The following is a 72,089-nucleotide window of genomic DNA, read 5'->3' on the forward strand; positions in this document are numbered from 1 at the left end:
TGTGTACTTTAGATTTGTATCAAACGATCATTGTTACCCTTAGCCCCACGGTGGGCGCCAAATTGTTTACCGGAAAAATCGAATAACGTTAGATTTTGTGTGTGGTTTTAAGGATATGCGATACAATTCGATATAAATCGTGTAGAGAAATAGAGATACGTATATTCTTGACTATGAGAATGCAAATAGTGGGCAATAAAATAAATGAGATAAAGTAAAGCAAACACAAAGGGATATCTTTCAATCTGGGAAGTGATTTATTTTTTGTCTCCGCCTTTTAGCTTACAAGGATTCCCCCTTTTATAGAAGAGGGTTATTACAAAAAATAATAAAATAAAACATATAGTAGAAGGCCCATGATGACTTGTCTCTTCCTTGATTCCCGCCAAGATTCTCTCTTGGTGCAGTCGCAATGGCTCTTCTCTGTGAGCTCGATACTGGCTCGAGCTCGTTACTGGGTTGGGCCTTTCGGTCTTGGCTCGAGTCCGACCTTCGAGATGGGCGTCGCACATTTCCGACCTCGAAGCAGTGCCTTGCGGATCGATTCGGCCGCGAGCTCGATAGGGTTATCGAGCCGACTCCTCGATCGACCTTCGGGCTCGAGGCTCGTTAGTACCGACTTCGGAGCTCACTCCCAAAAATCTAATTTCGACTTTTTAACACTCGAACTCGATCGGACGTAAGAAGGCCGAAATCTATTTCGACCGTATATAAAATCAAATATTGAAAAAGAGAAAAAGAAAAGAAAAAAAAGAAAAGAGAAACGCCCCTAATAATAGAAGAAAACGAAGAGTAAAAAAAGAAACAAGAAAAAATATATACATTATATTATATGATAAAGAATGGAAAAGAAAACTAGAGAATTAAAAAAGGCAAGATAAAAAAAGCCACCAACCATCATTAAATCCACCGCATTTGAACCACAGACCGCCATTTTAACCCCAATTTGTCTGCAAAAAAGTTGGAAAAGGCCAAAAAAGGAAAAAGTAAAAAATAAAATAAAATAAAATGAAAGCAAACAATTTCTACTACTTGTGTACTCTTCTTGTTGTTGCTTTAGCAAAGTGACAAAGAATCACTCTTTCATGGCCATGCCTAAGCGCGTGTACCAATCTTGGAAGGCCAACAACGTAAGCCATATATATTTAGCTCTAGATTATGCACACTTAAATATTAGTATATATTTTTTCATATATTTCTCTGCTTTTTTTCTTTTTATTTTGGTTGAGTTAATGGTTTCTTTTGAAGTATATTGACAATTGGGTGTACTTATTGTGTTAAAGCTTGATGGGTTTGTGTTACTTTACTGGAATTTGATGTGGGGTTTGTTGTTTCACTTAGCTTGTATTGAAGGGAAAAAAGTGAAAGCTTTGGTCTTTTTGGAGTGTTGGAGGTGGTTTTTTTTGTTTTGTTGAATTCTTTGTCTTGAGTTTCAAGTTTGGGTTATTCATATTCTTGAATTTGTTGTGAAGTAGTAAAATTTGATGGCTAGTGGAAGTGGTGGAGCCATAAATTCTAACTAGGGGATTCAAAAAACACTACACTAAAATTTTTATTTATATAAAGGGATTCAACAAGTTATATATATACATAGTTTTTAAAGTGCTATTATCCGGTGAAGGGAATTCAGTTGAACCCCGTCACCATACATAGCTCCTCCACTGGCCAGTGATCTCAAATGGTTTCTTATGGTCCAATGAGAGGTTTATCATTAGATGAAATGTTGTTGGTTAGTTCTAATTAATAAAGTATCAGCATTAATAATCTTTACAATGCTGTGTTTTTTTTTTAATTGGTTGGTCATTGTTGTGGCAAAAGTTGTCATTTGCACAATGCTTGTCGAGTTTAAAGTATTGAAATGCTTAATATTTGCTTATGGAAACTTGTAATTTCGTCATTTAAGAGCTTTCTTCTAACTGATAGTTATCTGTTATGACCTCGACATACTGTTTTGGTGTAAAGTGGGCATACTTTATGACCTGAATTCGTGATATTTCGAGTGGGATTGTCATTCAAGTCCTAGAATAGTAAAGACTTGAATTAACGGCATTGCATTTATTGCAGTGCCTCGTTGTATTAATTATCTAATATGTTAACATGACCCCTCGAGCTTCAGGTGATGAAGCAACTTGAGTTCATGAATTATTTGTGGTACTGATAACCGAAAAATGGCGTGTCTCTGACGACATTGTGGTGCTAACGTGGGCTCGATTAAAAACATGTTATTGGAGTCCGATGTATAGTTGGACGGCAACATGCCACTAGCTGAGTGTTGCGTGAGTGCTGATGAGAAATGTGTTGGTCAATGGAAAGGTGTTGTTGGGCAGCGGCGTGCCGTTGGTTGAGCATTGACTGGAGACATGTTACCAGACAACATGACACTAAGTATGCGTTGACCAAAAGGTGCTGTCATACGGTAACTTAGTGTTGACTACAAATTGTCAGTCGATGGCGACAGACTTGTCAGCTGACTTATGCTGACAATTAACATGGCAAGTGCTGCTGGAACAATGGCCGGAAAAGACGAGGAATAGCGGTTGCAATGGTACATTTGTTAGAAAAAGATAAATAGACATCACCAATGAGATGCAGTGCCGTCGAATCATCACCAGCATCGAACTGGCAGGAAGAGATGAGAAAGACCACTGGAAAGGGATGAATTGTCACTTGAAAGAGTGGGATGTTTTCCTCATGCACGTATTCTTCTATTTGTATCCATTCACGAGCTATTTTTTGGACATATTGCTTTAGGCAATAACTATTAGCAGGGCTTTTCCTATTGCAAGAGAAATGCTGAATAACACTTGCAAAATATGTGGCCATGGCTATACTATTTCTTCCCAAAGGAAAGAATGCTTTGTTAAGTTTTTGTTCTCTGTACTATGTATAGATAGTGCATTCCATAGATGGAGGTCTGCTGTAGTTCCTACAGAGAAAGAAGTAGTTCCTATTGGTAGAGTAGGGTCAGCTGATAGAAATAGAAACACCACTACTGGATCTCTCCTAAGTCACATTATATGTGAGTACGGTTGTGATATTGGTACTGACAGAGAGCAGCTAACATTCATATCTTTGCGAAACTCTGGATTTTAAGTTTAAAATTTATTGCAAAATCTAGAATTGCAATTTCGTTTATGTTGGAGTCAAGCTCGTGAAAGGCTGTGGTGGCTTGAACATTGAGATGCACTATCAGGGATTCACTTATCAAACTTGCAAGTTCCTATTATTGACTCATTTTTTGTTGGAACGTCATAAGTTGATGCTTCTTTTGTTTCAAAGTGGTAATATAAAATACACCTTGGTGGTTTTAAGGGTATTACCAATGATGTGATTCAGATAGAGCACCAATTGGTGAAATGAATCTAGGGCGGTGTTTCTGTAATACAAGGGATTTCCTACATCTGCTACAAACTCTTTGGAAACTGTAATGTAGCTGGGGATCTTAGCCTTCTTTGATCAATAAAAGGATCTTTTGGTGCCTCCTGACAATGTGGAGGGAAAAATCTCACCTCTTCTCAAACATGAGTACACTTTATAGTTTATATTTGCAACCTCAGAGTAAAAGTCTGTGGTTTCTCCTAAAGAAACTGCCCCATCAAAAGAAGAAGAAAAAAAGAAGTGGCTACAACGCCAGAAAGCACCTTCAGTGCCCAAGGGAACCAGAAAGATGTGGACTTGATTTGCCGTCTGTAAAGTAGATTACTAATTGTGATCAATTGTTTGTTTCGTAAAACAAAAACCTATCTATTGATTTCTCAACTTTGAGTATGACTATGCTGCTGTTCTCTTGGACACATGCCCTTGTACTTGACTTTTTTTTGTTTTTATTTTTTTGCTGATTATGTATAATGTGCAGAAATTCTTGCTTGGCGGGAGGCTGATATTTGGACCAGATGCTAAGTCATTGATTATTACCTTCACGCTCATCCTTGTCCCTGTTGTTCTATTTTGTGTGTTTGTGGCAAGAAATCTCGTGCATGAACTCCAGCCGGGAAGTGCAGGATATACAATTTTGGTGATAGCTATTGTCTTCACAATTTATGTTAGTTTCTTAGATCTTCCTTTTAGTGGTCTTTAGTGATCCATCATACTTGGCATACGTTTCAAGAAAAATTCCTTGTGTTCCTTCCTCAATTTCTTTGAACGGAAATCTATGAATTTCTGCATTCCCGTTTCTTCTCTCCCAGAAAGGATGTAAAAAAAAAATTTTTTTTTTTTTGGTTGCAAAAATACCCCATTGTCTATCGTTTTGTTTACATTGTTTTCAGTTGCCTTTAATGTGGTTTTGGTTGCCGTAGGTCTTCTTACTTCTACTCTCAACATCAGCAAAGGATCCTGGCATTGTCCCCCGTAATTCTCATCCTCCAGAGGAAGTACTAGGGTATGAATCTTCAGCTTCTGTTGAAGCTAGCACTAGACCTTTGCCTCGCACCAAAGAAGTGCTTGTGAATGGTTTGCCAGTGCGAGTTAAATATTGCGAAACATGCATGTTGTACCGTCCGCCAAGATGCTCTCACTGTTCAGTATGTGATAATTGTGTGGAACGATTTGATCACCATTGCCCTTGGGTGGGTCAATGCATTGGGAAGGTAAGTACATCCATTGTCATTACCATTTCTTTTCGGTGTTAATGGAGAATCTGCTATTTGTTGCATGTCTTACGCCTCCTAATCTCTTTGGTTCATCTAAAGATGAAACTTGGCAACTGTATCCTGGCTCCGAATTGTTTATATAGGTTTCTTATGTGTATATGTGTAAGATTTCTAGGAGAAGAGAAGCTTATCTTCTACTTTAATTGCTGTTTACTGTTTGGATATCCTTTGAGATACTTATTCCTTTTTTCTCTTCTTTTTTGGTGTACAGCGGAACTATCGTTGCTTCTTTCTCTTTGTTTCGTCAACAGCCCTCCTTTGTGTTTTCGTCTTTTCGATATCAGCTTTGTATCTGAAACTTCTTATGGATGATTCTGGAACTATTTGGAAAGCTATCAAAGAATCACCAGCAGCTGTGGCATTAATGGCCTATTGTTTTATTGCACTGTGGTTTGTTGGAGGTCTAACTGGCTTCCATTTGTATCTCATGGGTACAAATCAGGTTAGTTTGGTTTTATACTTCTTACTGTCAATAATTTAATTCTTATCTGCTGTTGTGCATCTGAGTACTATCATAGTAATATTTTTAATTCCTATATGATGGCTCTGTTATTGTCATGGTGTTATTGGAAAGTCGAATACAATCTCGTGTTTAGGAAATGATTAGGAGATGCCTAGAACATGGTGACATAGTTGTTTCCTATTTGTCCTCTATTTGCTATCGTGGGAGGGAATTCTTTATTTACTTTTCTTCTTTACATTTTTTGGCTATTTTTTTAAGTGTCGTTTCCAAAAAATGTGACATATGTTTAGATGATTCCGTTAATAGTATATATTGGAGGAAGTGGAATATTCTTGTTCAAGAATATGATCTATAGTTAAGACTTATTATTACCCAATAAAGGGCAGCCCGGTGCACTAAGCTCCCGCTATGCGCGGGGTCCGGGGAAGGGCCGGACCATAAGGGTCTATTGTACGCAGCCTTACCCTACAATTGACCTTATGGTCCGGCCCAATTTAAAATGTAAAACACGTATTTCCTTGAATAATTCTTTTTAATGTTTTTTATTTGCCTTGCGAATCGTCAGTATGTTGTTTTCATGTCCATGTTGATGGTTCTTAAATTCCTCATAAAGAGCCTCTATAAGGGCTAGCTTGTCGGTGTAGTTATAAAGAACAAATGCAGGAGCTTGTTCCATCTCATGTGCCGTTTCGTTTGCTTATATTTTATAAGATTCCTGAACAAGGAAGTTTTTCTCCTTTTTTTTTGGGGGGGGGGGGGGGGTTAAGACAACTATTAGCAGTCAATTCAACAATGATCTGTGTAGCAAATTTTACATCTATTTAGGAGCAAATGCTGTTGAAAATAGAATTGGATGAGTGCCTTCTGTGATCTTATCACACTTTCAAGAAACTAATTGACAGATAAGCAGCTTTTAGTGGCTGTATGTCAATTGTTGTTCGAGAATGATTCTGTTTTTATTTGGAACATCTTTTGTTTCTTTTTGAATATCGACCATTACCTTTTTATCTTTTTCTCCTCGTGCTTAATTTTGACATGTTTTAGTTACAAATGATCTCTGCAGACCACATATGAGAACTTTCGTTATAGGGGAGATAACAGGAACAGTGTGTATAACCGGGGATGCATCAGCAATTTTCTTGAAGTATTCTGCTCAAGGATAGAACCTTCAAAAATCAATTTCCGTGGATATGTACAGGAAGAGGCATCAAAGCCTCCTAGGAGTAACGTTCAAGAAACAGAAATAGATATCTCTGATGGGGATACACGAATTAAGGTGGAAGACGATCTTGATATTGGAGATGATATCATGAAGATATCCCAACGACGTAATTCTGAGGAAGTTGGTGATGTTAGAGGTAGAGGAAGTGACAGGTCGCCCATTGGTCGTTCTGAGGTTGACTTTGGATTTGGTCTGGAGTCTCATTTTACCTCCAGACCCTCTTACTAGCCGGGGCAGAACAAGTGAAAAGAAACTAAATTCAATATCACCAATTTTTTCAACGACTCCTACTTCCTTCTGCTGGCATTATTTGGAGCACTCAGAAGGACATTCAACCGATCATTTATTGAGATTTAAAAATGTAACACGATACTTATCGCTAGCCATGAACGTGCACTTACGTGCTCTTTCTCAGGCTTCTCTGGCTCTTCTTGTTCTCGTAAGGTATTGATATGACATCTTTGTTGGAGGGAATGGATGGTCGCTTTTACAATCGTTTGCTGGTTATAAGCGATTCTTGGAAAAACTATAGCTATAGATGAAAGGCTGGTTAAATTCTTTAGTTTGTATCTATCTCCTCAGGAATTTGAACAATGTGTACATCTTTTCTTGTGGTTTAAGGTGCTTTTCTGCAAATTAAGCTAAGTCTTTGTATTGTAACACAAGAGCAGCAGTTTGAGTTCGTTTATCAAGGTGGATAGGGATTGTTTATCTCTACTCTTTGAACATCTTCATATTAGGTTAATCGGTTTGACCTTTCAAATAAAGATAATGAGTGAATAAAGCATAAGCAGTTCTTAAGATATTGGGCATGAATATGGCTTTGTCCCTTAAAAACTAGATTAGAAAATTTTGGGAGTGTTCTTTTCAAAATTTAAATCAATAAAATCTCATCTTAAATCAATGATTGAAAAAGTCATTAAATGAAATTTAATATAAAATTAATTAAAAACTTTGCATCTCAAAATTTTAAAAAAATAAAATTTCAAATAAATATATTTGAAATTTTATAAAACCTTAAGTTACTAGTATTAGTTTAGCCGCATCTCGTCTTTTTGGAGGAAAAAATACTAAATAAACCTTTGTAGCACTATCAAAAGGTAATATGCAAGCTTTCTAGAAGCACAAATGGGTTGTCTAGAATGATAACGATAATAATAATCTCGAGATTGTTTACCAGTAAAACGGTACAATTGAATTTATACGTGGTTTATAGACAAATGAATTGATTTGATCCAAAAATAATAGATGGATCAGATAAAAATGTAAGACTTAGCCTTGAAATTGAAGTAAAACGGCAGACATCTTAGTCCGGGGCGCAAAGCTTCCGGAGGCAGTAAAGACAATATAAATAAGCAAGAAAGTAAAATATTACTGAGCTTTTGATAGAATATGATGTATGCTTGTCAGAAAATTTGTCCCTTTACAATGATAATAGAGCTCACTATTTATAGTTACATCTAGGGAGCAAGGTCCTCGGATCAAGCCCTTCATAAATGACAATTATGAGGGCCATTGAAGAATATGTAATGGTGGACAGTGAATGCCATATTCTCTGTAACAGATCATGCACTTAATGCTATAAAATATTCTTCATTAAATGTTATCGGATGGCAGACATTTATTTTACCTTTATGAGTATCATTCTCTTTGATGACAAGCGAGATCACTGCCTTCGGGTCCGACTGCCTTTTGTCTTCGACTCCACGTGTCGCTTTCTCATGCGATCATTAAATATGAATATATTTTACTCCATACATAGATTAGATGTGGAATTATTTTATCCAACATTTGGTTGAATTTTTACATAGAAAATTAGCAAATTCGTGATTAATTAATTTTATAATAGAGTACTATTCTATTCCGCATTGAATAATTAATCCCACAAAGAGTTTGAAAATTAAAGTTGTGTTTGGACACGAATACAATTTGGAATTGTTTTTGAATCTTTGTGAGTGATTTAAAGTGATTTTTTTTTAAAAATAACCTTTTGGAGTTTTTTTTTTTTTTTAAAAAAAAATTTGAAATTTAATTTCAACTAAAATTTAAAATTTTCATTGCTAAATACTGATTCCCAAAAAAAAAAAAAAAAATCTGAAAAAAAGTAAAAAAAAAAATTATGGCAAAACGGGCCCTTAGTACTAGTACTATTTTTATATTTTTTCAATAACGCAGCAAAGTAATGTAACAGGATGAAAGTGTATTTTCGAGAATCATAAGGCCTACAATGTTTGGACCCGTTTGGCCATAGATTTTACCAAAATAAATTTAGGTTTTATTTGGCAAATACATATTTGACCATAGATCCAAAATATCACTATTGCATTTTTCTAAAATTGCCCCAAACTTTTATATTTTATAAAAGAGCCCACCATTTATTGTTTTGTAACAATGTTGCTTCGTCTTCTCGGTCACCTAATAGTGTATCATGTAGTTCATTATAAAAATGATAATTTTGTATCAAATTTATTTATGTTCAGGACTATGGTTTGCGATAATATAATGAATATTATTGATAATGGTACTGTTAGGTATTTGTGATAGTTTTTAGAATTTATGAGTATAAGTCATATTTTTTTAAAATAAATTTGAGAAATATATTTTGAAAACTGATATCCAAATATATTTTCATTTTCAAACCAAACTTCACCAAATTTAGGAATATAGGACCAAAAGCATACGAAATCTCTTTGTTCCTTTTTCTTTAAAAGATCGCCCCTTTTCGGCAGAGAATAACTATTCCCACAAGAAAACTGGAATAAAGAAGGAAAAAAAAAACAGAAAACAGAAAATAAGTGTAAAAAGACTCAAAAAGTAAAAATTAGAAGTCTTCAAACACTCCTCTCTCTATTTCGTTCTGTCTCTCTCTTCTAGGGTTTCAGAATCGATCTCAATCGAACTCCAAAAAACTCAAAAATTCAATATGGTAAATGTTCGATTATCTTTAGATTTCTATATTTCGTGCTTAATTTTCGATCTATTCCTCTGTTTATTCATTTGAATTTTTGTTTTTGCGTTTACAGGAAGGTGATGGGAAATTGGAGGCCCAAATAGAAGCGCTTTTGAACGTAGAGAAGCAGATGAGGCAAGCTGGAGATGTTGCCGGAACTAGAAAAGCGGCTACCGATATTCTTCATCTTTGCTTCGAAGCTCGTGCTTGGAATACTTTAAATGAACAGATTGTTCTCTTGTCTAAGCGCCGTGGTCAATTGAAACAGGCATGCTTATCTATCTCATTATATTTATTTATTTATCAGTTTATTCTATAAGTTTGTTTAAACAAAATTGTTTTATTTTGTTTGTCTATGAATTTGGATTTGAAATTCAAGGTTTTATTTGCTAAATTATGTGAACTTGTGAAGTAAAAAGGTAGAAAGTCTTAGAAATTGGTAGTTTGTGTGCGCGTAATCTGTTGATGTGATTGTAGCTAAAGATCTTGACTTTTTCGCGCAAATGAAGTTTGATTTGATCTTTTGTCTTACTATATAAGCCCTTAGTCCCTATTTATTTGGCTCTATTTGATTGGACACGGATTTCAAGAAAGAATGAAAGACATTTGAAATTTGTGGTCTAAAACAAGTCATAAACATTTTTGTGGTTGTGAATTAATCTTATTAAGTGTAAAATGAGAAGTTTAAAGTGAAATTGTTTCTATTATAAGGAGGTATCGTTCATTTTGGGCAGTCTTAGAAGGAAAGTGCATCACTTAAATTGGGACTGATGGAGTAGTACTTTACTAAGTAAATAAGCAAGGTTGATTTGATGAACCCAACTGTGATGCTGATGCTAGGAATGGTTAGAACTTACAGGAAAATGTATTAGTAATCTTTGTTTGCAAGAGTTGAGAAAAACAGTTTAAATTAGTATTTAGACTTGCCAAAATTGGATTTACTTTCCAACTTTTCCTTTTTTGCTTCTCTCACACTTGTTTTTCTGATCATACTACTAAAGTGGTTTGAGTTATTTTTTTTCGATAAGCAAATTTAGACCTTTTTTGATTTGTGCATGTCGTCCTTGTGCATGAGTATAATTGTTTTTGCAATATGTATTATATGGCGGAGATATAATATGCTGACTAGGTTCTTCGTTGATCCTGCTGTAAATTTAATGACAAGAGCATGGAGGACATGCTGAATCCATAGTGTGTAAGTCAAAACTTTATGTGTTTTTGCAACTTAGCGTGTAACCTTTGTTTAGCGAAGGAGGAGGTGAAGAGAAGGAGAAGAGGTGAGGTCATTGGACTAATGTTCTTCTCTATGGATAAGATTATCTCTATGCTTTGCTTGGTAGAAAGGGAATGGAAGTGAGATTCTTGCCCTTATTTGGACATCAAAGAAGCAATAGGGCAGAGTAGTGCTTGACATTTTAGTTCGCTTGATTTAAAAGGTCATCTGTATGTTAGTGTCTATGAATGCTTCCTTGAACATAGTGAAATTTGGTAGGCTGGAGATCCACTTCGAAAAGGTGAAAGGCTCTCCTCATTTATTTTCCCAAAAGGATACCGGAAAACTAGCTTTCCTTCCATCCACTTTAATGCTGCTCACAATCATAACTAGTAGTCTAGTACTATTAGATAAGGGTTTTGGATGGATTTTGCCCCTTGTTTGATAAGTAAAGAGTAAATTTTATATTGATGTGTTCTAGCAATAAAAAAGTGTTGGTAAGGAAAATACTTCCAAGATGTTCATTGTAAAACATGTAATGAGCTGACAAAACCTATAAAGACATCTACATCATTTGCAATTGCCATGTTGCACCAGCATTTTTCCTGTTTTACCGATGAACTACCTTAGAGATGGCTTCTTTTGTGATTCCCTTTTTTTTTTTAATTTTCTTGATGACGATTCTTTATTAGGATGATTATTAGCCTGTTTGGACAAGCTTTTTCTTGGGCCAAAAGTGCTTTTTTGTCAAAAGTACTTTTTAAAAAAAAATTGAGGTGTTTGGCCAAGCTTTTAGAAGCAAAAAAGTGCTTTTGAGGAGAAGCAGAAGCAGTTTTTGGGAAGCAGAAAAATGTAGCTTCTCTCCAAAAGCACTTTTCTGAGAAGCACTTTTAAGAAAAATACACTTAGAAGCAGTTTTTAAAAGCTTGGCCAAACACTAATTAATGCTCAAAAGGGCTTTTCAAATTAATTAGCCAAACACAAACTGCTTATCACCAAAACCAGTTTTTTGATAAGTACTTTTGAGAAAAGCACTTCTTAAAATAAGCTGATTTTAGAAGCTTGGCTAAACATGCTATATTTCAGTGTGATATTTGGTTGATGGACTTCTAGAAGTAGTATTCAAATTTATGGTTGGGGAAGATAAATGACCAAAATTGAATTATTAGGATTTAATTGAAAAGTGGGTTGGATAAAGACACTTTGAGCTTTCTTGGAAAGGTATTTGGAGAGGGTTAACAAAGGGCCAAAGTTCTTGATTAGTGACATTAAGCGGAGAGGTCCAAAGGAAGAGCTTGGGATTAAGAACCAAACAAATGAAATCTGTCAACTACGACCAAGATACAAATATAGAATCCTATATTGGCAACCAAATTGTGGATCAATAGCTCTATTTGTGTAACTTTTGAGCCATCTTTCCTGTGCCCCCAAATATTTGTCTTGGAGAGGGTAGGAGTTGCGGTAATAAATGATCATGGATGGTCTATTGGTCTTGGATGTGTTTGCCTTAGGAACTTAGGAACAACAATTTCTACCTGGGTACTACTTCTGTATACAACTTACCGGAACAAGAAACACAAAGTACCTATAGATGCAATGGGCTAGGATGCAAGGAAGTATATGAACCATTTAATTGCATAGCATGCGAGGCCTAGGCACTTGGTGTTTAATTAGAGGGAGCCTTGACACAACGGTAAAAGCTGTCTCCATGTGACCAGGCGGTCACGAGTTCAAGTATGGAAACAACCTCTTGCTGAAATGCAAGGTATGGCTATGTACATAAGACCCAATGTGGTCTAGTCCTTACCCCGAACCCCGCACATATCGTGAGCTTAGTGCACTGGACTGTCCTTTTTTAACATGACTGGGAACGTGCATATTGTGTCTACATCTACGAATGCTTGGGCAATTGGCCACCGATGTGCTTGTGTTATAGGAAAATCAGGCCATCATACTCGAGTTTCTTGTAAGCTCCCGAGTCCTGTTCATCCCATATTTGAAGTGGCTTTTTGGATGTGCTCTTCCTTTTTGCCCTATACACACACACACACACACTCACACACAGAGTAATGAATTTAATTTACAGATATAAAGCTTTTAATATGCAAGAAATAATAACTCTTGATATTATATACAAACTAGGGAGTAGTACAGAAACACAATTTGAAATATAAAGACTTACATGACTACAGAGGGAGAGAGGTTTCCTTTCGGGAAAACCCCAAAAGACTCTTAAAGCAGTAAACTTATTTTTCAAATTTTTGCTATTTTACAAAGGGGTTTATATTACAAGGGTTGAAAGGTGGAAAGTGGTTTTTGTCATTGGTGAAAGAGAGGGAATATGTTATTTTTCTTCGGTTATTGTAGTGTCTTCCGTCTTCATAGAACACTCAATTTATAGGCGTTTTGCGGACTTCACTTCCGGACTTCATATTGCTTGAAGAATCTTTCTTTTCTCTTATTCACGTGAAGTTTTCAGAATATGTCTTGCATTATTATCCTCGAGTTACTGTAGGTCTTGTATTATTGTCCTTGAGTTACTGTAGGAGATGCCTTTCCATATAAAATGTCTTCTCATTCCTGTAGATGTCTTTTCATTGCATTATTGTGCCGAGCCTTTCTTTTGATTCCCAACTACTTTTCGTCCTTTTCTTTCTATTTTTTGATCTTCTTTTCTTTTTGGTTATTATGACTGGGGTTTGCTTTTATGTGTCAAGATTGTGTAAGGCTATTGAGTCGAAACTCATTCCTGAATCATCATTTGGGTCTTAAGAATCTTGATAATTTAGATTATCGTCTTCTCCTGAGCTTTGTCTTGGAGATATTTCTGGACTGGGATTTTTGATCATATATTTGCGTTCGTTCTCCCTATCTTGGAAGAATTTTTCTTATGTTTGTTTAACTATATCTTCGATTTTCTCATTTTTTTTTCTTTTTAGAGATTATGTTTTTCTTTTTCAATACTTCTCCTTGTACTAATGTTCTAGGTAGTCTTCGTCTTGTTTGGCTTGATGAACCTTCATCTTCACTTTTTGGCAAAGTGACAGCCATAAACGGATTTGATAAGTCTTTACCGGCTACCGTTTGAATTGGACTAGCTGTATCTCCATCCGATAAAGTGGATTTTATTGCATTCATTGGGGAATGCACACCCTTCACATCCATTTTACTTTGAGATGGAGAACTCAATTGTTGTGGATTACTCACCTCCTGGATTTGTTGAGAGAATTTGAGTTTGGGATTGTGCTAACTCAAACTTTACTGCTTGGAGTCTGTGTTATAATACTTTCACCTGCTCCACAAGTCTTACCTTTTCTTGTACCAAAATCTCGTTCTTTTGATTTAGTGTCTTGAAGGCTTCAGTCATTGATGAGCAATGATCACAAAAAATTATTTTATCTGTATCTTTTTGAATATTATATTGAGGGATTTTTTCTGGGTTTTGTCAGACTGCTGGAGAAATATAATAATTTGGTCCTAATATACCCCTTGAATAATCTAATGCTTCAGTAAAATCATTAAAACCTTTAAAAAGAGTTTTTTCTAAATCTTTTATAGAGTCTTAACACTTCTAGCCAAGTTTGAAAAACACCATTTGTCTTACCACATAATATTTAAACCTTTTTTCTTGGCTTTTGTCTGTAAAATATTGGCATAGAGCATTTAGAGCAGCTATAGAATATTTAGTGTTTTTTTATTATATGCTATTCATAAATTATCTATCAAGCATCTATGTGGTCTATCTATTATACATCATGCTAGAACTCTGAATGACATATTTGACGGCGGAAAAAATATTAAATTATGTTTCCCAAACCATATTTTGTCCATACTAGTCTGTTCTACTAAGGCTTGTGGCTTAAATTGAAAATTACCTAACATTGTCTGAAAATATATGTCCGAGGGTGAAGCTTGGACGCCCTTTCCCTTATCTTCAATCTTGGGGGCTTAGTGATAATACTAAAATAGATGGATATAAGTTACATGATAAAACAGAGTTAATAAATAGAATACAAGGAAAGAAGATATTGGCAAGTAAAAATGCATGAAAGAGTATAGAATGGACAACATTTACTTGCCCGGAAGGACATTTTGGGTGGTTAGTAATGCCATTTGGATTAAAAACAGCTCCACCTATTTTTCAAAGAAAAATGGACAGTATATTTGGAGAATATAAAGATTTGTTTTGTATATGTAGATGACATATTAGTATTTAGTAAAGATATTAAAGAACATTTAGGACGCCTACAAACAGTTTTCAGACTATTCGTGGATAACGGAATAATAATTAGTAAAAAGATGGAATTATGTAAAAATTATACAAATTTCTTAGGAGTACTTTTAGGAAATGGAAAAATTAAATTACAACCCCATATAGCTAAGAAAGCCTTAGAAATGCCAGACAAACTAGATAATATTAAAGAATTACAAAGGTTTTTAGGAATAGTAAATTATGCAAGAAATTTCATAAAAGATGTAGGCAAAATAGTTGGACCTTTATACGCTAAGACAAGTTCTATGGGACAAAAACACTTTAATAGATATTAAACTAGTACAAAAAATTAAAGACAAAATAAAAAATATTCCTGATTTAAACTTGCCATTAGAAACAGACTATTTAATTATAGAAACATATGGAAATTTTGAAGGATGGAGAGCAGTTCTAAAAGCCAAACCCAATAAATATAGTGATAAGAGTGAAGAAAAAATATTTGCTTACCAAGCGGTAAATATAAAGAAAAAGGGAATATGAGCAGTATAGATGTGGAAATATTAGCTGTAATCTATGGACTATATAGTTTCAGACTATATATTAAATAAACCAGAAATTTTAATTATAACTGATTGTGAAGCTATAGTTAAGTTCCACCAAAAAATAAATGAAAAGAATAGCAGTAGAAGAAGATGGTTGAACTTCATTGATACTATATCAATCTATAACTTAACATTTGAACATATTAAAGGATTTCACAGACCAGTTAAGTAGGTTAAAAATTATTGTCAACTAATAGATATGATTCTACATTTACGAATCCCAGTCTAGAAATATCTCTGAGACAAAGCTCAGGAGAAGACAATAATCCAAATTATCAAGATGCTCAAAACCCAAATGATGATTCAGGAATGAGTTTCGACTAAATAGCATTACACAATCTTAACACATAAAAGCAGACTCCAGTCATAATAGCCAAAAAGAAAAGAAGATCGAAAAAGACAAAGAAATTTTTTAGTTTTTATTGTTTGTACTAGTGTATGAGTAATGTTTTCAAAAAATATTACTCCATCTCTAGTGAGTAAACAACTGCTATTGTTATGTAATATGAAACTTAATCAATACATCTTACTTTAGAAAAAATTAAAAATACAAAAAAATTTCGAGCAACACTTAAAGAATATTTGAATAATATAGAGATAAATCATCAAAGAGAACAAGAAACTGATTTGGACGACAAATTTTAAGAATTACCTCATTTTGGGAAATACAGAATTCTAATAACGAGATAACACAAGGAAGAAATTATATAAGATTTATCAAAAGACAGATAAAACATATCCCATTAGGATAACATATGTTAGAAACGGACTCCTATCAAGAAGTAAAAAAACGAATTAAATAGATTATACCCAGAATATATTAGACTAAGTAGAACAAACAAGAATCCTTAGAGGTTAAACCAACTGATATATACAATATCAAGTTTAGAATCTAGACTATTAGGATACATAAAAGCTCTAGTCTCTTAAAAGAAGATAACAACTTGTTTTAAACCATATTAAATACACATTTATGAGGCAACACCCTTTGACTAGATAAATAGCTATCAATTATTGGTATTTAAATAGAGAAATAGAAAGAAGAAGAGAATTAAAGAAAGTTGAAAAACTCTTAACAACAATCTTAGAATTAGTTACACAAGAATTATCATCGTTAATAATAAATACAGTAGTGCAACATATTATAAGTAAAGAAACAATATTTGCCATAAATTGGGAATTAAAAGGAATAAAAACTGATATAGAGACCTTAGAACATAGAATACAATTTATAAAAAGGAACAAAGTGTAGATACCGTTGGGATAGATAAAATCAAGCATGATAGATAAATTAAAGAATCTAGAATATCTAGACTTAAGAATATATCCGGAAAAGAAATATAGAATATTAAAAGAAAATTCAGTCATAAAGTGTAACTTTAGTAGTGGAGAACATATATTACATACTGAAGACAAACAATATAATACTCTAGTAGATTTTATAATTAAATTTAGTGAAAAATCTCAAGAAAATAATAAGAACATTAGATATAATAGAATTCTTACAAAATAAACAAAGAAAGATTTTAGAAAAATTAGAGCAAAATTTAGATTTTTTAAAGTTACAAGCAGTGTTTTAAAAGGTGTGGGCGTAAGGCGAGGCGTTTTACATATGCTTCAGCAAGGCGTAAGCCCCGAGGCATGAGGCGTAAGCCCCATATGTATTTAATTTTTAATATTTGATAAAATAATATAATGACAGTAAATATTTATAAACAGGTAAAATTGCATAAAAATTGAAGAAAATTATAAATATGTGATATATATATATATATAAAATGAGCTCCATCCCCATAAAAAACTAATCAAAACAATCTATTATACGCTACTTACAAGTACAAGTAACTTGAGTCTAAAAGAATAAAGTTTTTTATATGGAGGAACAAAAAGGATGATTAACCTGCAATTTGAACTTTGAACTTGCTGCTATGAAGGAGAATGGAGTTCTCTTTGTATTTGTAAAAAAAATTAAATATTCGTTGCTTTTGGGAGATATTAGCAGACTAGCGGACAAGATAAAAAATTGGGAAAGACAATGAATTAGGGCTTCAATCAATAAAAAAAGTCTTGACTTTTAAATTTAATACTTTTGAGTTCCTTTTTAAACCTTTTGAGTAATTTCCAAACTCACTTTTGAGAATTTGGGTATTATATGAAGGACTTATTCAACAAATTTTGTTTTAATTTGAAAAAGTCTCTGGGGCTTACTCCTCACTAAAAAAACGCGCTCCGAAATAGAGATGGAGTTGTTTACTCACTAGAGATGGAGTTTAGAAATATCTCCAAGACGAAGCTCAGGAGAAGACGATAATCTAAATTATCAAGATGCTCAAGACCCAAATGATGATTCAGGAATGAGTTTCGTCTCAATAGCCTTACACAATCTTGACACATAAAAGCAGACCCCAGTCATAATAGCCAAAAAGAAAAGAAGATCGAAAAAGACAAAGAATAAGACGAAAAGTAGTTGGGAATCAAAAGAAAGGCTCAACGCAATAATGCAATGAAAAGACATCTAAATGAATGAGAAGACATTTTATATGGAAAGGCATCTCCTACAGTAACTCAAGGACAATAATGCAAGACCTATAGTAAGTCGAGCACAATAATGCAAGACATATTCTGAAACTTCACGTGAATAAGAGAAAGGAAAGATTCTTCAAGCAAAATGAAGTCCGGAAGTGAAGTCCGCAAACGCCTATAAATTGAGTGTTCTAACAACCGAAGAAAAATAACATATTCCCTTCTCTTTCCCCAATGACAAAAACCACTTTCCACCTTTCAAACCTTGTAATATAACCCCTTTGTAAAATAGCAAAAATTTGAAGAATAAGTTTCCTGCTTTAAGAAGTCTTTTGGGGTTTTCCCGAAAGGGAAACCTCTCTCCGTCTGTAGTCATGTAAGTCTTTATATTTCAAATTATGTTTCTCTACCACTCCCTTGTTTGTATGTAATATTAAGAGTTATTATTTCTTGCATATTAAATGCTGCTTTCTATCTGCATTACTCTTGGTATATGGTTAGTCCCCTAACTCCTTAATAACAACGATGGATTAACCTGTAAATTCCTAGGTATTGAGGTCTGTATATACATAGTGAGCCATTCCCGTGAAAAATATACACATGGGGCAATGCAGTACTTTGTCTAGTTTTGATGAATGATTTTATGCGTTCATTTGTCCTCTTTATACTTTAGTAACATGCTTGATGTTTTTCTTGTACTTGTGCAGGCTGTACAGGCCATGGTCCAACAAGCAATGCAGTATATTGACCAGACACCAGATCTTGACACTAAGATAGAGCTCATCAAGACGCTTAACAATGTGTCTGCCGGAAAGGTTAGCGTGTTTTCATTTTCATAAAAACATTGCTGCAATCTGTTTCTCTCTCTTACTGAGCAACCGTGATCTGGCATGTAGATATATGTCGAAATTGAGAGAGCTCGCTTGATTAAGAAACTCGCCAAGATTAACGAAGAACAAGGAAAAATAGCCGAGGCTGCTGATTTGATGCAAGAAGTTGCGGTCAGTATTTGGTGACTTTCGCTTTGGTGTCTTCTAGGTCTTTTTTGCTTTGCTCAATCGATGTCAAGCTGCAACAGTGGGGTTCCTTTTCTTTCTAGAAAAATCTTTCTCGATGGTTTTCACTTACAATGCGCCCATGGCTTAACTAACAGGTTGAAACTTTTGGGGCGATGGCAAAAACTGAGAAGATAGCCTTCATTCTTGAACAAGTATGTGATAGATACTCTTTCTTTTCTTTCTACTCAAACATAAATGAGAGCATGCCTTTGGACTAACTGTATGATGCTGAATACTGCAGGTTCGTCTATGCTTAGATCGTCAAGATTATGTTCGTGCTCAAATACTCTCAAGAAAGATCAATCCCAAAGTGTTTGAAGCTGATCCCTCTAAGGAAAAGAAGAAACCAAAGGAGGGTGAAAATGTGGTTGAGGAGCCTGCTGCAGATATTCCATCACTATTAGAGTTGAAGCAAATCTACTATCAATTAATGATTAGGTACATCTGATTATGTTTTAAATGTGGGTTTTGTGTCAAGTTGTTTTCTCTAGATTTGATGATAGTGTTACACCCTTTGCGCTATCAAGCATTCAGCTCATTTATGCAAACTCAAATAGGATTTTAATATAGTATTAATTATTTCTGTAGAAAAACTTGGAATAGTTAACTGCAGTCATGGTTAAAGCTTGCATCTTCTGCCCTTATTTTTGGTGATTTCTGTAGCATCTGGACTGGACATATTAGTGTTTAAGAGAACTTTTTTATGTGCTCATTTTCAATGTTTGCTGACAGTTGCTCTACATAATTCACCTTTACGTTTGAGTTTGGATAAGACATGCTTCCTGAATAAAAATAATGATTATCCTCGTTGTGTATATGTTTTAGTTGTCTATGAGAATTTTAGTGTTTTACCCTTATCCAAGGGACTAAGGGGTCGTTTGGTAGGATGCATTAGATAAAATAATGCATGCATTAGCTTTGTGTATTAATAATACCTTGTTTGGTACACTTTTTGAACCTATGCATTAGTTATGCAAGCATTACTTATACACACCCTATTTGGTATTATCCTATGCATAACTAATGCATAGGAATCCATGGTATTAACAATGCAATGGGTTTTAATGCATGCATTAGTTTAGTTAAAGACAAAATTGTCCTTCAAAATTTATGCTTGATTAAAATATACTATTAATGCAAGTTTGAAATAATCCAAGAAAGTGGGAAATAAAATTGTATCCCTAGTAAATAAATAAATACTTAGCATATTTTTTTTTATAAATAAATATTCAGTTCGATACTACAATATAGGTAGACAAATCAAATAAATTTTTTTTAAACCTTTTTCGTATAAAAACATTCCTCAACATATGTTTCTTTTAAAAAGATAAAAGTGATGGACTGGTTATGAGGGTATTTTTGTAAACAAATAATTCTTTTAGAAATTGTGCAATGCTTTAATACATCAAACCAAACAATGGATAAGAAATATGTCAGCATAACTAATGCCAGCATAACTAATGCAAGCATAACTAATACCAGCATTACTAATACACCCTATTCAGCATTATTCTTATACACTCTACCAAACGACCCCTAAAGGGAATGTTATCCATATTTTCTCAGTAACAATTCATTTTAGCAGAATGGTTCATATTTTCATCCAAAGAGATAATACACATCTGTGCATTCATTACAGTTGAGAAATAGAGAGATGCAAATTCCGCATAGCTGCATGTTTGAGGCAGTTTCGTATTTGCTCTCTCTGTTTTGGTTTATATGATGAATGGATTTCCATCCATAAAATTTCACTGGGAGCAGGAGACTAAACTTTAGGAGGTCAATTATAGTTCTGTTATACTCTGCTCTTCCTTTCAAGAGGTGTCTCTGTTTTCTTGAGAATACATGATAATTAAATTATGTGGTTGTGATCATCTAAACTCTATAAATTTTAGGCACCTAAGTTGAACAAAGTAGTCAAAAACGAAAAGTGCAAAAAAGCTCCAAAGCCTGTTGGAACTTTAAGCGCAAACGCAATTAAAGGCTGGGCTTTAGGGAAGAAAGCACAAAAGGGAAAAAGTAAAAAATAGAAATGTAATGCAAGCAAATGTAATAGTTATTTGGAGAAAAAAATGGATGAACTATAATTATGCTATATATATGATGTTGTGCCCTTAACTTCTTCGAGAATTTTAGGTTGGAACAGGACTGCTGATTTAGCAGATCACCAATCCTAGGGCCTAAAAGAGCCTGCTTAGTAATTTTGAATGATGTAGCTCTAGATGAACAAGTTGTTGCAGTTGGATATCGTTCTTTGCATTTGAATATCTTAAACTGGTGAGTCATTTGCTCTCTTTCTGGTGCAGGTATTACTCACATAGCAACGATTACCTTGAAATATGTCGTTGTTATAAGGCTATATATGAGATCCCTTCTGTGAAAGAAGACCCAGCACAGTGGATACCGGTAATTGGTCCTTTTCATGCATACTCGCGTTCTACTTCATTATAATTTCGAGATGTTGCTTGTCGTATTATCCAATGCTTATTCAGTTTTGAATTCTTAAAGTAGTACATCTGTGAAATGTACTGTTGGTGAATGAGCAATTGCATAACTTCAAAATAAAGTGACATCAAATTCATTTACCAATGTCAGATACCAACTTTGACAAAACTAAAATGGTTTGGAAATTATTAATCTATTGAAACAGAGACCTTATTGTTGCATAACTTTAAAAGAGAGGATGATTAAATTAATTTCCCACTATGAAATTCCAATTGCTACGTCAAGTAAAGATGCTGTGGAATTACCAATATATATCAAATTCATAGAGGCATACTCTCTCCTTCTCTTTTTCTGGGAAATGCATGGTTAAAGAAGAGAAGGAATATCATTAGTTTTCTTTGGTATCATATGGTAATTGTGAGCTGAGACTGGCGTTGTAGTCTTATGCAGCTAGTCAGGCCTCTCTTCATCTTAGGGGAGAAGGGCATCCTTATCATCTTTTAGATAAGAGGGTAGGCATCCTTTTCATTTGTCAGAAATTTGATTACATGTGGGAATAAAAGAAGAAAGCTTTATCACTTGCAAGTTCACCCTTGTTGATCAAGGTCTTAGCTTCTTCTCGGCCTTCAAGCACATGTTGGAGCACCACAGCTATCTATGCCAATGTTTGTGTGTAAAAACAACTGTAACACAGCTTTAAAAAGGAAAGAAATTTGAAACTGGTATATTAGGAGAAAAATCTGTGGATGGATAGCTTTTTTTATTTTGGTAAATGGTAACTTGAATCTTAATAAGAGGCTATTTTCTTAATGGAGCTGGCATGTTTTTTATTTTAAAAGCATTTCCAACTCGTAGGGGTAGATAGATGTAGGTAGAGGAGCTCATCAGTTGTATTTGAGATTCCAAATCTTGAAGATGACTTATTGCAGATAATACTTGATCAACCAGCATGCTGAACTCTGTTATTTTATGCAGGTTCTGAGGAAAATTTGCTGGTATTTGGTATTATCTCCCCATGATCCTATGCAATCAAGTCTTCATAACTCAACTTTGGAGGACAAGAATCTTTCAGAAATCCCTCATTTCAGGTTTTCGTGTGAAAATTCTCTTACAGTATGTTTATTGATGCTACTTATAGAAAAAGGAAAAAAGGAATTACTATGTGGAGATATTATCTTTGCATTTGCTTATTGGGGTTTGTGGAGTTAAGATTTCTCAAAATTTTGGCAACCGTAGTCAACTCGTGTGGTTATGGACTATTTGATAATAAATATATTGTACTCCTTCTGGATAATTTTGTATGGCAATTTCTATTCAGCATGTCGAGGATGTTGCCACCATCCATCAACAATCTCATTCTTTGCATGCTTCAAAGACTTCAGGATTTTGAATTTATTTAACTATTCACAAATTTATCCTATGTTTCGTAAACTAATGAAGTTTCAGCAACTATTTTAATATTTCTTGATTACTATTTATAGTACAAGTGTCAAATTAGCATGTTAAACTCCCTCCCTAGTCAAATCGTATCACATGTAATACATTGGTTGGAAAAATAGAATTCAGAATCTTGGCTCACTGGATTTTGCATTTTTGCAATGTTTGCTTACTTGATACTCCCACCGTCCCATTTTATGTGACGGTGGTTGACTGTGCACAGAGTTTTAAGAAAGAAATAAAGACTTTTGAAACTTGTGGTCTAAAACGAGCCATAAACATTCTTGTGGCTTTAAATCATCCCACTAAGGATAACATGAGAAGTTTAATTCTAAATATAAAAAGGTAATCATTCTTTGCTCGGGACAGACCAAAGAGGAAAGTATGCACATAAAATGTAACCGAGGCAGTATGCTTTTTGCATGTTGAGGCTGAAGGAGATCGGAGTCATTCAATGATTAGGTGATCTTTGAAGTCCGTATTTTTTGAAAGGCAGAATACCCAATTACCTTGCCCTTGGATCAGAATTTATAGTCGGCCCCAACTCTCTTTTTCCACGTTTTAACACCCCTACTTTGTCAAGACACATTTTTTAAACACCTCCATCAGAGTGTGATCCTCAATTGCGTTGACAAGGATAGCACGTCATGCGCTAAGGCCTTTTATTGTTTGACACGTGTAATTTGCTTGTCCTACTTGTAAAAACCAGTGTATAAAATTTCTGATTTTTGCACTCTCTTCTTCTTCACCCTCCATCATTTTCGTCTCCTCCTGGACAACCTCTTGACACCTCTTCTGTCATCAACACCAAAATTTTTTCTTTTCTTGCATTGATTTTCCACTAAAATTTCTTAGCCCATTCCTAACTTCATATTCCAACTCACCATCACAGTGGCTCCTTATTCCCCCACCAGAATATTTTTAACCTAATCTTCCCTCATCTCATTCGTCCTCTCTTTACCGAAACAGATCTGGTAAAAAGAGAGATGTGGAAGATGGTGGTGGTTCCATCAGTAGATATACTGCCAAAGACCTCTAGCACTACCGTCCTTACCACCTTCAATTCACATCTTACCATCTATACACAAAACGCCCCACTGACCGCCCTGTCAAAACCACCTTTAAATACCGTCTTCTTCATTATTCTAAAGATCAGCCATGCCACCGCACCGGTACCAACCTCACTTCTCCACTTCATTCCTTCATCACCTTCTTCCCTCTACCAACCACAGTAGCTCCTCGTGCTTCATCATTCTTTTAAAAACAAACGTGTCTTTAAAATCCATTTCCATCACCAACAATTCATCGTCATGATCAACAATTCTTCATCTAATTTTACCATTGATGACTCTCAGAGAAGTAGAAAGCCCCATCTTTTTCAGCACTGCCAAAGAAATCTCTGATATTCCCTAATTTTGCCTCAAATTCGGCAATGTAAAGGTGGTTGTGGACGGAGCTCCCTCGAGTCCATTTTCCTTGAAGTTAGCGGAGGTGGGGGACATGAATAAAGAGGAGAAGGAGGGTAAAGGAACAAGAGTAAGCTGGAGGTGTGTGGGTGGGTTGGGGGGGGGGGGCAGGAATAAAGGAGGATAGGAAAAAGAAAGAAAGGCGTCAGCTTTTTGGGAGTTCAGGTGAATGGAATTCACGGTGGAAGAGGGTTTAAGGAGGGAAGCAGGAAGAAGGGGAAGGGGGAAAAAGAAAAGAAGGGGAGACGGGGGAAAGGAGTGACAGAAGGGGTTGTTTTCTTTTTCTTTTCTTTTTTATATTTTATCTTCCTTTTTATTGTAAATTTTTAATGATTTAGTACTTTTTTTAGCTAAATAAATCATATTCATGCACTTATCAGTGTGTTTGGCACGCACTATTGCCACATAAGCTGCGCCACCACCACATAAGCATGGTCAGAAGTGTTTGTTAATAGCTTATTCCGTCGAGTAGGGGTAAAAAAATGAAAAAACCGGGAGTTGGGGGCCAACTTTTAGATCCGGTACCAGTGCATATCAGAATGATTCAATGATTGGGGATCTTTGAAGTCCATACTTTTTGAAACTGACGTTTCAAAATTGAAACTCTAAACAAAAAAGTCAAGTTATGGCTTTTATTAACCTTCTGTTTTTGCTTCAGGCTGCTTTTGAAGCAATTGATTACCATGGAGGTCATTCAATGGACTGCTTTATGGAATACTTTCAAGGATGAGTTTGAAAATGAAAAGAATATGCCTGGTGGCACTTTGGGTGACAAGGCTGCCGAAGATCTCAGACTGAGAGTTATAGAGCATGTAATATCCGAAGGCTTAAAGTTTCTATTGGTTGATTCTGTTATAATGGCACCTGTCAACTTGGTCTATGCTGCAGTCCTCCACTTTGCTCTTGAATTTGATGTTTCACTTTTCAAATACTCTTCCCTTGCAGAACATCCTTGTCGTCTCAAAATACTACTCGAGAATAACTTTGAAGAGACTGGCAGATTTATTGTGCCTCAGTATCCAGGTGCATGTTTAATTTATTGCTACTCATTCAAATTTTATTCATGTGTTGTGTACAACAGCTACATGTTTTACTTCAACTTTTGTGGGATGTGGGTGCCTGCTATTACAAAGCCAATGTGATCTAACCTAAGTGCAAGGGCTGAGGCTCCAAGAGTCTACAAGTCTTGGGTCTCTCTGTGCCTTACAGCGATGTAATTTTGATTTTGTAAATCCATAGGCTGCTGGCTTTGTTAATTCAGAACCTGTTCGTGATAGTTTAGATCACTGTTGTAGCGCTCTGATGGAGGGAAATTTGTGCTACATTTTTGTGTTAAAATAGTAAAGGTGATTCTCTGTGTGAGTATAAAATAAAATTCTGTTAACATTGATCACTGGTGAGCTGCTAGATGTTTCCAATATTTTATTATTTCATATTTTACCTTCTGTGGTGTTAACTTTCAAATGATGGAACTGAACCAATCTCTGGGTGCCCGCGTTCTATTTTCTCTTCATTGTTACTGACTACTGAGCATAGCCTGTCTAGACACTGCAGCCGTTCACAGAAACTTATATACCTCTCTTAGCATAAATTCTTCTGGTGACCCTCGTGTTCTTTCTTTTTTTATCTCAGGAAACCGAGAAGCATCTATCTGAAATGGTTGTATCAAAAGCATTGGTTGCTAAGATTGACAGACCTATGGGTGTAGTCTGTTTCCAACCGGCAAAAGACAGCAATGACATCTTGAATTCATGGGCTTTTAATTTGGAGAAGCTGCTTGACCTTGTAGAGAAGAGTTGCCACCAAATCCACAAAGAAACAATGGTACACAAAGCTGCATTAAAGGCTTGAAAGACTAATCAGACTCTACAGGTAGAGCCTCACATCAATTATAGCAATTCGGGGTAAGGAAGTTGATTATGTGACAAAATTGAAATCCTTTTGCAGTCTGGGTTGCTCTATTTTAAGGACTAGCAGCAGGAACAAAAACTTGCAATCAACCTTGCTCCCTGCTATCATGATCTGCCTGCTTGCTTTTCTCGGTGTCAGGGCTTCGACTTTCTTCCCCCATTTACCCTTTTGTATCTTTAGCAATGTTTTCTCTGCATGATTTATTCATTGAGATCAACAAAATTCAGGTTTGATGCTAAAAGATCTCAAGTTCTTTAATGTTTATTTACTCTGTTATTTATCACATTCAGAGGACCGGAGAAAGAGAGCCATGGTTTTATTTGAAAATGCTGCTTTCCCTGGGTGTGATTTTAATGGTGTGCCTCCTTGTTTTGGAATCCGCTTTTAGAACTTGAGATGATGGTAAGGGATGCGTAAAAAGAGTCTTAAGACTATATCCTTGCCTTGGCATAGTGGCAGGGGAAGGAGTTTTTTTGCGTGTGTTTGGAATAGATAACTGCATCCTGCTTCCTGAGGTTGTTTTCTTATTCAAATAATCTGAAATGAAAAATAGAAGGCGTAAAAAGGGACACATGTGACTAACGATAGAAACTTATCCACGATATTTAGACCAATTCATTTAGTAAATTATGATTAAGTGATATGTGAAGGAAAAAGTTGAGGTAAAAGTTTACATTAATTAATCATAGTCGAGCTAGAAGTGCGCATAAAGAGCGAGAATCAATTATGCTATGGCTTTTATTTATTTTTAATTTCTCTATGGTGTCCAGCTAAATGACAAATTCAATTTGTGATTAGCTCTTCCAGCATGGTTTTTTTAAAATTATATACGCTGACGTTATAAATGCCGGTAACGAAAGGGGATAGGAAAATATAAATTTATACCAGTAAATCTATATTTGTTCACATTATTTTTTAACGTAGTCGAGGTTAAACTGTTAGGTCGATATCGTTTTCTCTACATTTCAATTTCTAGATTGATATTTACCTTACATTTTCCGAATAAAGAGAGTAATGGTAAAAACAAAGCCAAAGTACATTCATCGCAAAAATGGAAACATATTAGTGATTATTTATCTAGCTGATCTCAATTTATTTGAAATTGAGACGCACATTTTGCTCTTGCAACCATATTTAGCTGTTTTAATTTTATGAAAGCCTCACGCCCATCAAGTTACATTTCTATTTTCGTCACTTCTCAAAAGAAAATAAATGAGCAAATAACCGACCGTATTCATTGTTTATTTAGCCATATACATAGATTATACATTCATTATCTATATACATATAATACATAAATTATGCATATATTATACCTCCCTTGACTATTTTTAGTTTAAATAGTTGGGTGAACGGCTACTTGAGTTAATTCTTCTTTTAATTAATGTGATACCTAATTTGACATTGTCTGAATTTGAAATGCACACCACCCACCATCAAAGAATTCTTCGTCTGTAATAATTTGAATTTTAGATGACATAAACTTAACATTATCTTGGTAGAATTCAAGAATGTAAACACTCATTTGGGAAACCCAAAGATTGTATTGCTTAAATATTATCGTATTTGTCGATGAAATATTACAATGGTTATCCCTAAACTTGTCTAATAATATATAAGAGCATTTAGTTTATTATTCTTGATAAGAATTAACATAAGAGCGATCCGGATTACTATTTACTTTTTTAGTCGGTATGCATAAATTATAAATTGAATAATACTATCATACACATTGTATGTTTGTCGTCTATTTTTATGTTAAATGATTGAGTGTACGGCTATTTAGGTTAGCCTTTTAAGAAGTTATCCTACTGCAGATAATTTTATTCTAATAATTAAGTTGTTGACCCCACTAATAGAATCTCTGGTGCTATGGCCCTACTAATACTCCAAAATTGAAATTGAATAAACTTCAGGGGAAAGGTTCTTGAAGTTCTGGAAGACTGGAAGTTGTATGATGATTTTTATATATGATTTGGATTTTGGTTGACATTTTCATTCTTCTACATACTTCTAAAATGTTATTAATTGGTATTTAGTTGACTTGGGCATGTGCTTGTAACTGGAAATAATGAGTCCTACAATCAGTCAATGAATAAAATGACATCGTTATTGGATCTGGTACCACATTCGTATGACGAATACTTCTAAATCTTAAATCTGGTTAAGAATTACTCAAATCTTGTTATCAGGATATTCAAATCTGAGACTTTTACAAACTTTAAGGTTCACAGAATGTTATCAAAAGGCAGTTAAATTATAACTCTTGCTCCAGATAAAATTTATATGTACAAACTCAAATTTGATATTTATGTACTTTTAGATATTATAACTCTTGAGCCAATTTCAGTTAAAAAAGGACGGAAAAAAAAAATCTAATAACGTATGAGATAGAGCTCAAATAATTCACATAGTACGCGATGTTTAGGCTCAACGTTGGGTAACAAATGAACAAATTAATCCATGAAATCGGTTGGACCAAAAGTACGTGTCCTAAGCTTGGACAATAACGAATATACGTATATAATGTCAGATTCAAACTGATATAGTACAATTACAACTTTAGAGAATTGCAGTTGAGTCCTGGGGGTTGTATATAATGCCTATGACGGAGGACATGTCAAGAGGAATTAGCTTCTAAGCTGGCAAGCTTTCGGGGTGAGTATATATGATGGAGTCCGGAAACAAAGTGTGGTTCTTTGCCGTTAAGGTATACACGATGAAATACCGCACTTTATTTGAACTTAAATGGGCGGGAAGGTATATCGCCCTTATCTACCACGCTATAGTATAGTGCAGTAAATAAGGGTGCTATACCTACATAAATAAATGGGCCCTTCTCCTTCCCCACCACCAAAACCAGAACCCTCCCCCCATTAAAAAACCCAAAAAACCAGCGCCCCCCCTCCCCATTTTTAACGGGAAAAAAACTCAGTTGGAGCCCACCGGTCCCACAAAAGTGTAGATTCTCGATCCCACATCGTATCTAAGGCGTTATCTCGTAGTGGGTTGCTCGTTTCGGCTCCATATCACCAAATCTCCAACTTTTCAAAAAATTAAAAACGAGGTATTCTGACTTATTTTTTGTTAAAACTCATGTATAAAAAATGCCTATTAGTTATTTTTACTGTGTTCTATGTTATTTCGTGATTGTTTTGCGATTTAATTAATTTGTTATTTTTTATCCGGATTATATTATTAGTGTGATAAAAAAATTAGTAAAATAGAGAAATTGTTATTAGTTGTTAAACAAATATTAATTAGTTAATTTTTACTTTGTTATATATTTTTTCGTGATTATTTTGTGATTAAATTAATTTATTATTTTATCCGATTTAGATTAGTTATTTGCTAAAAGATTAATAAAATAGATAAATTATTATTTTAGGAATAATTAATCTTATTTAGATGTTATTGTTGTACATATATGAATATGTGACTTTAGTTCCCTATAGTGGTATGTTATGCCCGTAATTTTAGTGTAGTGCTCGTATTTGTAATGTAGTGCCTTTTAGCGTAGTAAAATGTAATGCTCTTTAGCGTAGTATCTTTGTAGTTATTGAAATCAATCATTTAATTATCTGTTAAACCCAAAAATATTTGAGAAAAATTGATAGTTCAAATACAAACTCTCTCGAATTCTAGTCAACAAACGTCAGAAAATAACATTAGAAAACAACAATATTTGTCAAACTAAGTATTGTTATATGAATATTTAATAATTAAATCTTGTATAGTTATGAAAACTAATTATTTAATTTTATTATAGTCAAAAATAGGTGAGTAACAAATAAACATATAAAATAATAAACTAACATATAAAATAAGACACAAACATATTAAATAATAAACAAACATATAAAATAATAAAGTAACATATAAAATAATAAACTAACATATAAAATATAAAATTATAATATAGAAAATGTATCAACCTAATTAACAATATAGTAAAAATATCGAATAAATTTTAATATTAAAGATATTGTAATATATTTAAAGATGTTAAGCAATGAAAAAGAAAAATACTTTAATTAATATTGTTTAATTTACAGTAGTCGTCATGGAGGTTTCGCCTGTGCATTCCGAACCTGCATCGCTAGAGCTACTGTTGCTACACGCCGAGCATAGGTCTTCGTACATATGGGAGGGGCAGTGTTTGGCCAAGACATTCCGTGCTAGACGGGTAGACGATATGTGGGACTTTCTTAAAGCCCACCCACTCCATCCCCGTATAGTTAGACGCCTTCAGGATGCGGGTTTCTATAAGATCATAGAGATCGGCCGGTTGCAGTTGGACTGGTCGTTGATCACGGCTATGATAAAGCGGTGGCAACCGGAGACGCACACATTTCATTTACCCATTGGCGAGGCTACCTTCACGCTTCAGGACGTGGAGGTTCTTCTGGAGTCCTCAAAAAATCTATTAGAGTTTCATCGTTTTCGATGTTAAACTCAGCATAACAAGCAACCCCTTGCGGAGTAACATAATACAGATATCTTCCGGTTACTTTAATATTCACCGAACGTTTGATCACACTCATTTTTTTTTACATAACAACGATACCAATGTATCGTACTCCATTGTAATGTGGCAACTTAACATGACACTGTGGAGAACAACTATAGCGTACTGAGTTATTCTCTACCACAACCACCACCCCCAATATAATGAAACTCTAATTCTTCGCTCTTCAGACATTATGAAAAAGTGCAAAATAACTTAACAAACAAATATTTCGGAAGACTTGAAGGATCTTGAATGGATTTTTACAAAATCCTGAAACTTTTTAAATAAGGAAAAAATCAATCCGGGGGTATAATTATTTGATGTATAACGTCTTAAATATGCGCGCTATACCCCTATGAATTATGGTGTGTCCGTTAAGTCCAGAAAAATTATTGGTGGGCTCAACTTTTATGTATAGCACGGTTATTTGCCGCGCTATACCTTAACGGACAAACGTGCCGTTAAGGTATGAATAACCGCGCTAGTGCCCAGTTTTTTTTCCACGTGTATACTTGTTGAAAGCAGTACTTACTAGTTACTAGAATAAAAAATTTGACAATATAATTATTCACGATCATATTATGCATGAATATAATATCACAATTGTACTATAATTTGGCATCACAAACAAAAAGGATACGTGGATTTTGTTTCGAGGATTATTACGTACATTATTGATGTACTTCTAACAAAACAATATATCACCAAAACTAACAAAAAAGAAAAGAAGACCTTAATCCACGTACTCCTATGAATTTTGACAATGCTGGCCAATTCTTGTTCACTAATACATTAAAAAAAATCACCTCGTGTGATGGATATAATTAATGTACTAGCTAGCTAGCTAGTCAAATCTTCTAAGAAGATGAAATATTCAAGTACAATACATAATATTATCCAGAAGAAGAAGAAGGGTGATCATAAGCTGAATTTGACCAATTAGAAGCAGCAGTTTGAAAATCGCTCCCGAGTCAGAGCTCCCACTATTCTGACTCGGGGGCGGAGCTAGAGTTTCAGTTACGAGTTCGCTCTGACTAGCATCTGGCTGAACAGGAGATAAAAACATATTCGGAAAATAAGGCACATGCAGCCTAAGAAACTCATCATCATTGGTAAAAATTTGAGCATTTAAATCAGTACTACTACTATTCAAAGCTTGATGATGAGTAGTGTGAAGTATTGGCTCGTCCGTTCGGGGACGTTCAATAAAATTGGAACGATACTGAGAAGTGTGAAGTATTGGCTCATCGTCCCTTAGGGGATATCCAATAAAATTGGGACGATACAGAGAAGTATGAACTATTGGATCGGGCGATGAAGAAACGGAATAAAGTGTATTTGGAGAATCAGATAATACTGGAGATGGCAAGAGTTTAACATTTTCTGGGAAATTGAGTTTGGCTTTGCTACCTCTGAATTTAAGAGCAGCTTCATCATAAGCTCTAGCAGCTGCTTCAGCTGTATCAAAAGTTCCAAGCCAAACTCTTGTTGCTTTATATGGATCTCTTATTTCAGCTGCCCATTTACCCCATGGCCTTTGTCTAACTCCTCTGTATCTTCTTTTTGGTTGACTATTATTATTATTATTATTATTATTATTATTATCTCCTCCACTAGATTGATCACTGCTACTGTTCTGATTATCATTTGTGGAAGTGTATATAAATGTTGCTTCTGTTGTTGGTGTGCTGCTGGTAATTGTCCTAATGCTTGTACCTTCGCCACCTATATACCATAAAGAGTTTAAGTTATATATACTATCCGCAAAGAATTTTTTACACTATTAGGTCACCCAAATGATATATATCTACAAATATATATGATATCTACACATAAATGTAGATATCAGGTCACATACATGCCATCTAAATGATAAACTAAAAGAAATAACAACTCATATATTAAATTGAACTAGTTATATATGTGTACCTCAAAATCCATATGCCAAATTATGAAAGAGACTGAGTTGTAAGATTTGTACGAGCCATTATTATATGTGGAATTAAGGACAAAGATTTGACCAAAATAGTGTGTAAAAGATATGCAGAGAAAACATGTGTACAACCTGTACACATTCACCTAACAATATTGTAGTACCTTTCATTAATACTGTACTAAAAATCAATATAGTGAATAGTCACATACTTGATACTATATATTGTCAGTTTCAAATGCAATTTTTGATGAAGATAATGACAAGAATCAAAACAAAAAACAAAGGCATCTACATCAATAAAACTACTGCAGAATACGTCATATAGAGAAGATCAAGCAATTTCTTAATTCATTTATGTTCTCATATTCTACATTTAGCTTTTAATTAGTATGAACTATAGATTTGTGTGTCAATCTCATCTAAATACGTCTAAGTTTTAATTTGAGAACTTTCGACCACTCTAGTATCTATGTCAATGTGTAATCTATATCAACTAAAAGTTAAGAAAAAACATACTTTTATTTACTTAATTAAGTAAGAACACAACATTAAAAAAAGGGACATGTAGTATGGTGCACTACGCTCCTGCTGTGTACGAGTTCGGACAAGGATGAAACCACATTGGGTCTTATGTTTCAGACGCTTGAACACAAACATAAAATAAAAGAAAATCCAAACTATTAATATAAAAAAGAAGAGAAAGGAAAAATACCTGATGATCTAATATCAGAACTTCCAAAATGTAAGAAATGATGGCCACTTTGCTCTTCATTACGTCCTCTTTTCTCTCCAACACCCCAAGAAACTGCAGAGAAACCTGAACCAAGATTATTCTCAGCTGCACCATTTTCATCAGTCAAGATTTGGTGATTCAATCTATCTTCACCAGCAACAACATGGGTTAGTGCAGAAACCATGACAGACATCTCCTCTTCTCTATTAATATTACCCGAAAACATCGATTCCAACACATTATAATTATCATCTCTATCCCAATCTTCATGTCTTCTCCTGTTAGATATTTTGTCTCTTGAATTCGCCACCTTGTAGATACACATGCAATAATCAAAAAGAAAACTCAACCAAAACCTCCAATACAGAAACGCAAAAGTTTACAATATATACTTTTCAACAAGGTTGACAAGAACAAACTAGTACCAATGCAAGTTTCTTAAACAGACCGTTATATATATATAGACATTTAGACAACACACACAAGTAGGGAGTTGAAGATTATAAAAAGAGAAAACAAAAAGAACTTTTCTTTTGAAGTAATAAATCAAATAAGCGCCGCCAAATAAAGAGTCGGTCAGCTTATGAAAGAAACTACAGCTCCAATATATACTCTTCTTTATTGTATGAAGTATATACTTTTCGTTAACTTTTTCTTAGTTTGATATATATATATATATATAGTAGAGTATATTTTTGGGGACAAGTGGAGTAGTGAAGTCAAGAAGATAATAAAGCTAAGGCGGTTCCTGTTTTGATTTGATTTGATTGAGACTAAGTGTGAAGTGAAGAAAAAAATGGTGTGAAATGAGAAAACAAAGATATGGGGTACTTTAGTTTATGTTTATAATAATAATTCTGAGGATAAGAAACTGTGAAAGAGCAGCCGGCGGTGTTGGAGCTCCTTTTTGTCTGTCGGCGGTTATCTTAAGAGTTCCAAAGGCCGACATGGAAGACGCGGAATCGGTCTTCTTTCTTAATAGATTAACCTTACACTAGTAGTTTGGTTTGAACTTTATTTAATATTTGTGTACACGTGGTACATCTAATAAGTCTAACTTCTTAATTAGCCGATTTTGTTGTTAACATCCTATCTAAATTTCTTATTAACAAAATCAAGAGAAATGTCCTGATATACCAAACAAATGTTAGTTAACTTTAATAACTCATTTTAAAGTCGAAACCAGAAAATTCAATAAGAATTGCCAATTTATTATGCAAAAGTATTCAAAATCTATTTTTTTTTATTAACAACAAGTAAGAAATTTATCCTATATACAGTATAATTTTTCGACAAAGAATGTTCAGTTAACCATCCTTGACCACACATAGTTTCACCCAACATCTAGTGAACAATATATATTAGTACAAGTTACTAGTGAATTTCTATTATAATTAGTATTAGATCTGATCATGTTGAAATTAGAAGGATGTTGAGTAAAGTAGAGTCTAAAATTTCATATTAATAAAGGACGAGAGATATTGGATATATAATATAATGAAATAACAAGGACACTCACACTATAGTGATGCATCTTAATTCGTGTGTGCTAAGATTTATATTTTTATTTATTTATTTTATTGTGTCATACTAGTGAATGGATGGCAGATATATTTTTATAATTCATCTTTCACGTGTTTAGCAATTTTTGAACATTTCGAGTCAAAGCAATTCGGATTATGTCGACCATTTATTATTAATGTATAGAAGGAGAGGCCTTTTATGATTAAAATTTTGGATGTTTCTCTATATATGAAGAAATGATTTGGAGTGATATAGATATAATTCTTATATTCTTATTTTCAGACATAAAAATAAAATTATTTTCTGTAGGATAATGTTATTTACACGTACATGGGCGAATCTATATGGGAGGGGTGGGTGCACGTGAACCCATATTCTTTTCCCTAGACTATGTATATCACTTATATTTGAATGTTATGTATATCACTTTCTCACTTATTTACTTCTTAAAAAGCATGTGTGAACCCATGCTCTAGTGAGCACTTTGGCTTAGTGGTAAATGAGTGCACCTTCTCCCCCAAGGTCAGGTGGTTGATCCTCGCTTGCTCCCTTAAACTTTTAATTTAAAAATATTTCTATTTTTTTATTATTTTTTTTTTCTTTCTTGGTTACTCAGCCTTAAGTTATTCTTTAAAACGAAAATTTTCACTAAAATTTTTCATGAAATGTGATCCTATCTTTTTCTCTTGAAGATTATCAATCTTGAAGATAATAAAATTAATCTTAAACTCCCACTATAATAAAAAACTAATAATGCAATTCACGTATATATATAAGGAAATAGAAGTACTGATCATGCCTAACTATGTCTCCTAAGAGGTCAGCGATCGTTACAAATATAATCCGATATATAAGTTCGGAGTCGAATCTCAAAGGGAATTAACCCAATAATCACGATCACTAGTTTTGCAAGAATTCAAGAAATCAATCTTCAAAAATATTAAATAACGATTTGAGTGTTTCCTACTAACTAAGAGTAAAGTAATTAAAATGCTATACTTTATAACTAACAAAGCAAATATTGTAGACAAGATTGGAGAAGTCTAGGGGTTATGATTTCCTCTTGTATACGGTAAAAATCGGTTAGTCCTTCGTACGAACTGGTCGAAATGGTAATGCATTGGATCGAAGATCACGTTGAGGTCCGAAGTCAGGCCATCAAGCTTCGAGCCCTAGGGACCGATCAATGTCGAGCTCGATACCATTATTGAGCTCGAATCCAAATCGAACTATGATGAAGTTACCGAGCTTGCGAGGCAGAGACCGACCAACACTGTCCCCGAATCAATACAAGGCTCCGAATCAGAATCGAGCTCGAGTCAAGATCGAGAGCTCGAGACGATATCGAGCTCGAGACAATATGTAGCTCATAGACAAGAGCCGTTGCAACCGCACTAGGAGAGAGAATCTTGGCAGGAATTATGAAAAAACTGATTTATCATGGGTCTCCCACTATATATTTTTAATTGTATCTAAAGTAGGATCCCTTCACTATAAATGGGTTGGTTATTATTTCTGTAAGGAATCAAGTTTTGCATACACTGTAACTCAGATATCATACACTCATATATTGAAGAATTATCCTATTTTAGCTTCATAGATTGACTCATCTTGCTCAATCCTTAAATCATCCTCCTTTCAACTTTGTTTATTTTTTACTCTTTACAGTCAATATTTGATATTTTTATTCATCTTTACTATTTGTGTCAAGTTATATCACATATCCTTAGAACTACATACAAATTCAACTCTATCCATTTTTCGGGTAAACACCCCTATTGTTGGAATCCTCCCCACTACGTTTTCTACAAATTCGCCTAAGTATTCTCTACCGATCTTGAGTACTTTGGGTGTCGTAATTCTCTTCCGAGTTACCACATTTTACTAGGTGTATTCTTCTAAACTACGCTAGCTGTCACTAATTTACCGCTCACTATTATCGCACCAAGGTTTCATTATTCCTAATCCTACCTTTAAACCCTCCGTATTGATTACTCATATACATTAGGAGTGATATTGTTCAACAACTACCTAAATGTGTACTATTTTCAAGCAATATACACTATATAGACACAATCAATTGAGAGCTCTTCAATCAACAACAATAAAAACGTAGTTGAACAAGTAGAGAAAAGTCAAAGACAAATTTATATTAAACGCAATAGAAAATCATCCTCCAATAGGTTACATCAAACCCTAGATGAGAAAGTTTAGCCACTCATAAATGTATAAACAATCACGATGATATTCAAAGACATTAAACTACAAATGAAAGAGAAACAGAGGGAAAACTCGTTTGATTCCTTGCTCCACGGTGCTCTGTAACCTTTTTCTTTTCCAAAATAATGTCCGCCCCTTCCTCAACTTGTTTAGGGAGTATTTATATATTAGGGTAGAGGTACTTGAGTCCAAATTCAGGTCGGAGTATTTTAATTCGCGAACTTTTGACCACCGGGTGCCTGACCTCGCGAGGCCAGGCTTGTAGCGCGCCTGAGACCTCGCGAGGCCAGGCCTATAGTACGGCCAAGCTGGCTACAGAGCTGGCTACGCCTGGCCTATAGCGTGGTCAAGCTGGCTACGCCTAGCATGTAGCTAGGTCTGGGTAGTTTTATTTTTGTGCTCTTTCTTGCATTTTCGTCCTCTTTTTGTGCAACTTTCATTTGATTATTTCTTCCGATACTCCTACACATAAAATAACATAATTCAGCTAATTTATCGCATAATTAATCACTAAAACAACAAAGTATAAGGCGAGTAATGTAATAGAAATATAGAATTCTGGCCAAACATCAAGTACGTAAAAATATCTACATAATAAGATGGATGAATTTTTTTAAATAATTTTTAGCTTGCTATATATAGCATATATTTAAAGTGTAAATATTCGAAGTATGAAAACTCATCGAGGACATAAATAATACTAATGATATTAATTCATGAAAAAGTAATTAACCGCAAATTAGGGAATAACGAATTCAAAAAAGTGCTGCCACAAAAAAGTTGAAACTCATAATGTGCATTTCACGACCTCCAAGTTGGATCATGACAATATTTTTTAGATTTTTATTTTCCTACGACTCTTATTTTCAAGGAAAAAAAGTTGTCATCTTCTATTGTATGGAAAATTGGCCAAATTATTTATATATGTTGGACATATTTCTAAGAAAAATACTAGAAGTTGAACGTTCCCTTTTCCTTTTCCTTTTCTTTTTAGTACTATTCGTACAATTTTACATACCAGTACTCCATCTCCTTCTCTCAAGAAAGGAAAGGAAATCGAAATTCCCTCCTAACGTCGTATTCCTTCAACCCCCCACCCCCCAAACATAGGCTAATTTAGGTGATAACAAAAGTCTCTACAATTAATTAATGGCATAAAACTAGCAAAACAAATGTCATGAAAACTATGATGGTAGAAAAAATTACAAATTATCTTTTATGGATACATAGGTTTATATAATCGACTCCGATTAAATTGAAATTGATCAAAATTGTAATTTGCCTAAAGGCTCCTTATTTAATTTTAAAGTGATGTTAACCTTTCGAGTTCCTCAAGTCAAGGACTCAAGGGTGCGTAAAAAATGTCATGTTTCCTCCACACACTATCCTGTTTAAAAAAGCTATTGATTCCAATCCCTTCATTCTATTTACAACCATTTCATATTGTTTATGGGGAAGTATCTATTGAGAGTGGATTTCAAGCATAAGTAATAATAGTACAGAATTGACTGCTGGCGAAAAACATTTCTTCACCTTCTGGATGAAGGAACAGCTGACCTAGTCTTATGAGTGATGTTGCCAAAAAGGTGAAGAAATTAGTCTTTCAGAATATTGTCTCCGTCCCATTATTTCCATATTTAGCTCGCAATGTCAACTTAGATTTTAGTCAAAGTCGTTTTATGAATAAATTTCATAAATACTTATGATGAAATGACAAATATGATATATTACCTGAAAGTACCACTCAATAAGCAGTTGAGAATTTGAAAATTATATTAATATGCCAAATGCGTTGGACATAATATTATATTTATAAGATCATTTAATAGACTCTTTTATTGAAAAAATAATTATTCTTGAGAAGTTAAAAAAAATGATAAAACCTTGAGATAGAAAAGGTTGGTTTTATTTGTTAGAAGCAAATAATGGCGAAGTACTTGTAAGTTACCATTGGTTTAACACAACTAAAGTGGGATTGGCCTCTATTCTGAAATGAAAAAGGACCTCCTGCCTAAATATAAATTAGTGGAAATCAATATTCTTTTGTACTAAAGTAGTGGGAAATAAACTAAAAAGTAGTTGGATATAGTCATGTTCTTATCGAGTTCCAATCTTAAGAACATTAAGATCTTATTGGTAGTGTGATAAGGGAGTAATATGCACATTTTGGACATCAGAGGCAATAGGTGCTTTACACAAAAATGCGTACATCATATATAGAGATAGTAACTAGTTAATGGCAATTAAGAGTTTAGTTAAATAAAAAGGTTCAAGATTTAGTAGTATGTACTATTAAAAGCAATATTCGAATTATATACAAGGTATACTTTTTGACAAAAGATGTTTAACTGATTACTCCTAAGTTTATGTAGCTCCGTCATTGTGCCTACTGTCTAGCATTTATTGAAATAGAGGGATATTCAATAATTTTAGCCAAATTCTTCTATCCTTTTAAATCTCGTATAAAGTAGAGTAGTATCTAATTCTATAAGACACAATCCTATATAGCGAATCAAATATTTTTATATTAGTTTACGATTTTTTAAAATAATTAAACATATTAGATTATTTAAAGGATTGTTGTGTCTCTTTTAGATATGAAATTTTTTTTCTCCTAAAAGAATATTACTACTAGTACTGTATATTTAACAGTAAGAGTTTGTTGAAAATTGAAATGGATACCTAGGAATTTGGTTGAAACCGACATTAGGTGTTTGAATTGATCAACGCTGACTTCAGTCAAAGTCTGTGACGTAAAAACGCGGTTATATAACAGATACAGCCTCGAGGGAAGAGTCCGGCAATCAAAATGTGGTACTTTTGGACTCAAAGAACTAAAATGTGTGGAAAAAAATATAGTGACCAAAATATATATAACGCCCTTTTAAAGGGCGTTATACCTTAACGGCCGTTTGCCCGTTAATGTATAGCGCACTTTAAAAGGGAGTTATATTTGAACCAGAAATGAGCGGGAAGATATAACGCTCTTACTATAGCGCCTTAATAAAGGGCGCTATACCCACATAAAAGGGAGTCCAGTCCCATTCCCCACCAAACCAGTGTCGTCCCCACCCCCCCACCCCCCAATTAAAGAATACAAACAGCGGTCCCCCCATTTTTAATTAAAAGCTCGAGTGGAGCCAATCGATCCCACAAAAAGTGTAGATTTTCGGTCCCACGTCCTAGCTAAGGCGTTATCTCGGAGTGAGTTGCTTGTTTCGGCTCCAAATCACCAAATCTTCAATTTTTCAAAAACTTAAAATCGAGGTATTCCGACTTAGTTTTTGTTAAAACTCGTATAAAAAATGCATATTAGTTGTTTTTAATGTATTCTATGTTGTTTTGTGATTGTTTTGTGATTTAACTAATTTGTTATTTTTATCCGGACTATAGTATTAGTGTACTAAAAAAATAGTAAAAATAGAGAAATTATTATTAGTTGTTAAAAAAATGTTAATTAGTTACTTTTTACTGTTGTATATGTATTTTCATGAATGTTTTGTGATTAAATTTATTTATTATTTTTATCCGGTTTAGATTATTTATTTGCTTAAAGACTAGTAAAATATATAAATTGTTACTTTAGTTCCCTCTAGTGGTATCTTGTGGCCTAATGTAGTGCTTGTATTTGTAATGTAGTACCCTTTTAGCGTAGTAAAATGTAGTGCCTTTTAGCGTAGTATCCTTGTAGTTATTAAAATTAATCATTTAAGTATCTCTTATACCCAAAATTACGTCAAAAAAGCTGATAGTTCAAACACAAACTCTATCCAATTCTAGTCAACGATCGTAAGAAAATAACATGAGAAAACAACAATATTTTCCTGACTAAGTATTGTTATATGAATATTTAATAATTAAATCCTGTATAGTTATAAAAATTAATTATTTAATTTTATTATAGTAAAAAATAAGTGAGTCATAAACAAAAATATATAATAATAAAACTAACATATAAAATAATAAAACTAACATATAAATTAATAAAACTAACATATACAATATTAAATTAACATATAAATAATAAACTAACATTAAAAATAACAGACCTATTAAGTGATAAATCGGAAAAAATTTCTCATCATGAACACAAGAATTCAAGATACCTTGGTACTATTGGGCCTCAAATATCGAGTCCGGAACCTATATGTGAATATTTAATAATTAAATCTTGTATAATTATGAAAATTAATTATTTAATTTTATTATAGTAAAAAATAGATGAGTAACAAACAAACATATAAAATAATAAAATTAATATGTAAAATAATAAAACTAACATATTAAAGGAAAATAATGTAATTAATATTGTTCAATTTACAGTAGCCGACATGAAGGGTCCGCCTTTGCATCACGGACCTGCCACGCTAGAGCTACTGTTGCTACAGGGCGAGCATAGGTCGTCCTACATATGGGAGGGACAGTTACTGGCCAAGACGTTCCGCGCCAGGAGAGTAGACAATATGTGAGACTTTCTTAGGGCCCACCCTCTCCATCCCCGTATAGTTAGACGCCTCCAGGATACGAGTTTTTATAGGATTGTGGAGATCGGCCGGCTGCAGCTGGATTGGTCGTTGATCACGGCCCTGATAGAGCGGTGGCGACCGGAGACGCACATATTCCATTTGTCCATTGGCGAGGCCACTATCACGCTTCAGGACGTGGAGGTCCTGTATGGGCTGTCCGTTGATGCACACCTTGTTGCTTTGCCGAATGCCATAAGAGAGCATACGGGTTTGCAGTACCTGGAGATGCTACAACGTCTCACCGGTTTCCAGCCACCGGATGAGATTGCATTGATTGGGGCCAGTCGTCTGCAGTTGACGCCCGTTCGGCATCATTTGGAGGCAATGCACGCTGACATCACAGATGATACACCGGAGCTTCATATTCACCGGTACACGAGGTTGTTGCTGTTCTCGGTTACGTGTACAGGCAGATGTGCCGGGCGAGCATGGGAACCCAGCGAGACGTTGCTGGATTTTTGCCGCTGCTACAGGTGAAAACATAGTCAAATACTCTATTCATTATAACATACCTAGTAAAAATATACCTTAAATTTTACGTCCACTTTGTATATTAGGTTTGGGCCTGGGAGCGGTTCCTGCAGTTGCAGCCACCTCTACCACTATTAGCTCCGGGTGCACCACCTCTGTTTCTCCCTTTAGCTAGGAGGTGGGTTGATAGGCGAGGATATGGACGGGAGTACGAGGCTCGACATAATCTCCCCTATTGCAGGGATTTGTTGGATTTGCTGGAGGGCGCACAGGTAAATGTATACCTAAGTTTACTTGGCCTGGATTCATATGTGTTGCGTATACTCACGTTTTTTGTTGTTACTTAATAGTTCATTTGGAGGCCATACAACGATGAGCTAATAGCTGGTTTGCCCGATTATTGCTCGACCGGCCGAATTATGTGGAGCTCTTCCCTCCCGTTGATGTGCCTTGATATTGTCGAGCATCATGCCACCGAGCGAGTACTTCTCCAGTTTGGCCGCCCGCAGCTTGTACCGCCACCACCCGCTTGGCATATGACATATTACTAGCGGGATGATCGTTCCAGGGTGGACCAGAGATATATGACATGGCTAGAGGCGGAGATCGATACTTGGGACCAGCGACATGACCTGATTCCGCCCCCTCCACCTGTGCGGCTGGATGGTGAGCATGAGTATATGGCCTAGTACCGCAGCATTACCCGACTTTTCGTCGGGAATCCCATTTATCGCGTTGGCGTTCGGTACGTTCCATATGCCGGGAGGCACGAGGCACTGATATGTTATTTGGTATACTTATAACGTTAACCTAGCATTCCATAATTTATATTTTACATGTTGTGCAGGATATTGGCCTACATCTGTTCCACCAGTTGGGACTGCAGATGCAGCAGTATACCGGCAAGGGAGCAGCCACTTTGCACGAGTATGGCCGACATGTTAAGATTTGGCTTCCCAGACATTGAGGCAAGCCCGAGATGATGAGCTCTTAGGATACCAGGCTGATTATGTGGCGCCAGAGCAGTACCGTCGTGGGTCGACGTGGCAGGCGTGCCGCACGAGGTAGGGATGCCCCACGAGGTAGGGATGTCCCAGGAGGTAGGGGTGTCCCACGAGGTAGGGGTGTCCCACGAGGTCGTAGGGGTCGGCGAGGAGGTGGTCCCCAGCAAGGGGGCGTTGAGGCACCTGCTGAGGATGTTGGAGTTGATCAGCCGGGTGACCTCCATGAGCCAGACCATGCTCATAGTGATATGCCGTCATTCAACCTTCAGCTTACTCCAGGGACTTCGCAAGTGACCCCGTCAGCTCCATTGTTGATCGCGGGAACGACCATTACGCGAAAGTATTGGGATCGGTATTTTCCTTATCCTCCAGACCCATCGACCATTGCTGATGATCATCCGACACGAGATGTGGATAATGGGCGCCGACTGAGTTATGGCTCATCATCGAGGGATGCTGAGGATCTTTCGCAGGTGCAGGTTTGTTTGTATTATTATTATTATTATTTATATTTATTTTTATCTCATTGATTAGCCATAAATATCTTTATATTTTTTTAAGACTTCATCCTCGCCTGTCACAGAGGCCACTTTGTGCGATACTGACCTGGCTGCGACAGATGATTATATTCAGGAGCCCGACGAGACCATGGTAAGACAATTTAAATTTTTGTGACTTAACGCGTACATTACTAATATATAAATATATCATATACTAAAATATCTTATTAATCTGTAGGTTACTGCTGGACCGACGACCCCTTCTACCGAGCCTGCCAGCCCCTACTAACGATCATGCTACAGCGCATCCTCCGATAAAGAGGCGACGTAATGAGGATGATCCTGATAGTATAGCCGGGCAGGATGGGATGCGCCTCAGGCCAACGGCTGCATTAAAGCATACAGGATGTGGGACATATTGATTTGTTTTGTATTTTATATACATATGACATTCAGTAAATAATAACAACAATTTTGATTGTTTATATTATATGCGCATTATGTTTTTATTTCTACGATTCTTCGTTATTGTAATACTACAACACAAACACAAACATAGCAACTTAATATAATTTAAATTCAGTACAACTAATGAAAATACATGACACGGAAAACATGAAGATAAAATATTACACTCAACACATACATGTATTTGTTTAGTCACTATCACCTATTATTCTCTGCTCCAACCACTTAAATTTCTCTTCCAGCCTATTTTTTTCTTCTTCTGCCTCTTTTAGTTTCTCCTGCACTGCCGTAATTTCTCATTGCATTTCAGAGATCTGGCGTTGGTATTCACCGTTCATATTCCAAACATACTGCAAACATGATTTGTAGTATTCCTGGTTAATGTGTTCATCATACCATTCCTCAAACATACATTGATTTCCGTCATTGCGTCTAAACAATTCTTGACATATCCAGTATCTGCGCCCAACCTTACCATCTGACCAACATGCCTTCAAAATCGCACGTTTGCCACAATAGCACCTTGGTTGGTCATTGCGTCCAGACATTTGTTAATGCAAGAAAAATGAAAAATTTATGGAAAGTTTTGCTATTTGTTTTGGTTAAGCGTAGATAATAACTAAAATGTGCTAGTTTTTTATAGGCAAGACAACACACATAACGTAGTATTTAACCGCGCTATGCTTCGCGTGTTAAAGATTCTTTCGGGTACAATACAACTTTTCCAGAAGATAGCTTTTGCAGGCGAGCAGCTTTTCAGGTCGACAAGACAATTATTATTTTTAAAATGGGTTTGTGTTAGATTGTTGTACTGACGTATTAATGTTAAATATCAATAAGATTTAACAGCAATGGAGACATAATTTTATTTCATACATTCTGCAAGATAAACAAGTACATATACTTATTACAACCACATTACGGAAATAAAACACTACGTGTATCCTTGATAGTTGGGCACATTAGATAAACTTCCACCGGGAGCTGGATTACCACCGCCACCCAAACCAGCTGAAGGACATTTACGACGGTCGTATCCTGTTTGCGAGCATATGCCACATTTGCACACATAAACGGTATCACCAACATCCATTTGGTTCCGTATACACGTTCTTTTTTCCACTTATCGTTGACGTACATAGTCCTTGTTACACACCATTTTAAATTATTCTGGTGGCCAATAATGCTCAGCACCCACTGGCTGCAACTGCCCACTATAGTTGTTTAAGTATGCAGCAACACTATATTCTTTATCAACATAGTTGGTTGCCCCTAAACCTGTATGTTGAAAGCACTTGATGTCATGTGAGCACGACATGTGGTAGATGGACCATTTCCCACAAGAGCATAACCTTCTAGCTTCATTTACAGTGTGTGTATTATTCCCCCGGTTTTGATGGATAGCAGTGCAAACTTCAAAAATATTTCGCTCGTTGCAATACTATAAATATGAATGCCAATGTGCTCGCCGCCTGTATTTCTCAAATCTTTTTATTGGTATTGGCATAAATTCAACACCTCTTTCCATCAACGACGATGCACCTCTAGCCCTTTCAACAAACCTCTCTGCCATCTGCTTGAATGACATCCGCACCATGGCAGTGACAGTCAATCCATGTGCAGACTTCAATAACCCGTTGAAAGACTCTGACACATTTGTAGTCAGAATTCTCCATCTTCTGCCACCATCCGCATGCAAAGTCCACTTGTCAAGCTCATGTCGCATTAACCAATGATAGGCTCCCTCGTCTTCCTTCCTGATAGATTCCATGCGCCTTCTGAATTTACACTCTTGGTGATCTGTTGCAGCCATCCACATTAAATCATGCAAATCCTTGTTGGGATATGCTTTCTGGAAATTGGCCTTTAGGTGTCTCACACAGTAATGGTGATAGGCATATGGTTCCTGCCATGCATGCAAATTCTGTACAGAACTTAAAATACCACCATGCCGATCAGATATTATACAAATACCTAAACGCTATTTGATAACGTGCTCTTTCAAGTGGTTCAAACATAGTGTCCACGTCTCTTAGCTTTCATTAACACAAATAGCAAAAGCTAAGGAAAATATACTTCCATTAGCATCTACTGCAACGACGATCAACAGCTTAATATCATATTTTTCATAGACATGAGTGCCGTCTATGGATATTACCGGCCTGCAATGCAGAAAACCATCAATTGCTGGTTTAAATGCCCGAACACATATTTGAATATATGTTCTGGTATTCCCGGACTCTGCTCAAGCTTTCATTCAACAATAGTCTCGGGGTTAAAGTGTTGCAATGCAGCCATGTACCTGGGTAGAGAGGCAAATGACTTATTCCAGTTACCATAAACAATTTCAAACTCACGTTTGCGCCCGAGAAATGCCTTTCTTTTGGTAATGGTACACCCATATTTCTGGTGGACGGATGTTATACACTCTTTGATCTTGTACCTTATGGACGCTTCAATGTGTGTAATTAAGACGAGAGAAATCAAGTCAATATTCAAGTTAAAATGATTCCCACTGAATGTGTCCATTTCACAATTGTGGGTCCCAATGTATTTACCCACAACCCACATATTTGTTTTCTTATTCCTCGCACGCAGCATCCAATTACAACCCATAAACATTCTACGGCAGACTACCTTGTATAAATTTGGAGATGACTCGCGTACCGTGATCTCACGGCACTCTTTTACGCTATACATTAGCACCGCCTTGGTTAGGCGCACTTTATCGGGAAAAAGCATGCCCTTTGATAGCACAGTTGCTCCAGATTCATCCCACATTGCTGTCCGAATTTCCAGTTGCTCTAGATTCATCCCACATTGCTGTCCGAATTTTCGTCAATATCCCTTGTAAGGGCATCCACATCCGGCATACTTGGCAAATGATCAAGGTAGGGAATCTTCCTTGAATGAAACGGCACGTGGGACTCGTACACTCTTGGTCTAATGGGGGGGGGGAGCATGCTCCCTCGTCAAATTAGGTCCAACATTCTCTTCCTCTTCTTCATCGAAGGGTGTGTCATCTCTATACTCATCGGCATTGTTGTCATAATCACTATTCTTTTTCTGACTCTGTGCATCTGCCAGATCCCGATTAAATATGTCGTCTTCGGGCAATTGAGTAAGGACAGGACCTTCAGGATGCTCGTTTTCACTGCACAACCAACAAAATAATGAGTTACTCAAATTGATAAATACTTTACATATAGCTATATCACTTCACTTGCAAATCGTAATGTGTTGACATCCCATGATGGACATTATCCTATTGGTGATAACTCCCGGATGCACCATCATGATCCAACACACCAGAACTAGGCATATTCTAACTGGGTATTGGTTCATAACTTGTAAAATTCATATCTGGCAGGTACCCTTTGTAGAATATATGAGTGTTAATACAAATTCAATACAACAAAAATAAATATCGTAACACAAAGAAAAATTGAAGTTTACCACTCGTCTAGTGGATTATGTAAACTAGGTCCTCATTCGCCCGTGGAGATAAGTTTAGATCAGATCAAACTCTTTCAGCCGGAACCTGTTCGGCTAAAACTGCTCCAAAATAACCACCCGATGACTGAGGGATATTCTTGCTTTGCGCAACCTCATTATTGCGAACGTCTTCAACCTTGACGTACATTTCTAACATTTTTATCATAAGAAATTCTCGGTATTCATCTGGAGTCCTCAAAAAATCTCTCAGAGTTTCATCGTCCTCGATGTTAAACTCAGCATAACAAGCAACCCCTTGCGGAGTGATAGAATTCAGATATCTTCCGATTACTTTAAGGTTCACCGAACGTTTGCTCACACTCATTTTTTTATATAACAACGATACCAATGTATCGTACTCTATTGTAAGTGGCAACTTAATATGACACTGTGGAGATAAACTATAGGTTATTGAGTTATTCCCACCACAACCTCACCACCCCAATATAATGAAACCCTTATTCTTCGCTCTTCAGACATTATGACAAAATGCAAAACAACTTAACGAAGAAATATTTTAGAAGACTTGGGAATATTTGTGAATGGATTTTTAGAAAATCCTTAACCTCTTTAAATAAGGGAAAAACCAATTCGGGGTACAATTTCTTTAGGTATGGAGCTTTAAATAAGGGCGCTATACCCAGTTGAATTATTGTTATATCAGTTAAGCCCAGAAGAATTATTGGTGGGCCCACATAATATATATAGCGCGGTAAGGAAAGGCGTTATATATATAGCGCCTTTTAAAAGGCGTGCTATACTTAACTGGGCAAACGGCCGTTAAGGTATAGCGCCCTTGACGTTATATATATTTTGGTCACTATATTTTTTTTCCATACATTTTGGTTCTTTGAGTCCAAAAGAACCACATTTTGGTTCCGGACTCCTCGAGGGAAGCACTTTGCAAATGTATTCTTTTGCTTCCACTACGGTAAAATTGTTTTCATGTTATCTATAGGTTACGGATTTTAAGTCGTGGAATCAATCACTATTACTTGTATCAGGGATGGTTGCCTACATTATATCTGCTGAGTGACGGACTCTACGTGAGTGCGAGATGATTCGTGCACCAAGCTGCCCTTTGACCACTAACTTTTCCTTGTTTAAATGTTTTAAATGCGACAAAACAAATTATACGGGGGAAAATTATTTGAAATTAGTTCATATGAATCTATCAAAGATCAAGACACAATTAATGTAAATATTAAAATATATAGGCGATGCTAGTTGAGATCAAAATTTAATCATACTTCGTTCACTTACATGATGTCCAATGTTTGTCAAAAGACAGTATTATTTGGTTAGAAATTTGTATGTTAGTGTGTGTGTGAAAAAGGGTCGTCTGACTTAAGCATCTAAATTATTTATAAACTCAAGCAACCCCATGATCTATGAAAATGGCCTCACAGAAGATCTTTAATTAATTTTGTTATATTTTGTTAGTCGACCATTAAAAGTGAATAAAAAATTCGCAATTTTCTCAAGTTTTGCGGAAAATCTTTCACCTTTTAGTGGATTGAAACTTGAAAACATTTTGAATACCGAAAATAACAACCACTTCTAAAAACTCTAATGGGGTCAATTATTTTTTTGGCCTTTTATAATTTTTTTTTTTAAGCAACTATATCACTCGGCAGCACTTGCCTAGTGGCTAATATATAAATAAAATCCCAAAATGGGTCCAAAGCTTACAAGATATCCAAACCAAAATAGAAGTTGAATGAAGCTACTAGCTATTAAAAAGATAGAAACGCTAAAATCTAATGAACTAGCTATTACAACATGATAAGTTGAATGCTTCCTTCTCCTATTAAGGTATGTGAATCCAATTGTCATTGGCAAATACCAAGTAACACCTATCAAGTTCTCACCAGGCGCCAGGGTATACTGTCCATAGGCTAAAATGAATTCCAAACATCTCCACCACAGAGTTGAAGCCAGCATAGTCTTCCAAGTGTAGCTACTATATGATCTCCATATACAATGGACTGATTTTGTCCAAGTATTAATCATGTGCTCACTCATCAAAATTAATGTGTAGAAGAGGAGCCTGGCTTTAGGCAGGCTTTGCAAGGCAAAAGCCAGGGTTGAGCTGGCTTTAGGCAGGCTTTGCAAGGCAAAAGCTAGGCATGAGCTGGTTTTAGGCAGGCTTTGCAAGGCAAAAGCCATGCTTGAGCTGGCTTTAGACAGGCTTTTCAGGGCAAAAGCCAGGCGTGAGCTGGCTTTAGGAAGGTTTTACAAGGCAAAAGCCAGGCATGAGCTGGCTTTAGCCAGGCTTTGCAAGGCAAAAGACAGGCATGAGTTGGCTTTAGGTTGGCTTTAGCCAGGCTTTGCAAGGCAAAAGACAGGCATGAGTTGGCTTTAGGTTGGCTTTGCAAGGCAAAAGCCAGGAATGAGCTGGCTTTAAGCAGGTTTTGCAAGGCAAAGGCCAGGCTTTGAAATTGTGCCTTTTTGTGATCTTGTAAGCTCAAATCCTTCCATGCTAGAACCTTTAATGTAGACATCATTCTAAATATTGCTAAACCATCCTCAGATTGAGCATGAAAGCATGCTAATACCACTGAGAAATGATTCAACAATCTCCAAAAATACCATATGATGGGTTCATCATTTTCCTTAGCATTTGGACATATCAGAAGTAGGATAAATTGTACCATCCCACACCTGCTTATCGCATTTTTTCTGTACACTATCAAAGCACCCCAGAATGAGCATGGGACCATGCTAATACTATTGGAAAGTACCTTAATAGCATACCGAATGAGACAAAGAAACATGCAGGTTTGTACAGAGTCCAATTCTGTGAAGCCATCAGTCTGGGGTTCTTCTCTTTGCTATCCTAACCCTAAGGTTAGGTGATTGAGATTTGTCTAGATTGATCAACCTCCTCCCTGCACTAGGCAGTTCAGAGAATGAATGAAACTCAGATGTACCTGCAAAAGAGAACACAATGTTAGCTATAAAATCCGCCACTGAGTTGCCTTCTCTGAACACATGTTGAAAGATCACATTGAAGTTGTCCTTCATCTCTATAATTTTCTTCACATCCTGTGCAATTACCCAAGGAGGATCCCATTCCCCTTCTATCGCCTTCTTCATCACCAATGAATCAGTCTCCAGTATGAGAGGGTGAAGATCATGCTCCACACAATATTCCAACCCTTGAAGAATAGCCTTAGCTTCAGCTACCACATTAGTTGTCACTCCCAGGTCTATTGCCCTAGCGTACACCACATCACCTTCATCATCCCTCACACAAAGCCTAGGGAGCTAGGTCCAGGATTTCCCTTTGAAGCTCCATCAGTATTACATTTGTACCAACCAAGAAAAGGAAGCTGCCATGTTACTCTTGTAGTGATCAATATAGGTTTATATCCTTCAAAGTATTGAATCATGTCTGGCCATAACAATAGAATATTAGGGATCCAAGCATACCTCACCCTTGCCAGTTGATGCAATGTCCTATTTATCTCATGAATCACCCTATTTGTGGACACTGAACCACCATGTTTACCTGCATTTCTTCTCTTCCAAAGCTCCCAAGTGATGATAGCTAGTACTGCTTGAAATAGTGGATTTAATTTTGGACAACACTGAGCATACCACCAATGCCTTATAATCTGCTTCAATTGAATCAATTGCACAGAAATTCCAGCAGCCCCCATGAACAAGTTTCATACCTTAGAGGCAGTAGGACTTGTGACAAATATATGCTCAATGGATTCCTCTTGGGGCTGCTGACAACACCAATACCTAGACATTACCATTTTCCCTTGCCTCCTCCACATGTCATTGGTGGCTATTTTCTGCCTCCACAATCTCCACATGAAGAAGGATATCTTGAATGGCAAACCTTTAATCCACATTAACTTGCATTCCTGATTAGGATCAACCCTATGCCTTAATATTTGCCAAGCACTGCTAACACTGAACTTGCCTGAAGGAGTTGGCATCCAGTATGGCCTATCCCAATATCCCTCACTGCCTTCATAATGCATATTTAGCCTTATATGTTCTGTAATTTCCTCATTGAAAATTTGATCTAGCAGCTGATCATCCCATGCTTTCCCTTGCCGCAGTTCTGCCACCTCCTAAAGATCTTCATTGATTGGAAAGTCTTCAGTTAATATGTGATAAAGTGCACCCAATCCAGTCCAATTTTCATGCCAAATATTAGTTGTTCCACTCTTCAATTCCCATACGATCTCATGTTCTACTTCTTCCCTAGCATTCAGCATTTGTCTCCAAACATGAGACCCTTCCCTAAAATGCACCATTGTTGATAGCTCCTTCTTGCAATACTTATTCCACATGAAATTAGACCACAAAGATTTTGTAGTCCTAAACCTCCACCATAGTTTAGCAAACAATGCCCTTGAGACATCATTTAAGGACCTAAAACCTAGGGCCCCTTCCTCTTTAGGAAGGCAAAGATTTTGCCATGAAGCCCAGTGTCTGCTTCTCCCTTCTTCCTTTGTGCTCCAAAAGAACCTAGCAAAAGTCTTATGTAGATGCCCCAGGATGCTGTTTGGTGGATCAAGGACTGATAACATGTGAACTGGCATACTTTGTAACACACTAAAGATGAGTGTTGCCTTTCCTCCAAATGACAGCAGCTTTCCTTTCCATGAATGCAATTTAGCCTTCACCTTCTTGATAAGATCCTCATAATAGTCCCTCCTCCTTCTAGTGTAAAAAATAGGACACCCTAGATATGTGAAGGGAAATTTACCTCTTGCAAATCCTATAATAGCTCCAACTGCCTGAAATAATCCATTAGCAACCTTTGAATGCATGTAGTATGAACTCTTATCTTTGTTGATTATCTGACCTGATATCTTCTCATAGTTCCCAAACACTGCCATAATCTTGCTCAAAGAGGGAGGATGAGCAGATGTAAAGATTATCGTATCATCAGCATATGCCAAGTGGTTTAAAGGATCAGACCACTTAGGCATTCCAAATCCCACAAATGACTTGTCTTCAAAGAGCTTATTCAAAGACCTGGAAAGTACCTCAGCTGACAGAATGAATAATGCTGGAGATAGGGGATCCCCTTATTTCACACCCCTTATCGACTTAAAGAACCCTGAGGACTGCCCATTTACCAATACTGAATACTAGTTATTTGACATCAAGTTCCACACCATGTTGATGAAATATTCAGAAAATCCCATCTTCCTTAGCACATGCAATAAGTACTTCCATGAAACCCTATCATAGGCCTTAGCCATATCAAGCTTGATCACTACATTAGTTGGCTTTCCCCTTAACCTTAAGTCAGTGACAATTTCTTGAGTCAATAAGATATTCTCAAATATACTCCTACCCTTTACAAATCCGGATTGATTAGGAGTTATTAGAGATGGCAAAAAACTCTCCAATCTGTCATGTAACACCCTAGACAAGACCTTGTTAATAAAGTTGCTCACACTAATAGGTCTTAAGTCAGAGAAGGTCTCAACTCTAGGTTTCTTGGGCAGCAACACTAGATTGGTGTGAGTGATGGATTTAGGCAATGCAACTCCTCCATAGAAGTGTAGCACCATATTGTGTATATCAGCACCAATAACATCCCAGCATGTTTGATAAAACAGGCCAGTGAATCCATCAGGACCACTAGCACTCTCCCCACTAAGCTCAAAAATTGCTGCTCTTACTTCTTCAATTGTTGGCAATCTGCTAAGTTCCAAATTCTGATCCGTAGTGACCATTGAAGGTACATTATTGAGCAAGAAAAATTCAGAAGCATCACCTTCATTTGTGAACTGTTTTTGATAGAAGTCCACTGCAGCTGTAGCCAATTGCTCCTGGTCTTCAATCCATACCCCATTGCCACTTTTAATCCTCTTCAGTTGCAATTTCTTTCTTTTGCCATTGACATGATTATGAAAGAAACTTGTATTCCTATCTCCTTCAGCAAACCAAGTCATCCCAGCTTTTTGCTTCCAATACAGCTCCTCAATACTTAAGTATTTCTTCAATTCAGATTGAGCCTTTTGAAGAACAATCCTATTCTCAGTTGTAGGCTCTTCTTCAAACAACATCTCTTTCACCCTAACAATGTTCTCCAAAATAGCCAATTGCTTGAAGATATCACCAAATGTTTCCCTACTCCATTTTGAGAGTGCTGCCTTCACCCTCTTGATATTCTGCTTGAACATCAAAAACGGATCCCCTATAAAATCAGCTTTCCAATTCTGCCTCACCACATCCATAAATATAGCATGCTTTGTCCAAAAGTTCAAGAATCTGAAAGGCTTGACAAAATTGGTTGTTTGTATCCCACATGTCATTAGCAATGGTGCATGATCTGATCCAGTTCTGATTAGATGCTCAACTTCAATAGTTGGCAACATGTTCTGAAATGGCAAATTCACAAAAATCCTATCCAATCTCTTGAATATACACTCAGCATTGGATTTCCCATTCCACCATGTGAATGGACTTCCTTTGTACCCCTGCTCAAACAAACCACAAGAGTTTACACAAAATGCAAAATCCTCATATTCAGGAGGGAGTATTGGAAGTCCCCCTATTTTCTCATCTTCATGCAATATCACATTGAAATCCCCTCCTACCAACCATGGTAATTCCATATCACTTGCTAAGTAATACAAGTGATCCCACAAATCCAACCTCTCCATTGCTGAACATTTTGCATAAACAAATGTCATCATCATGTGCTGCCCCAGGTCATGGTGAAACACTCTCACAGTCACATGTTGCTCAGTATCCTCCACTAATTCCCATTCCACCACTGCATCGAAGAACAACCATATTTTCCCATTAATATTTGCATAAGCAGTCTCCATATTCAACCTCTTTTTATATCTATCAATGAGTCCCTTCTTTTGAAAAGGCTCCATCAATGCAACTACACAAACATTATGCTCCCTATTCATGTTGATCAATCTAGGAAAGGCCTGTTGTGTATTCACAGACCTTATGTTCCATATTAATGTTTTGATCATCATCATTTAGATAGAGAAGTTGCCCTCTTGGGCATTATTCTTGAAGGTTGTGGTGGATATTTACTCTGATTCTTCTTAGTTTTTTTTACCTCCTTTAGCACTAGTTGTGGGTGATAAATCCCCTTCCCTAGCCACTTGTTTGAAGTTTTTTGCAGTTGATTCATCATCTCCTTCATCCTTCATTGGATTTTGTCTCAATAAGTCTTCATCAATTGGTGTCACATTGTGTGTAACTAAATCATGTAAATGTTGTAGAGGAGTCTTAAGTGGAACATTAAGATGTAGCTGCATAATTTGATCAGTGCCAGATTCCATAGGCACTTCCTTTATTTCCCTCGATGCTCTTGGAACAATTTCCCACTCATCAGCTTGTTCATACTCTTTGAATTGTAGCTCATAGATACTGCCTAGCCTAGGAGTTACTGTAGCAGTCTGCTCTGAAAGCACTGTTCTAGTGAGATCACCACCCTTCCCATTACTTGAAATTTGGTCTGAACCCACTATATCATCCCTAATCTTCACATCAACATCTCCATCAAGTTTGTTCTCTGATGCATACACCAGATCACCATCTACGTAGGCCAAAATCTCTCCAATTGCACTAAGGTTGGGGTTTACTGTAGCTGCCTCATCAGGTGAGCCCGGCTTTAGCCTGGCGTCGCCAGCCTAACTCCTGGGGAGCCTAGATTTAGGCCTGGCGTCGCCAGCCTAACGCCTGGGGAACCTAGCTTTAGCCTTGGCGTCGCCAGCCTAATGCCTGATGAGCCTGGCTTTAGGCCTGGCGTTGCCAGCCTATCGCCAGGTGAGCTTTGCTTGTTATCCTTCTTCACCTTGTCTTCTGTTGTCTTAGTTTTGCCCAGCTGATCATCCTTAACCTCAACTGCATCGCTCCATAAGACCTTTGAAGAGTTTACCTCATCAAGATCCTCAATCGGCCTAGAATCTTTAAATGTTTGAGATGGAATCTCATGACAAGATTGGTTTGTGGTCACATTGAGTTGTTTTAGCTCCTCTTTGCTAGTCCCAAACCTTCTATGAACCCAGTCGATTGTGGACTGAATCCCAGAAGTAGTAGGACCATCTTTAGAACTGAAGACTGGTTTTCCCCCACCAAAACCAGTTGGTTGTTCTCGTTTATATCACTTTGTTCCTCCTCTAATACTGCAAATTTATTCCTTGCTTGAACCTTGTTTGTCTGATCTTCTTCGACCTCCACCAGTGCAAAGTTATTAGTAGTGTGTACCTGCTGTACACCAGCATTCACTGGCCGATTGCATTGCCAGTTTGCCCTTGTACCTGGGTTTTGTTATTTTTGTTGGTTCCCCGATTATCCTGAACTTCCTTCCACTGTTCACCTACGTTCCCGACTACTTTTCCCCTCGTGAGAATTATTAAAGGGGTAGTGTGATTTTTGGTTTTTCCTTATTCATCAGCAGCAATATTCCAGTTGTTTGACTCAGCAAGATCATTCCTTTTCTCGCTGCTTCGATTCTCATTAAACTCGGGGTGCAAACGCCAACATTCAATTTTATCATGTCCTTGTAGTTTACACACCTTACAATATTTTGGTAGCATGTCATACTAAATTCTCACCCATTCTGTTTGAACACCACCAGTAGCTTCATCATCAATATCCAATCGCACATTTTTAGGTAGTTCGGCCAACAAATCGACAAGAACTTTTACTCGTGCGCAACTCGGCCTAGTTTTGTTTGTAGTTGCCGCGTCAAGACACACTGGCCTTCCCACAGCTGTAGCCAAAGAAAACAGAGTTTCCTTTACAAAAAAAGGTAGGCAGCAGTCCAGGAAAAGAAATTCACGCCTTCGCCATCGGAGTTTCTTCACCCGCCTTAAATTTTGCATCGTAGATAAGAGTACACAATTGGTATTCATACCCATCTTTGGCTTTGATGTAGTACGTACTCTTCGATGTGAAATCGAGGAAGTCTTGCCATAGAGTTAATCTAATTAACACATGATGATCTCTAAGGAATCCGATATTACACTCACCTTTGATACCACATTGAGTTGGAATTATTCGGCGAAGCTCGTGAATCTCCGGAGATCCATATGAAAGCTTGCCAACGATAGCATATTGGAGGCCTTCAATCACATTCATTCAATCTACTTCTGCCTCTATGAATTTAACCACTGGTTGGCCATTCAAATACACTGCTCATCGCAGTGGAATGGGTTGAATTGAAGCTGCAGCAGTAGCCATCGCTGGAGGATTTAAAGAATTTGGTTTCAAACTCTTAGAGTAATCTAGAGGAGCTGGGTTGGAGTTAGTTGTTGTATGTTGTTGTGCAGCACTGGGAGAGGGCAGTCCTGCCGGTAAAGATGGCTGGTCACTGGCCATTGTGGCCATTGAAGCCTAAAACTCCAGCTTGTCCGCGATGAATATTAACGAAGTCACTGTTCACGGTACTGTTTGGTCTTGTTCACTACTACAGTGACGGCGGAAATTTGAGAGAAGAATTCTAGAGAGAGAATTTTCTAGCAACCACATGCGCCCTCTCACATTTTACAAACTTATTTTTAGTTTTATATCCCTACCTTTTTTTTACACATGGGAGATTAACTTTTACACATAAGAGATCTTTCATTTACATATAAGAGGTTTAAAAAAGATATTTTCTTAAATTCAACATTATAAAAGGCCAAGAAGGCCTAAAACCTCTAATGTGGGCGTGTTTGGATATGTGTTTCCCTAAAAATCGAATAACACTTAAATTTGTAAGTGGTTTTAAGAATATGCGGATTAATTTGATACAAAATAATAAATCGGGTTAGAATGGATAAATAGAAATACAGTAAATTCAAACCGTGCGAGGAGGATGATGGCAGCCTTATTGAAACATTCATCCTCGATCCGGGCTCACGATGGACAATAATGATGAATGAAAGAAAAAGCTTACAATAACAGTAGAAATAGTAGTATATTGCTTTGGAATGCGTGTTACAATGTGTTTAATGAATTATCAGACCCCCCTTTATATAGTAGGGGAATCCTACTTTAAGTACAACTCTATAAAAGGTAAAAACATCTTCTGTTTAACTGATTGCTGGTTCTACATCGATACGTGCCGAGATCCACGCCGTGATATCCGGCCGGTCACGGATATTACGGCCTCCTGTTGGCCTTGCTTGATTTCTCGACAATGTTCTCTGAAGTCTCCCACGACTGGGATCGATCTCAAATCATGACCCCGATATTTTCGAGGACAGACAATCGGCCCCCGGACTCTGACTCGATGGGACCCTTGCTTCGATTTCGATCCTTCGCAATCATATCGCGAGCTCGTTTTACCCTGTCGGAGGCGGGAGTGTATCATGTGCTAAGTTTTTACCCGTATACAGATAGCCTCCTCATTTCTCGGAAAGCAAGCTGACGAGAAACGACATGAGCATTCTGATTCCTTCTTTAATACACCGTGACATAAACGACAAAAAGCTCGAAACGTCTCGTCAGTCATGTCATAATGGCATTAAATGTACGTCAGCTGCCGGTCGGCTGTCCCTGGAGGCGAAACATCGCGGAACCACTATAAATAACCCCTTTTTTGTTCATTTTTTACTTTACATCAAACCGTCTACCCTCGTACCCTCAGGATTTCACCACTCTTTTTCATATTCTAGCATTTTTACCTCCGTTATTCGAGATTCCTTTGAAATTTTTACTCATCACCACTCAAGCCAACACATCTGAGCTTCCAACTTTCAACATTTTTCTATCTCCTTCAAGCTTTCCCTTATAACAGTGGCAAAAATCTCAAAATCTGTTCCCCAAAAGGTTGCTTCTACCTCCCAAACGACTGCCGAAACCAATGAAATCACTTCCGATGTGGTCGACCTCGGGAGATCCGCTGCTAATGTGGTCATCAATGAACCGGCTCCTGAACCTCCCTTGAAGATGTTCATTCCCGGGGGTTGTTCGGTTGCTGATGATTTCAAGGTCGAGAAACCCTCCTCAGTGCAGGGTCAGTGTGAGCCATCCTCAGTGCTGGGCCGAAAAAGGCATAATGGCCCCCGAATATGAGGAGGCCATTACACGTAGAGGTACGAGGTATGTCTCGGCCAAATCCACCCTTCACTATGGAGGATCGTGATCCTCCTCCGATGTTTTGTGAATAAAATTGATTCGTGCACCTTCACCATCGATCATCTGCTCCGTTTATACAGTCCTCGAATCTTCCAGGGGGGAGGGGACTGATAAAGCTTATTCACCGAGCCAGCAAAGCCCCATTTTCGAGTATCAGCGAAAACTAGGATCGAGGCTGACAAGGTCATTTTGTCCGGGTAAGGACCTCGGATTTGATTACGGCTAAATTCAGGCCATTCCCCGAGAAGTGGAATGGATCACGTAAGTAAAACTTTCCCTCAAATGTTGATTTCGTGTTCATCTCTCTTTTTCTCATAGGTATTTGTGGTGGCGCAACTGTCGCTCAAGTTCCAAATGTTGTCCCTCGACTCAAGGAGTGGGTCGAAGTTATTATCTCATAGATGCCCTACTCTGAGCACTCGTGGAGAAAAATCTCGAAGGGCCGTTGGGAGGCCCGTTCCCATAGTAATACTCCTTTCCTGAGTAGGTTGTCTTAGGCTTTTTCTCTTAACATTATATTCTAATTACTTTTTCTTTACTTCTCTTTTGAAGGTTTGTCTAAGACCGTCGAGCTTAGGCCCTCGGTTGGAGACGAGGACTTACCTGCCGATTCTTCTGCTTCGGGACAGCCCGGAGCCACAACAGGGGAGAAGAAAAGAAATAAGGCCCCAAGTTCACCGAGCTCGGAGAAAAAGAAAACGAGAAGGAGGCTAGTTCGTAAGTCAAAGGAAACCTCCAGCTCCCGAGTGCTTGACTCGGAATTACTCCTACAGCTCAGAGATAAGCCAGAGGAGGATGAAATCTTCGTGGCCCATGAGCCATCTGTCCCCGAGGAATGAGTGGCAGCCGAGGGGGAATGATGGAAGCGAATCCCCCTCGGGTTCGCAAGGCTGATGCCGAAGTAAGGACCGAGGACTCGCGAGACGCTGGCCCTTCCCCGCCCGACGTTATAAATATTTTGGGGTCGCCTTCGTTCAAAGAATCAATGATCGATGAAGCCCGAACGACAAAGGAGCGATCCCATGAAGTGGCCCATGGAGCGGATGATCCCCTCCGAGGATTTTCCTGAAGGTGTGGACTCATTCGCCCCGGAGGATTTTACCGGATTGGGTGACTTAGAGGTGCCGAGGAAAAGTCCACCCTCGAAGGCTAGCGGGTCTAGCTTGAGCCCGAGATTGACCAATCGGTTCCCCGCTCCAAGCACGGATCCTGGTCGAAAGCAGACTATCGTTATCAACGTTCTGGAGGATGTCCGGATCCTTTCCGCCCCCATAGGGATAGCTAGCTACCTTCGGTCTCTAGTAACCAAAGAAGACCAGGCAAAAATGAACAAGGTAGACGCGTCATACCTGTTCAACGCAGCACAACAGGCACTGAACTGGGTAATTCTTGATAATTCTCGATAATTCTAATATTTCTTTTAATATTTGAATTAGTTCTTGATAATTTTAATATCTTTTCTCGTATTTGCAGACCTCGGTGCTCCCCCATGAAATCTTCCTTCGGTACCGGGATATGCTGAGCCAACTCGAGGCTGAAGTCAAAGAGCTTATTGAGAAGAGAAGCATGCATAAACTTCTCAATGAGCACCGTGAAGGAGAAGTCAAGAGCCTCCGAGCCGAGTTGGACGCAGCTCAGAAAGAACATGCCGACCTGTTGGAACAGGTAAAAATATTTGAAGTTAGTGATGATGAGCTAGACACGGTGTCTAATGGTAAAAGTCCACAGGTTCAGCAGAAGATTGATCGGGTCGACCAGCTCCGGGCTGAGATGGATGAAGTCAAGGCCATGGCCGAGGAGTGGAAGGGCAAGATGGACCGACTGGCTTCGGAAAAAGAGACTGCCTGGGAGTAGCTGGCCTCGGCGGAGGCCCAACTTCGATCGGTGAAGGAGAAAGCCGAGAGCTGGTCTCGAAAAATCGAAGACCTCCAGTCTCAACTGGGCTCGGCTGTTGCTGCACGGGATACCCTTGTCAGGGAGCTTGAAGCAGCCAAGTCAGCGGTGGAAACAACTAGGGCCGACGCTGAAGAGATGGTGGCCCAGTACAAAGCCGATGTTGAGGCAGCTTAGGAACGCCTAAAGGCCACAAATATGTGAAGTGGCAGTCCCGAAGGGAGGCTCTCGAGGAGGTTCATTCCCGGGGGTTCGATTTATCGTCCGAGCTCAAAAATATTAAGAGTCTCGAGGATGAGGCCAAGAAGTTAGCGTACCCCGAGAATGAGGAAGATTCCGAGGGTTCGGGCAGATCCGAGGACGGGGAATACCCCGATGGCCCCGGTGACGAGGCAGGCTTTGGCGAAGATCAGGCTTTTTAGGTGCCTTGTAGATTTTTCTTCGCTTTTGTACTTTCGCATTTTGTTGAGGCCGTTTGGCCTTTGTAAAAATTTATGTATATATATACAAGGATTTTTCCCTTCGGCAAATTTCAAGCCTGTTTCTTTTTGATTTTTTCTTTATGATTACAAAGATTTCGAATGCCTTAGCACATAATAATTAGGTGTTGTTCGGAGATTCGAACAATGTTCGTTCTCGAAATTATTTTGCTTAATACTCGTGGGGGCTTGGTATGACCGGAAGATTTCCCCGAAGTGTTTACTTACAATTTTTTATAATTTTACCGAGGGTAGCCTTCGAACCGGTTTAGAAAATTTGAAGGCCTTATATTTTGGTTACAGATCTCGGACATCTCCGAGCCATTCTAGGATAGTCGTAGCCTTTTAAGTTTGGGTGCTGCCCAATGAGCTTATTACCCCGAGCCACCCAGGCTTTCCCGGGACGACAGTCCCCAAATAGGGATGTCCAAAGCCTTTGAAGTTTGGGCACTGCCTAATAGGTTTTGTGCCCCCGGGCTTCATAGCCCGAGCTGTCCGGGCTTGCCCATGACGATAGTCCCCCAACGGGGGTGATCTTTTGGATTCGGACAAAGGTGGCCCTTGGGCCCGATGCCCTTAAGGTACACTATACAGTAGTTTTTAAGAGAAAAATATGTATCTGCAAGGTAGAAACCTTCTTTCATTTCTGTGCAACATACACGATTGCGAATGTGTACAAGTTTCATGTTATGGCTTAAGTGGTCTATGTGGGCATTAGCCGCCAGTATTCGAGGCCGATCTTAGAGAGGGCTCGGATACTATTGATGCAAACCTTGAATCTGATTCATAGTCGGTCTTCACTTCTAAGTTAGCATGATCCACTATTTCCTCGTTTAAAACCTTACTGGAAAACCCATTTGGGACAAAACCTGTTCAAGGGAAAAAGAGTGCAATGCGTGCTTTTAGGCCTAATAGTTGCTTCATTCCTTGGTCGTCACCTGCAAATGTTAGTCCAATCCGTAATATATTTAAAGAAAGGTAATGAATGGGGTCGTACCTTAGCAGTAATATCATTTTAAGTGGGTTATATTCCAGTTGTTCGGTAGCCGCTCACCATTCGCCAATGCAAGTTTATACGATCCTTTGTCGGTGATCTCAATAATTCGATATGGGCCTTCCCAATTCGGTCTCAGCTTCCCTTCATTCGGGTTACGGGTGTTCAGTGTCATATTTCTTAACACTAAGTCCCCGACATTGAAGTGTCGAAGGTTGGCTCTCCGATTGTAATATCTTTCGATCTGTTGCTTTTGGGCGACTAACCGGACGAGGGAAGCCTCGCGCCTTTCGTCTAACAGTTCCAGGTTCGTATTCATGGCCTCGTCATTTGACTCTTCGATCGCATATCGGAATCTAAGACTCGGCTCTCCTACTTCGACCTGTATAAGAGCTTCGGCAACTTAGACCAACGAGAACGGGGTGGTCTCGGTACTGGATTTTGAGGTCGTACGATATGCCCATAGGACTTCGGGCAAGATTTCCTTCGATTTCCCTTTGGCGTTAGTCAACCTCCTTTTGAGGTTTTGGAGTATGGTTTTGTTTGTGGACTCTGCCTGCCCGTTTTCACTAGGGTGATAGGGCATTGATAGGATCCTTTTGATCTTATGGTCCTCAAAAAACTTGCTCACCTTACTGCCGATGAACTGCTTCCCATTATCGCACACGAACTCGGCCGGCATACCAAATCAACATATTATATGGTCCCAAATGAAATCAATAACCTCCTTCTCCCTGATTTCTCAAACATCTGGGCTTCCACCCACTTGAAAAATAATCAGTCATAAATAAGATAAATTGAGCCTTACCGGGCGCCCAAGGCAGGGGACCAACGATGCCCATTGCCCATTTCATGAATGGCCAGGGTGACAAGACCGAATGCAGCGGTTCTCCGGGCTGATGGATCATCGGAGCATGCCTCTGACATTTGTCGCATTTTCGCATGAACTCCTTTGTGTCTTTTTCCATGTCGATCTAGTAGTAGCCGGCTCTAATTATCTTCCAAACCAATGACTCGGCGCCTGAATGGTTGCCGCAGGTGTCCTCATGGACTTCCCTCAAAACATACTCGTTGTCTTCCGGTCCCAGACATATGGCGAGTGGGCCATCAAATGCTCTTTTGAATAGGGTACTTTCTTCGAACAAGCTAAACCGGGCCGCCTTCGTACGCAGAGCTCTCGATTCCTTAGGATCCGAGGGAAGTTTTTCGGTCTTCAGGTAATCTATGTATTTGTTTCTCCAGTCCCAGGTTAAGCTTGTCGAATTTATCTTTACATGGCCTTCCTCCACTATCGATTTCATCAGTTGTACGACCATTCCCGAGTTGAATTCATCATCGTCGACCGACGATCCCAAGTTAGCAAGAGCATCGACCTCGCTGTTTTGATCCCGAGGTACATGTTGTAAAGTTCATTCCATGAACCGATGTAATGTTACCTATAGCTTATCTAGATATCTTCGCATTCGTTCCTCTTTGACTTTGAACATTCCACTGACTTGGTTCACCACAAGGAGGGAATCACACTTAGCTTCGACCACCTCGGCCCCAGGCTTTTAGCCAGTTCAAGACCTATAATCATCGCCTCATACTCGGCCTCATTGTTAGTCAATTTTACAGTTATAATAGATTGCCTAACTATATTACCCGTCGATGGTTTCAACACGATGCCAAGTCTGGACTTGTTTGCATTCTAAGCACCGTCCGTAAAGAGGGTCCAGATTCCAGAAGAGGTCCCCATGTTCAACAACAACTCCCTCTCGTCCTCAGGAATCCAAAATTTGAGATTTGATGGCGGTTCGGGGTCGATATACGATGTCGTACCCGCTGATTTCCACAGCATATTTGGCCAATCGTCCCCAAAGCTCAGGCTTATGCATTATGTTTCTTAAGGGGTAGATAGTCACAACACATACGAGATGACATTGGAAATACGATTTTAGCTTCCTAGAGGCGCTTAGCAAAGCGAGCGCCAATTTTTCTAGGGGAGGATACCTAGTTTTGGCCTCGCCTAGAGTTCTGCTAACATAATAGATAGGAAATTGTGTACCTCCCTCTTCCCAAACTAGGACTTCACTTACTGCTACCTCGGATACGGCTAAGTACAGGTATAACTATTCATCTGCCTTCGGAGTATGAAGAAAAAGTAGGCTTAAGAGGTACCGCTTGAGTTCCTCCAGGGCTTGTTGGCACTCCGGGGGTTCATGAAAAGTTATTCTTCTTCTTCAAAAGTAAAAAGAACTGATGGCTCTTGTCGGAGGATCTTGAGATGAATCGACCCAAAGTGGCTATGCGCCCGGTTAACCTTTGAACGACCTTTACATTATCCACAACGGTGATGTCCTAGATGGCCTTGATCTTATCGGGATTAATCTTGATTCCCTGGTTGGACACCATGAATTCAAGTAATTTCCCGGACCAGACTCCGAATGCGCATTTCTCCAGGTTCAGTTTCATATTGTATTTCTTCAATATGTTGAAGGTTTCTTCAAATATTTCAAATGGTCCTCTGCTCGCAGGGACGTAACCAACATATCATCAATGTAAACCTCCATTGATCTTTCTATTTGCTCTTCGAACATCCGATTTACTAGGTGTTGGTAGGTGGCACCGGCATTTTTTTAGTCTGAATAGCATTACATTATAGCAGTAGGTACCGTATTTAGTGATGAAGGACGTTTTTTTCCCGGTTGTCTGGGTCCATCCGAATTTGGTTGTACCCGGAGTAGGCGTCGAGAAAACTGAGGATCTATTGGCCAGCCGTTGCATCGATTATGCGATCGATGTTTGGCATAGGGAAAGAGTCCATGGGGCATGCCTTCTTCAAGTCTTTATAATCTACACACATTCTTAATTTATTCCCCTTTTTAGGGACTACTACTACGTTTGCTAACCAATCCGGGTACTTAACCTCCCGGACAAACCCTATTTTTAGGAGTTTAGATACCTCGTCCTTGATGAATGCATGCTTGACTTCGGACTGAGGTCTCATTTTCTGCTTGACCGGATGGAGCTTCGGATCCAGGCTTAGCTTGTGAGTAGTTATCTCCGGCGGGATCCCTATCATATCGAGATGGGATCAAGCGAAACAATTTATGTTAGATATAAGGAATTGAATGAGTTTTTTCCTGAGCTCGGGACTTAACCCCGTGCCCAGGTGTACCTTACGATCGGGCAGATGTTCGATCAATATGACTTGCTCGAGTTCTTCGATTGTTGATTTGGTGGTGTCGGAATCATCTAGGACTATGAAAGACCTAGGAACTCAGTAGTTATCGTCCTCATCCATCCCCTGCTTCTCCGGTTCCATCGAGGCTGGTATCGGTAATTGCTATTTGGTTTCTTCTGGTACGTAATCTCGAGTCCGTTTTCCCTCGTGATGGATACTTTGGTGCGCTTTAACATCGGACCCTGGGAACGTCGATCCCACTGATAATCATGTTAATGACATGCTAAGGTTCCTCCTGCTCGATCTGCTTACTAGAATCTCTAATCCTGAAATGATTTTGTGGCTCGATCGTTCAGGAACTCCCGGAGATGTCCATTTTTGAATAATCGGGCCACTTCCTCTCTCAACTATCGGCAATCCTCTGTTTTGTGGCCGTGTGTGACATGATATTTAATATTAAGCTGGGATCCCTTTGGTCTGGATAGGACTGTAGAGGTCGAGGCCACTTGGTGTCTTTGATGCTTCCGACGGCGGATACGATAGCAGCAGCATCGACGTTGGAGTTGTACTCCGATAACCTAGGTGCTGCCTTAGGCCCAATGGGCCTGTCGAAACCACTTTTTCTCATCAGTCCCCGGTTATTTTGACTCCGATTGCTTCTCCTTTCATTTCTCACAAGGTTTCGTCCAGACCTGTTACCCCTACGATCACCGTTGTATGGTTGATACCAATCCATACTTGACCTTGGTTCTCGATCAATGTCTCTTTTGGATCTGTCACTAGCTCGGACGGGATAAACATACCCGGAAGGGGCCCCAAACTGATCATCTTCGACCCTAATTTTTGGTTGATATTGGTTATGCACATCGGCTAAAGTTATAGCCGGATATTCTACTAGATTTTCCTTCAACTGTTGTGAAGCCAACGAGCTTTAAGTATTGAGTCCTTGGGTGAAGGCCTAAACGGACCAATCATCCGCCACCGGCGGCAGGTTCATCCGTTCCATTTGAAACCTTGACACGAACTCCCTGAGCATCTCATTATCTATTTGCTTTACCTTGAAAAGGTCTGACTTCCTGGCCTCGACCTTGATGGCTCCGGCGTGTGCTTTTACAAAAGCATCTGCAAGCATAGCAAATGAGTCAATAGAATTTGGGAGGGGGGGGGGTAAGTTGTGATATCATATCATAGCTCCCTTTGACAAGGTCTCCCCGAACTTTTTCAGCAGGAAAAATTTGATCTCATCATCTTCTAAGTCGTTCCCCTTAATGGCACACGTGTATGAGGTCACGTGTTCATTTGGATTAGTTGTTCCGTTGTACTTAGGAATTTCAGAGATGCGAAACCTTTTTGGGATCGGCTGCGCTCGGAGGAAAAGGTTTCTGAACAAACTTTTTGGAGTCTAGGCCCTTTAATATCGGTGGTGCTCCGGGGATTTAGTCAACCCTGGATTTGTAGGTCTCCACCTTCTTGTCGTTGGCTTCGATTTTCTTTTCTCCCATTTTTACCCATTTTTTCAATTCCTCGAGCATCTTCATTATCTTAGGGTTCGTCCCGGGTTCAGCTTCATTTGGCCTATCTCCGGCTGTTTCATTTATGCAAGTATTTTCCCGGGATAATTCAGGCTCAACTCTACTGGTAGCGCCACTTTGGTTCTACAGTTGGGCTATCGCTGCCTGCTGACCTTGCAGCATTTCGAAGATCACCCATAAGTTGATCCCATCTCCTTCACTGTCACGAGTATTTTGGCTACCGATCGGACTCCCCCGTGGACGTTGTTCTCAGGATTGGTAGGCAAGTTCGTGTTGACGGCCACATATGAGTTGGCGTTGATCGGGTCCGCGGCCGGAATTCCGTTGGGATTGGGAAGGGGCACCTCGTTATCGAGCATCGTGTTGTTGTTCTCGCCATGGTGGCCAGACCCAGCATCCGTGTTTAGAGGGACAGATTGGGAGTTCGACATTTTAAACGTTGACCTGAAATCAAAGACACTTCAAAGAATATGTGTGAAGTGGGGTGCGTTATGGAAATTTGTATCAAATTGCCACTATTATCCTTAGCCCCACGGTGGACGCCAAACTATTTACCCACAAAATCGGATAACAATAAAATTTGTAAGTGGTTTTAAGGATGTCACGACCCCAAAATCCATTAAAGGTCGTGATGGCGCCGGACACCACTTTTAGGCAAGCCAACAATAAATACTTAATTTGAATCTCATTTTTTAAATATTTTTGAAATCATATTTCCTTCAATTAAATAGTAAAAAGTAGAATTTACAGAGTAAATAATAATATTTTTACCAATTTCACTACAGAACAACCCATAGTCACCCTAAAATCCGGTGTTATAAGTGCATAAGCATCAACTAGGAATGTAAAATAAAATACAACATCTGTCTGGAATACAAATTGGACAGGAAAAATATAAATACTCTGAAGGAGACTATTGGTTGCGGGTCGACATATGGAATGCAGCTCAACTAATTCCCCGCGTGTATACACGCCTCTGCTCTCACAAGGCCTCCAGACATATATGTACCTACACAAAAATGTGCAGGAAGTGTAGTATGAGTACGTAAATTTACGTGTACCCAGTAAGTATCTAGCCTAACCCCGGAGGAGAAGTGATGAGGGGTCGACATCGACACTCACTAGTGGTCCAATAATATCATGTACAGTAAAGAGGTAAATAAATATGAGGCAGAGTAAATAAATGAAATAAACAAGTATAAAACACGTGGTACAAATTCTCCTATTTACGATGAACTCAAGCTCTCCATTAGAAATTCCCTCCTTAATCGGAGCCTATATATAGATATAGCGGATCTCATCAAATAGATTGTCATAATTCAAATCAGGAAAAACTCATAGATACACTGGCTTCTTGATAAATATTACACACGATTCCATAAGGATGTGTTATAGGAAATGCCGAGGCGTACGGCCTGATCCAACATAAATATTTAAACTGTGCACTGCAGAGGGTCGAACGGTACGAACCAAAGATGCATCTATTAACCTGCCGAGACGAACGTCCCGCTCCCATGAGAGTATGGTACATAAATCCTGCCGAGGCGAACGGCCCGATCACATAAGAGTGTGGTACATAAATCATGCCAAGGCGAACGGCCTGATCCCATTAGAATAAGAGGACTTGACGGGTCCTAAGCCCCACTCACGAATAAACGTGTGAGTTGTATTTTCTTTAACAAAAACCTTTCTATGAAACATATATATCACGGAAACAAGGCGTAACAGGAGTGAAATTATTCGATAACTAGTCATGAACTCGTGAAGTCTCTACAATAGCAAGTCTAGTCTCAAGTAGAAATGTAAAATAGAGGAATTTAATAAGCGAGAGACTGCTCAAATAGTACAGCTATAGCATGATGTGAACGTAAGCCTACCCGGACAGTAACATGAATGTAGCTACGTACGGGCTCTCGTCACCTCACGCGTACGTTGCCCCAACAACAAGTAGCACACACCAACATACAACACCTAGGGGTAATTTTCCTCACACAGAGTTAGATAGGAGACTTACCTCGCTCCGAAGTTCCATACCCGGCTCCAACGCCACTCTAACACCTCAAATCGATGCCCGTAGCTCCAAAACTAGTCAAACAATGTGAAAACCAATAAAAATATACTCTTACCAATAAAAATATACTCTAATACTCATAATAAATCAATTTATAACAATTCTCAACTCCGCTCGAAAAGTCAATAAAGTCGACCCTCGGGCTCACGTGTCCGGATTCCAAATATTTTCGAAAAATAAATATTACCCATAACTCATATGATCTATATCCAGAAAATCATCCAATTTCATCCATGAATCGACCCTCAAATCAAGGATTTACCATTTCTCAACTTTGGGGCTCAAAATCTCAATTTCTACAATCCAAACACGGATAAAAGTAATAACCAACGGAAATAATCATTGAGAAACATCAAAATAAAGGTCATATATTTACTCCCTTGTTGAGACGAGAACAACGCCGCAATAATCACTTCAAACGGAGCTCTACAACTCAAGATATGCCCAAAATACTAAAATTCTCGGTTTAAAACACTGTCGAGGCGATATTTTTCTTCGCGTTCGTGGGAAAACCTTCGCGTTCACGAAGAGCAATTCTTCGCGTTGACTGGTCAACACAAATTTCCTTCTTCGCGTTCGCGGGACCTCCCTTGCGTTAGCGAAGAACAAAGTCCGCACCAGAAACCATCAATCTTTCCCGACACAGAAATGGGCATAACTCTCTCATACGATATCGGAATTCGACAATTCTTGTTGCTATGGCTCCGTAATTATGATACAGATCTAATGGTTCAGTCTAATCACAAATCGAAGGTCATTTTCTCAATATGGTACCCTTTATGCCCAAAGAAACGACGTTGAAACATCAAATAAGAGCACGATACAACCCAAACACATCCGAAACACACCCGAGGCCCGCGGGACCCCGTCCAATCACACCGACCCGCTCTATAACATAAAACGGACATGCTAGAGGCCTAAAATCATACCAAATAATATCAAAACTACGAATTGCGCATTGATTCAAGCCTACTAAACTATTGAACTTCTAACTTCCACATCCGATGCCGAAACCTATCAAATCACGTCCGATTGACCTCAAATTTTGCACACAAGTCACATTTGAAATTACGAACCTACTCCAAATTCTGGAATCGGAATCCAACCCTGATATCAAAAAGTCTACTCCTGGTCAAACTTCCAAAAGCCTCCAACTTCCAACTTTTGCCAAATGACTCCAAAATAATCTACGGACCTCCAAATCCACATCTGAACATACTCCTAAGACCAGAATCACCATACGGAGCTATTTCCAGGCTTGGAATTCCAAACGGACACCAATAATATTAAAATACACTTCAATATAAATTTATATAATTCTTCCAAAATGCCAACTTTCCACAATAGGCGCTAAAATGCTACCGGGTCATCCAAAACCCGATCCGGACATATGCCCAAGTCCAAAATCATCATTCGAACCTATTGGAACTTTCTAATACCGATTCCGAGGTCGTTTACTCAAATGTCAAACCTTAGTCAATTCCTCCAATTTAGAGCTTTCGAAATTAGAATTTTCTTTCCAAATTAACTTCCCGAAATTCAATTCCGATCACATGTACAAGTTATAATACCTGAAGTGAAGTTACGCAAGGCCTCAAACCGTCGAATGACGTGCTAGAGCTCAAACATTCGGTCGGGTCGTTACATTCTCTCCCACTTAAACATATGTTCGTCTTCGAACGTACTAAGAGTTGCTCCGGAGTTGTCCAAAATCATTGTTTAACACCTTGTGCACCTACCCGTGCCACCATAACCCAGTTGAGCAGATTAGCTCGAGCCAGACTGCAGATCCTTCCTGCTACCTTAGCTAGCAAGCTTTAGAGCCAAATTCCAGCATCCGGAGTTTCTCCACGATACCAGATTCTAACACACAAACACCGTATTAATCACCAGACACTGTACCAACACATGATTGTATGCCCTTACTGAATTCTTACCATGCACCGCATAACTCATTTGCCCTATAATAACATCTCCTGACCACAATAGCCAAAATTCTACGAATCTGATGCCCACAACATACCTCATGACACATATAAGTCATGTTCCAACTCTTGCAATACTTCCACGACGAAAGAGATGTGTAGAATTTCATAACCAACTGTCGAGTTGACAAATCATTGAGTTCCTCCTCCTGACAAGGACCATTACCCCATTATGAACCAAATAACGATATTTGATTTTTAATATGCCTCATATAATCCGATCGCACTGATCCCAGGTCCAATAATCTCATCTCACCCAGTATAAGGTGTTCAGGCAATAAGCCATCTCAGGCACTGCCAAAGGTCTCATATGATGCCACAATGTGCCAACATGCCACAAACTCGAATGTGATACATAAGGAAAATGAACTATGGAAAGAACTACTCAACCCACGTAACTAATTAAACAACCGAAAAGATGTTATGAATCTTCCTCAGAAAATGAGAAACAAAACACACAAGAATAGATATAGGGAACTGTACTCAGCATCACACTATTGCGGCATGTAACCCGATCCACATATGATACCGTTGTGGCGTGCAACCCGATCCAACCATGATACTCGTGGTGGCGTGCCACCCGATCCAAATAATATACTCGTGGCGGCGTGCCAGCCGATCCTAACATAATAATCTATAAGGAAATACCTACCGAGCCAGAATGCTTATACCTACGAAATACCCGAATGTCGACCATAAGCATGCCAAGTGTATAATATCATCCCTGGGGAGACAATAGTGCCATACGTTACAAAACTCAAGCACGACTAAGGTGCAATAAATGACCTGCATCACGAGAGTCATCCTGCTCTCACAACACAACAAACTACATGGGATCTCGATATGAGTGCGAATAATCATACCGTCTCACAACCTACATGGCACAATAGAGATTACACGGAGCTGACAACAGAAATAACATCAAGGGCCAAAGATTCCTCCGTAAACAATGCTAAGCTGAAATGAACACATCTGGCCTGATATAGAGCCCGCATTCATATTTAGATCCACCCATGGACCTCAAACCGATTTTGACCGTACCGCACTGGGCTAATAACCTTTCAAGGATCCACACTAACCCTTTCTCCCATGACACACAAGAACAACTGTCCAATCCGGAACAAACATCAATAGTTCGTAGGCAAATGAATAGAGCGCCCTTCAGGCATAAATTCTCACATTAGCGACAATACCACAATCTCCATACTTGGCTTCAATTTTTAATCAATCAAGTGACTACATGTCACACTTATACAATCTTCCCGTGGGATAGGCTCCCACGACCCTCCGCACCAGGTAGCAAAGTCTGCACATCCATACCACCGGCCATACTAATGCTGTAAAGCAAATC

At 37.8% G+C, this 72,089-nt stretch overlaps 3 protein-coding genes across 5 annotated transcripts; 2 read left to right on the plus strand and 1 right to left on the minus strand.

Annotated features, from left to right (window-relative positions):
- The first annotated feature begins 937 nt into the window (after positions 1–937).
- On the plus strand, positions 938–6,973 carry LOC107829202 (protein S-acyltransferase 8-like). 3 transcript variants are annotated; one of them, XM_016656668.2, is made up of 5 exons: positions 938–1,130; positions 3,857–4,042; positions 4,299–4,589; positions 4,864–5,094; positions 6,179–6,973. In XM_016656668.2, the coding sequence occupies exons 1-5, from the start codon at positions 1,086–1,088 to the stop codon at positions 6,563–6,565; spliced, it is 1,140 nt and encodes a 379-aa protein (XP_016512154.1). In that variant the 5' UTR covers positions 938–1,085; the 3' UTR covers positions 6,566–6,973. The 3 variants fall into 3 exon arrangements, with proteins under 3 accessions (XP_016512154.1, XP_016512153.1, XP_016512155.1); XM_016656667.2 differs by lacking the exon at positions 938–1,130 and adding an exon at positions 1,400–1,729; XM_016656669.2 differs by lacking the exon at positions 938–1,130 and adding an exon at positions 1,400–1,729 and having other exon boundaries at positions 3,857–4,015.
- Positions 6,974–9,072: 2,099 nt separating this feature from the next.
- LOC107829204 (26S proteasome non-ATPase regulatory subunit 12 homolog A-like) lies at positions 9,073–26,482 on the plus strand. Its single transcript, XM_016656670.2, has 12 exons — positions 9,073–9,263; positions 9,361–9,555; positions 18,546–18,653; positions 18,735–18,839; positions 18,992–19,048; positions 19,138–19,334; positions 21,203–21,302; positions 22,317–22,429; positions 24,903–25,056; positions 25,190–25,267; positions 25,877–26,116; positions 26,192–26,482. Exons 1-11 carry the CDS (start codon positions 9,261–9,263, stop codon positions 26,093–26,095), a joined length of 1,329 nt encoding a protein of 442 aa, XP_016512156.2. The 5' UTR covers positions 9,073–9,260; the 3' UTR covers positions 26,096–26,116; positions 26,192–26,482.
- Positions 26,483–31,457: 4,975 nt separating this feature from the next.
- LOC107829205 (ethylene-responsive transcription factor ABR1-like) lies at positions 31,458–33,983 on the minus strand. Its single transcript, XM_016656671.2, has 2 exons — positions 33,314–33,983; positions 31,458–32,390 (listed from the first exon to the last, which is right to left on the minus strand). Exons 1-2 carry the CDS (start codon positions 33,657–33,659, stop codon positions 31,540–31,542), a joined length of 1,197 nt encoding a protein of 398 aa, XP_016512157.1. The 5' UTR covers positions 33,660–33,983; the 3' UTR covers positions 31,458–31,539.
- Between the last annotated feature and the right edge of the window lie 38,106 nt (positions 33,984–72,089).

This window comes from Nicotiana tabacum, chromosome 13 (assembly GCF_000715075.1).
Source record: "Nicotiana tabacum cultivar K326 chromosome 13, ASM71507v2, whole genome shotgun sequence".
Taxonomy (NCBI): domain Eukaryota; kingdom Viridiplantae; phylum Streptophyta; class Magnoliopsida; order Solanales; family Solanaceae; genus Nicotiana; species Nicotiana tabacum.

Coding starts and splice junctions, on each gene's coding strand:
- LOC107829202 (XM_016656667.2), top strand. CDS start 1,679: ATGGTTTCTTATGGTCCAATGAGAGGTTTATCATTAGATGAAATGTTG. Junction 4,043..4,298: donor CTATTGTCTTCACAATTTAT/GTTAGTTTCTTA, acceptor TGGTTGCCGTAG/GTCTTCTTACTTCTACTCTC. Junction 4,590..4,863: donor TGGGTCAATGCATTGGGAAG/GTAAGTACATCC, acceptor TTTGGTGTACAG/CGGAACTATCGTTGCTTCTT.
- LOC107829204 (XM_016656670.2), top strand. Junction 21,303..22,316: donor ACCCAGCACAGTGGATACCG/GTAATTGGTCCT, acceptor TATTTTATGCAG/GTTCTGAGGAAAATTTGCTG. Junction 22,430..24,902: donor TCAGAAATCCCTCATTTCAG/GTTTTCGTGTGA, acceptor TTTTTGCTTCAG/GCTGCTTTTGAAGCAATTGA.
- LOC107829205 (XM_016656671.2), bottom strand. CDS start 33,659: ATGTGTATCTACAAGGTGGCGAATTCAAGAGACAAAATATCTAACAGG. Junction 32,391..33,313: donor TTCTGATATTAGATCATCAG/GTATTTTTCCTT, acceptor TATGGTATATAG/GTGGCGAAGGTACAAGCATT.